Source organism: Cupressus sempervirens, chromosome 1 (assembly GCF_028749045.1).
Source record: "Cupressus sempervirens isolate cs-2001-9-10 chromosome 1, ASM2874904v1, whole genome shotgun sequence".
Classification (NCBI taxonomy): Eukaryota; Viridiplantae; Streptophyta; class Pinopsida; order Cupressales; family Cupressaceae; genus Cupressus; species Cupressus sempervirens.
The window spans coordinates 715,518,029-715,590,117 of record NC_143118.1 but is presented as its reverse complement, the minus strand read 5'-3'; the positions used below and the strand labels follow the sequence as shown (position 1 = coordinate 715,590,117).

Here is a 72,089-nt window from a genome sequence, read left to right as displayed (position 1 = left end):
TATGGTATGGTGATTGACATCTCCTATTGAGAAAATCCACTTGCCCCCTATTTTGGTTCATTGTTGAACATATTGTGCAAAACCATGTTGGGAATGCATGTTTGAATTGTTCATCTTATTGTGTTGCTTTACCTCCATGTTGGTTCTTGTCTCCCCCAAGGTTTCCTTGATGCATTGAAGACTTTGGTAAATATCTCATGTGAAAGCCCTTGAAGAGAATTCAATTGCATTGTAATATTTGTAAAATTGTATTTTAAACTTTGATGTATTGGCAAAGACGTCGGGTTTTCTTACGGGTTCTTTCCCAATGGAGCCTTGAACCAAGTTAAATAATAGAGAAAGGAAAAGATTCTGAAAAACTCCTTGTATTACTCTTATGTGTTTTCAAACTATGCATATGTATGGGAGACAATAGATTAATAGATAATGTTATTGAATTATGAATTTCAAGTTTTCAAATATGTTAAAAATGAGTAAATTGGATATGTTGAAGTTTTCAATTAAATTTGATATGTATTAAGAGGAAATGATCAATCCTACATTCTAAACAACATATTCAATCCTCTCGTTTTTAAATTATATAATTGACAAAATCAAAATTGGTTAAGAATTATGCATCTCCTTATATCCTAAATAAAAAGGAACATACACCTTGTTAAAGTAGTTTAAATAACTATAAAAAAATTTAAAGCAAAAAATGGGACTCTTTTTAATCCATTTCCTTCCCCAAGTGTTGCCTAGGAGTGTATGTCACGCAGGTTTGAAGGGGGGAACAAGTCTATAGCACATAGACTTTGGGTAGCGCGCTATCCTTGGGGGTATGGCCCACATCTAGGACTAGCATGGGTCTAAGTTTAGTTGAGGGAGAGGCTTAGGTTAGTATGTTATGTGCTATAGTCTAGGTTAGTATAGTTAGTTTATATTTTATGTATATAGGTTATATTAAATTTAGTTAGTTTTAGATTTAAGTTAGAATGTTAGTTACATTTTTAGGTTAGTATGCTTTGTTATTTTTAAAGTTTTGTTTAAAAGTTAGTTATTAATAATGTTAGTATATTATGTTTTAAGTTAGTAAGTTTAGTATTGGTTAAAGATTGTTAGTTTAGCTTAGTATTATGGAATTTTAAATTTTAAGATAGTTTAGATTTAGCTATAATTTAAATCAGTATTAGCTTTGTTTAATTTTGAGTTAGTAGAAATTTAATGTTAGTTAATTGATAATTGTTTGAAATGTTTTTCAAATTTTAAAATATAATTAGTAGTGTTAGTTTAAGTTAGTAAAGTCTTAGTAATGAAATTTAGTTTTGATTTGATTTATTCAATCTTAGATATATTATTGATGTTATTGTTGTTTTAAAAATAATCTTAAATTTTAAAAGTATTTAGTTTTAGTAAGTATAGTTAGTTTTAGTTTAGTTATGATTTATTAGTATTAGGTGTGTAGTTAATTTAGATTTTGGTTAATATATTAGTGTTAGTATGTTTTAGATGTGTAAAGTTTTTTTGAATTTAAGATAGTTGAATTAACCAATAGTTTTCATTATAAGTAGTAAGAATATTTAGTATGTTAATGTAGATTTTGGTAAATAGTTTTAGAATGTTGTTAGCTAGTGAATCTTATGGTTAGTAGTTTTATTTCCGTTACCCTTTGTTATTATTGTATTTTATTTTATGCTACTAATCAATCTTATATTATTGAGAGATCATTTGGATAAACCTTAATATTGAAATTTTAATGTTGAATTTAACTTTATAATAGATTATATAAAGTTTAGTTTAACTTATAGATTTATTGAATTTGTTCTAGTCATCATTTTTAATGGTAAATAATAAATTAATTAATTAATTGATTTACTAGAAACTTTTAGTTCATCCAACTATCCATTTTATGATATGATCAAACTAAGTTGTAACCTTGTTATATTATTGAGAACTTGCACCTAACTTCAAAGTACTTATGGCTATTTGAATTTTTAAACTACTGGAAAAATTAGTTCCATCATGGATTAAACATCTAAATCTTTGTCAACCATTTTATCTTATTAAATCTTAGTAAAAAAAAATTAAAAAATTGTGTGCGCTTTTGCTCTTATATTTTGGGCATGACATTTTGGTATCAGAGTCTGTGTTTCAACACTAAGAAACTTAAACCATTATGCTTCTGAACTTAACTAAAGCTTTAATTGTGTAGGATGCCTATTGTTACTCGAAGCAACAGACAAGGTAGAGGTCATAGGGAAAGAGGTGGTAGAGCAAGACAAGAGGATCGACCACCACCACCACCGAATCTAAATTAGGATATTTTTGATGCCCTACTAGCATTGATCGACATAGTCCAACAAAGGGTAGCACCTATAGTACAACCAGGGTATCAGATTCCTAGAGGGGAAGCACAGGTTCCTGGAGGAGGTGGGGACAGAGATAGGGAGAGGAGTAGGAGTCCTCCACCGAGGTAGGTCAAGGGTTAGGGTGAGCATGAGGGTGAGTCGATACATCAGAGAGGACCACCACTTGAAAAACCTCCTAGACATATAGGAGATGATATTAGGGAGTTGATATGACTCAAAACACCACTCTTTACTAGTTCCACAGAGGGGATAGTAGGAGAGGCCTGGTTACAAAGTCTTCAGTGATTCTTTGGATTACGTCCTTATGGGAGTAATCTGAAGGCAAGTCTTGTAGTTCATCAGTTGAGAGGAGATGCCTCCAATTGGTGGCATCAGGAGGAGACTATAGGAGGAGTGAGCATGGATACCCTCACATGGGAGTCATTATTAGAGAGATTTAAGGAGAGGTACATGTCTGAGCACTTTAGATAGAAGTATATTGAGGAGTTTCACTCTCTACATCAGAGGGGTCTCACCATAGCTCAGTATCAGAGAAAGTTTCTTGAGCTCCTTCCATATGTTGCCTACATGAAGGATGAGAAACTATAAGTGCATTGTTTCATCATGGACCTGAAATTTCTCCCTTCAGGGTCCAGTTCATATGGCCTTTCCTACTACCTTCAAACAGGTCATTGAGGTTGCACTAGTTGCAGAGGATACTCAAGGTAGACAAGAGTCACGAGATCGATCTCAGCACCAAAACTCTACCCAACAAAAACCCCCTTGGAAAGGGAATCAGAACTACACAACAGGTTCCTCTAAGGGCCAACAGTCTTAGCAGTAGAAACCTTAGCAGCAGTAACAGAAACCCTCATAGGGTTATCAGGGCTCCAAGCCCAAGTAGTGGCATTCACAAGGTCTGAGGTAGGATAACAAAGTGTAGACCCCACAGTCATAGCTAACGAAGACTCAATAGTCTTCTAGGGGTGGTTTCAATGGATCTAGCAGGTCAAGAGGCCCACAACAGTCTAGATCATAGGGTGCATGATCTTACATGCAAGGACCATGTTACACTTGTGGTGGCATGGTCACATAGCTAGAGAGTGTCCTCAAGGATAGTCCTCCAGTGGTCAGAGAGGGGCATTTTCAAAGCTGATAGTTGGTGATGTAGGAAAATCCCATAGATTTTTTCCAATCATTGATAACTGTCAGGCCAAGCATCAGGCTATAGTTATTGAGGCTATAGGTAGTATATAGGGTACCATGGTTACTATTTTATTTGATTCTGGAGCTACTAACTCATTTATATCTCCCTTTGTGGTGGAGCATTGTGGGGTAGTGGCAGTTATACAAGATGTTAGTTGGGAGGTAGAGTTAGCCTCAGGAGCTAGGGTGTCAGTTAGTTCCATGGTGCATAATTGCCCGATTCAGATTGGAGACATGCCCACGATGTCTGATCTACACATTACCCCTCTAGGTTCTTATGATGTTGTTCTTGGCATGGATTGACTTTATGCCCATAGCACCAAGATAGAAGAGGGTGGAATTTGTGGATTAGGATGGTATCTCTAGAGTGATCCTTGGGGTTAAGAGACCCATATCCCTTCGTATGATTTTTGCTATGTAGCTTAGACGGTGCATGCAAAAGGGATGTCAGCTATTTTCTATCACCATTAGTGATAGGGAGGATGATTCAGAGGGGGAGCCATCCCTCGATGATTTTCCTATATTGTAGGAGTTTGCAGATGTTTTTCCTTTAGAGCTCCTTGGTAGGCCTCCACCTAAAGCAATGGATTTTCATATTGATCTTGTGCCAGGAGCAGAGCCAGTGTCGAGAGCACCTTATAGGATGACTACTCATGAGCTTAGTGAGCTAAAGATCAGTTGGAGGAACTCTTAGAGAAGGGCCATATTTGACCTAGTGTTTCACCTTGGGGCACACTAGTGATCTTTGTAGAGAAGAAGGATGGATCACTTAGGTTGTGTATTAATTATTGGCAATTGAACAAAGTAACCATCAAGAACCGATACCCTTTACCTAGAATTGATAATCTCTTCTATTAGTTGTAGGGTGCTCAAGATTTTCAAAGATTGATCTTAAGTTGGGTTATCATCAGTTGAGGATTTTAGGTAGTGATATCTGAATGCTCCTGTTGTATTCATGAGCCTCATGAATGGAGTATTTTGTACCTTTTTGGATAAGTTTGTGGTTGTTTTCCTAGATGACATCCTGATATATTCTCATGATGAGAAGGAGCACAAAGAGCACTTGAGACACGTATTGAAGAAGTTGAGGGAGAACTAGTTGTTTGGTAGCTTGTCGAAGTAACTTTATAGTAACGGATACCTATTCTTGATAGTAACTTTATTTCACTAACGGTAATCAATACACAGTCGAAGTGATCCATCATTCTTCTTAACAAAGATTACAGGTGCACCCTAGGGAAAGACACTTGGTCTAATCAGTCCCTTATCAAGAAGTTCTTCAAGTTGGACCTTAAGTTCTACCAATTCTTGTGTTGTCATGTGATAAGGAGTTTTAGAAATAGGTTCAGTTCTAGGCATAAGATCAATCCTAAAATCTATTTCTCTCTTGGGTGGAATACCTGGAATCTCTGTTACAAACACATCTAAAAATTCCTTCAGCAAAGGATGATCTAAATTGATTGGTTCAACCAAGGTTTCAATAATATCATTTACAAAAATAGAAAATAGTTTGCAACCTTTCCACAAACACTTTTGGAGTTGTTTGGTGGATATGGTTCTAATAGAAATGAGCCTCTTAACCCTTGCTATGAATTTATTAACTCCATGATCATCAATGCATCTAATCACTTTTTCTCTACGATCAATAACAGTCTGATGCTGATCCAACCAATCCATTCCTAAAACAATGTTGTAGGTTCCTAAGGGAATAATGCTGACATTTACTATAGTAGTAAATGCCTTACGTTGTAATTTACAATCTACAGCAATCAACCCAGTTTCTACCTTAGACCCACAAGCTAACTTGACTTCCCATACCAACTCAGCCTTTCTCAATGAAATATCACAATGATTAACCAAATTGGCAGAAATGAAAGAATCAGTGGCACTTGAGTCAAACAAAATGAAAATTTTCATACCTTGAAAATTACCTTTGGTTTCAATCACCATGTTTTGATGTTCTGCTTGATTATGGTCCACAGTAGCAAATATGTGGTGGTTCCTTCCTGAATCACCAACAGTAGCCTAAGAACCTGATGCTTTTGACCTACCCTGATTATTGCCTTGAAGAGAAAAATTCCATTGCAAATGAGCCAACTACCCACAATGCCAAAATTCTACTCCTCTTATGGTATTCTTATCCTGTGAGGAATTTTCTTGTGGTGGTGCATAACTCTGCTTCACACTTTCAATAAGTTTAATAGATTTAGGTACTTTAGGGACCTTAAAACTCTTGTTTGATTTGGCAAATTTATTAAATTTCCTCTTCTGAGATTTACTTACAAAGCCACTAGGTACTTCCTTAGAATCATCCTTGCAAGGTTTCTGACTCTTATCACTGCTAGAAACAGGTGGATTAACAACATTTTTGGTTAAAAAGCCAAATTTCATCTCAGTAAGCTTAGCCTGATCAGCTGCTTCCTTAATAGTTTTAGTTTTGAAAGTTCTCACTTCCTCACCAATCCTAGGATTTAAACCCCTGATAAAATGCTGCACCAAACGTTTATCTCCTTCATTCCAACCGGAATACTTCTTTAACTGAAAGAATTTTCTTTCATACATTTCCACTGTGGAATTTCCTTGTGATATGTTGAAGAATTCCTCAGACCTAGTTTGCTGCCAAAACTCAGACATGAATCTTTCTCGAAATCTCTCTAAGAATAATTCCCAAGTGACTTGAGAAATATGAAGTCCAAGGTGTTCCAATTCCATTTCCCACCAAATTGATGCAAAAGACCTCAACTACATTGCAGTACAATGAACTTTCACATTAGTGTGATAATCATGCAGAATAAAATATCTATCAATGTTTAGAAGCCATGCTTCTGCTTCATTACCAATTTCTATTCCATAAAAATATGGTCCTTTAAGCTTAGATAGGTTTTTTAGCTAAGTCCTGATAATAGGATTCTCTACTATAGCCTAATTAGCATAGGGAACTTGAAGATTTTGAGCATTTGCTCCCCAACTAGGAACATTATTCCTAGCTTCAATCCCATCCAAATGTTCAAGAATATGCTAAAGAATTTCAGCTTGAATTCCCTCTTGTTCTTGAACATGAGGAATTTCATCATCCAACATTTCTTGATGAGCCTAACCTCTACCCTGGCCATGACCATGACCTCTACGTCCTCCTCTGCCTGCATCGACATTAGCATTAGGGATAACTCATCCCCATGATCCTCGAGTAACATGAGGCATCCTAGAATTCTTATAAGAAAGATTTAATTAAAATCTTCCTAGGAAGCGAAAAGAAATCCTAATTTAAAACATCGAGTCTCGAGTGTTTCAACCTTGGGCTCTGATACCAAATGTAACAACCATACTAAAACCAAAACGATAAAACCATACAATCTCAATAACATTAAAATTTTATAATTAGGTACAAGAGTTTACTTATGATAACATTATTACAATCCAGAATAATTACATTTGAGTATATAATATACTCTAATAACACAATCCTCCAAATTTTATAAATACAATCAGACTGACAACTGATCCATATCAGTTCCAGAGATATTTTATTACTAAACAAATAGAACTACAATCTTTCCACAATATTAAAATCATAGTTTAATCTTCTAAATCCATAGGCCAATCCTATTTCGAACCTAAAAACATAAAAAACAAAACCAATAACACAAACAGGGCTTAGTCGCATAAACTAAGCTGATGAAACCTCCTGTACTTGCATGTTAGATTTAATAACAACATTGTAACTTGTAATCTAAATAATAGATATGCTGGAATTTCAAAACTTATTTATTTTCATTTTCCATAATCATTTTAAAGAAAGTACATAATTTCTTACAAACATATATGTAGAAACAAACTCGCACAAAATATGACAAGGTAATGATCCATTAGTTCATGAGTGTCTACATAAGAATCTACAATCTTCCATTCGTAGGATTCATTATGTCAGGTGAAACCATAATGTTTTTATCTTTTTACATGTAACCCCACCCATGAATTTTAAGTATTACCACTTGATTAAATAACTATCATAAACTTTCCCATAAGGATCTAGACTAGTTTCAGAGAACATCCAACAAAATATTTCTATCACCACAAGTTACTCGCTTTATGACAGCCACCCAATCTAAAGGATCACACTTGCATAATCTGACACACACATAACTTTATTTATACATATCAGAAGAGAAAAACATTTTAATTATTCAATTCAGTAATAGAGCTATTTCTTTGTCTTCAATATAACTATTGCTCTAGCAAATAGAAATCATCAAATGAAACCAAACTTCCAACTTTCCAATGTAACCACTTGTTAAATTTTCCAAATGAAACCATATGAGAAATTTTTCCAAAAAGCAATCCATATTTCAATATACCTAATGAATCAATGCCCTTTTATTTCCATAAGAAACCACATATCTTAAATCACATAATAATCATAACTCAACATTTAATCCTATAGCAAGAAAATGATATTCAAATTCAGTCCTTCTTCTTTCTAATTCAAAGAAAAGCTTACAAATTGAAAGAATAGAGTATTATGATATAACTCATTTAATTGACAATCATACTCATTTAAATGGAAATCATATTTAAGATAAATTTATATGCATTTCATTAAAACATAATAAATGCTAATACTATCATTATTCACACTATTCAAAATATACTAAAATCTGAAAAAATTGAATCAACAGTTCACAATTCATAAACAAGTAACCACAGTAACCTCATAAATTTATTTATTTGTTTCAATTCTAATCAATACAATCATAAAGAAATACATATATGTTGATACATATATGTTAATACATATACATACATAAATATACTTGGCTATATATATATATATATATATATATATATATATATATATATATACATATACGTACTCATTTATACATATAAATACCAACATATATATAAAGCCTAATAATTTATAATCAGAATTAAAATAGATAATTAATATTCTCCTCAATATAAAAATCTAATAACTTGCTGTTACCTTAACTAAAATTTTACTATTTAAATGACAACTATTGTCCAAAATCGATATCGAGTTTTCATTGTGTAGTTGACTATTATCAAAACTGAAGCCATGAAGATTTTCAACCAATTTAATACACCCAAATAATAGCTATGACAAAAATTTCTAGACCTCCAAAAATGAATACAGGCTAAAATTCTTCATGCTTGAATTCAAAATTCATGATTGAAAACGAGTTATCAACCACAGTGAATAATGCTACAAAGGAATTTAATACAACAACCTTAACCTAAAAGAATACTAGTACGACTCACTGGTTTGCCTAAACAAACAACTCCCAAAATTTTGTAAACCCTACTTGAACATTCAATAGGATCTAACCATTAAAACCAATCTAATTTATTAAAAGCCCAAGCTTGACTCTACTTCTATCACAAAGATTTTAAAACCCACATTGTTTTCGAATCATACTACATGTGATAGTTTGGTTTGCCATCGCAACCTCTTTCTTAAGTCATAAAAGTTTAAAACAATGTCAAACGATAACAGCAACTGTTAGATGAAATACTCATCTTTCATACGCAAAGGTTCTTAAATATTAATAGTCATAAACAACAAAATCCACATATGATACGACTGAGTGAAGATAAACCAAAAACTACGCAATCTCTTTGAGAGTAACCATAAAAAAATTTTCCTAACTGTCGTGCTCAAAATTTTTGTTTCTCATACATCCTCTACACTTTCCTTATAACCCATTTACAAAGCACAAAAAAATACATATTTTTTTCATTCACACACCTGATTCTGGGTTAATACTTAGTAAAGCAAAGAACAAAACAAATACTGCCTACACTCACAGAGTTTTTTTTTTTTTTTCGAATACCCTTTAAACAACTCTCAGTATTTAACAATCATTTCATGCAAATGAAAACATAACACTAACAACACATAAAAATGGAAACAAGACAGAGTTAAGGAAAAGCCCCCTACCTGTAAGTGTGAATCGATGCTCAGAAGAATCTACCCGAAGAGCCTTCTACCACAACTCTCAGACCACGCTTCCAACTTTTTATGCTGATTTCCAAAGACACCAAGAAACTTTCTCAATGGAAAAGACTGAGAAACACAACCATGGAGCAACAGAAGAATGAGAATCATGAAATTATGAGGACTTAAAGAATAGAGCCGAATCAAACACTCCTCCATGATTAACAGTTCCCTCAATTTAGCACCGAGAAACCCGTTCCACAAAGATTTCACATTTACCATCTGGAGATCATCGATAACAAACTGAAATCAAAATGCAACCAATACCCATCAAAAATGACAGATTAACCATGCGATTAAATGCTTATAACTACGAGCTTATCCCAATACCCCATTTCTTGAACACTCTTTGACACTTGTCAAAGATAGTACCTGTTTGAAAACTGAGTCATCCTATCACCTTAAAAACTTCCCAAGAAACTTGCCGCCATAAACAGTGCCATACAAAAATTCCAATGTAAGTTGATATGCTTAAGGCAACTTAGGTTATAGCTTAGCATTAGGTAAACTTAGTATATACTAACAATATTCACAAATTAACATTTAAGAATTTTAGAACATCATTTATATATTGTTGAGTTTAGTAATATGTTAATACATTTAATTATAACTTATATACATACAAATACATGCACACTAATATATATATATATATATATATATATATATATATATATATATATATATATATATATAGATATATATATATATATATGTTATGTCCCCTTTTCAAATAATTAAAAAATAATAATCTTTGCTAAGGCAGGCAGGCCCAAGAAAGTGAAGTTTCGAAAAAAGGGGGTTAATCTTTGGAAACCGTTGGACTAATGCATGAAAATTATTCTTAAAATATGTTTCATTAACCTCTCTTTGACATGAGTTACAGTTATTCCCTTTTTTAAGGGGTTTGGAGGCATTTTGGGGCTCATTCTAGAACTTGATTTTGCTCATTCTTTGTTATTCTTTAGAGGCTGCCAAACCTGTGGAGAAGGAGACCCAAGAACGAGAGTTTGTAGGTTTCCAGGGAGACCCAAGAATGGGAGTCTGCAGGTTTTTAGGAAGGCTAAGGAAGGGAGTTTGAAGCCATTCCATGTGCATGCTCATACAGAGTTTTCCTTTGTGCTGAACAGTGTAGATTTGTGGGTTTTTGGGTGTGTTTTTTGCATGAGTTTGGTGTTTTTAGTTGAGCATTTCATATCAGTTTTGGTTGCTGCTGTATTTCAGACTTTAAGCTGTTAAAATAGAGCTGAATATATGTATTGGGACGTGATTAAACTTTTGAGATAGTTTATTAGTGTTTTTGTGGTGATTTTGGGCTATTTTGTGCTATTTTCGGGAGCTTGATGAGCATTGTTTTTGTCCTCCATTTGGGAGATATTGTGTGCATGTTATAAAGATCTTGAAATGAAATTTTATATGCTGTTATTCTGCTCAAATTTCTGTAAAAATTTCTACTTTTAGATTTATTAATAACAGGTGAAGCTATGAAGCTTTTTGGCACTATTTTTGGCATACCCGATTTGGGGTTTCTTGAGAAATTTGGTGGATCTTTGTGATAGCAGTTGTTTGATTTTGAAAATATGATTAGAGGTGTGAAATACCATATAAAATCAGAAAAGGGGACATTTTAGTGGTATCAGAGCCATGATCTTGCCAGCCTAAGGGTTTGTAGAAGTTTGCAGGTCAGTTTTGACAACTACCCAGATCTTGCATTTAAGTTTTTAGAACTACCCAAATCTTGCATGTCATAATTTATGGTTACATGTTGCTTCTAATCAGCTGCATGTCAAAATTTATGGTTGCATTCTACTTCTAATCATTTGCATGAATAGTTCTTGGTGAATTTGGTGGTTGTAGAAGTTTGCATGTTAGTTTTGACAACTACCCAGATCTTGCATGTCATAATTGATGATTGCATGTTTCTTCTAATCAGCTGCATGAAAAAATTTATGGTTGCATGCTACTTTTAATCATTTTCATGTTAGTTCTTGGTGAATTTGGTGGTTGTAGAAGTTTGCACGTTAATTTTGACAACTACCCAGATCTTGCATGTCAGTTTTGACAACTACCCAGATCTTGCATTTTTGACAACTACCCAGATCTTGCATGTCATCATTGATGATTGCATGTTGCTTCTAATCAGTTGCATGAAAAAATTTATGGTTGCATGCTACTTCTAATCATTTTCATGTTAGTTCTTGGTGTTTGAAGAAGTTATAACTTATTGGGGTTACACTCTATTTTATCCAGAATGGACAGGTATAGTACAAAGTCTCAGAGGACATGATCCTGGACAATTGATATCCAGAGTCAAAATAGTATAAAGGATGGTTATTTAGACATTCGAGATAAACTTATAAAAATAAGCCATGATATGTCTGAACAGTTGGTTGAGCAGCACCGTATAATGAATGACATATTGTCTGACCCAGCTAAGGTGGATAAGTTGACTGGATTTCTATTTGGCAGATTTTCTCACAAGGCAGATGACACAATTACTAAGAACTTGCATGAAGAGTTTGAGAAACTAGCTGATAGCCAGGTAGAGGTCTCAGATTCTACTCTGCCATAGGAGGTGGTGGGAAAGGATATTACACAGATTGATAGTAATGGTCAACTTGATACTCAAATTGAGACAATTGTTTATAGGTCGTCAAAGGGTGATGCCACAGGTATTCAGGATGGTATAGTTACAACAGGCAGTGACTACAGTGTAGTGGGTTTAGATGATGATTATGAGGATGTTGTTGTGCTGGATGGTGAGATGCCTGGTAGAGATGAGCAGACATTGAGCATTCATGATTTTGTTGAGAAAGAGTACCAGGAACAGTTAGATGCTTCACCACATGAGGTTGAGGCTGGTAGTACTTCACATGATTTGTCCAGCCAGCTGAAGGTGAACAAAGATAGTATTGTGACTTCATTATCTCATCATGACAGGTATGTGGAGTTAGTTGGTATTGGTCATATTACTCAGGTGAGGAGTTTTCTTGAGTTACCAGTTGATTCTATTTTATGGATGTGGACTCGAGATTGTTATATTGGCATTTGGGATTCAGTTGACTGGAGATCTTTAACACTTTTTGGTAGCAGTGTTTGTTTGGGTGCTATCATGGATTTGATTAGTAGATTACATGGTGTTGTCTTTTCTTGTGCCAGTATCTTGTTTGATGTTGGTATTAGTTTTTATACACCGATGTTGGGCTTTGTTCATATATCCAGTCGACCATATTTGTTGGAATGTGTTGATGATCTTTCATATTTGGCAGTGTGTACATATGAGTCCCAGGATCATATTGGCATTGATGACATCGAGGAGGCTATAGTGGGCAGCTTTGAAAACTTAGTTTCCTTGGGTGCAGAGGAGTTGGACAGCAGTGCTAATGTTTTTGATACTTCGTATGTTGATATGAGCTTTAGATTTGATTCACAGGATATGGATTGTAATACTCTAGAGACTAGTGACTTTGATTATACTCCTTTAGACAGTGCATCAGAGGAGGTTTGTAGGAGACAGTCAAGCCAGTGCCATCATGTGTCTAATCAGTTGAGAGTTAGTGACCGAGACATTGCTATCACTTGCCAACATTTTGATGCTACTCGTTAGTTGTTAGCAGTTTATGGATGGGGTTCTCCAACTAGTGATGAGCAGGAAGGAAGTTATCTTTCCTTGATAGAGATCCACTCTTTATGGGAGGCTATTCGGATTTTGAGACAGAATTATATGCAGTTGGTAGCCGACAGAGATTATCTTATGGAGTGGGGTAGTACAAAATATGATGCATTGTTGGCCAAGGAAGATGAGGTGAGTGAGCGTACTGAGTAGCTTGAGGTGACTTCTGAGGTTCTTGAGAGTACACAGTTGGCTTTCAAGGAGTCACAATTTCATTTGGCTAAGGTGACCATGGAGTTAGAGCAGCTACAGTCTTTACCTAATTCTATACAGTCACAAGCTGTGGTGTTTGGTGATCCGAGGATGTCCATGGTCGAGATTGTCAGAGACAGTGGAGATGGGGATGCATCCATCCTTGATACTAACATTGGCATATCAGGTTCATTCCCACTAGAGTTAGGTTTAGTTGAGTTGGGTGTTGTAGCAGATTTTTGTATGCCTGACATGGTGGTGGCCTCTAGTACTGATGGCACAGAGACTAGAGATGTATCAAAGATCATGTGTGATGTTGGTGAGTTGACAGTTGGCATGGTTCCTACTAGTAATACTACTCCCTTGGTGATATCTTCAGAGTTAGTAGTCAGTTCCAACATGGTTAATGATCAATTGTAGTTAGTTTCATCTGGATTACAGTCTGAGCCACTAACTGAGATTGGCGCATTCTATCGACATTACACTATGAGGTGCGCTCATCAATTTACCTTTGATGACCATGTTGATGAAATTATGATACAAAGATGTACTTTGGTTCCTAGTGCTTATCATCAATTATGGAATAGTTTGATGCCTCGGGATGAGAGTTGTGATGGGCATGACATGGCGATAGGTCCTGTAGTTGATAGCTTGATAATACATGACTTAGAGCAAGAGTTTTGGAGTGATGCTTCAGTAGGTGTTGTTATTGATTCTACTCCTTTGTCGATGACATCTCTTGACTTAGCTATTGATCAGCCACAGTGGGTTGTATCACTTGTTCATGGTGAGCTGTTGACTGAGGTTGGTTTTTTTAATCAACATTATATTGAAGGGTATGTACATCAGTTAGAAAATGATCCTTGTGTTGAGGAGTTGATGGCAGGAAAATTTGGTTTGGGTTCCATTTCTTGTTGTTTATCTTGTGATGGCTTTTCACCATCAGGGGTGCATGGGAGTTATGGTTATGAGATAGTGGCTGATGATCTACACAGTTGTGTTGACTACAGGAGTTGTATAGTGTGTGGATTCTCCATAATTGGTATAGTTTCATTTGAGAGCATTTGCCATTGTTGCAGAGTTGGATTGTACATTCTGTATAGGCCAGTGGGATGCATTGATGGTATTTATTGTGTTGGCAGTTTGATTTGTCCAATTTAATTGGGTTCTAATGTTCTAAGAGTTTGTGTCTCATGGGTTTCTAATTGTGCTAGTGGTGATTTTGGAGTTTGGTTGAGCTGTAATTGTCAGTTTGATTATGGATTCCTCTTGGTCATATTGCAGAGGATATTGCAGGAGCCTATGTTATTTGGTAGTAGTATAGTTCATGACTACATTTGGGATCCAAGTGGATTGATTGGTTTATTGTTCAACCATTGCTTGAGGACAAGCAATGTTTGGGAGGGGAGGACTTGTCATGTCCCCTTTTCAAATAATTGAAAAATAATAATCTTTGCTAAGGCAGGCAGGCCCAAGAAAGTGAAGTTTTGAAAAAAGGGGGTTAATCTTTGGAAACCGTTGGACTAATGCATGAAAATTATTCTTAAAATATGTTTCATTAACCTCTCTTGGACATGAGTTACAGTTATTCCCTCTTTTAAGGGGTTTGGAGGCATTTTGGGGCTCATTCCAGAACTTGATTTTGCTCATTCTTTGTTATTCTTCAGAGGCTGCCAAACCTGTGGAGAAGGAGACCCAAGAACGGGAGTTTGCAGGTTTCCAGGGAGACCCAAGAACTGGAGTTTGTAGGTTTCCAAGAAGGCTAAGGATGGGAGTTTGAAGCCATTCCATGTGCATGCTCATACAGAGTTTGCCTTTGTGCTGAACAGTGTAGATTTGTGGGTTTTTGGGTGTGTTTTTTGCATGAGTTTGGTGTTTTTAGTTGAGCATTTCATATCAGTTTTGGTTGCTGCTGTATTTCAGACTTTAAGCTGTTAAAATAAAGCTGAATGTATGTATTGGGACATGATTAAACTTCTGAGATAGTTTATTAGTGTTTTTGTGGTGATTTCGGGCTATTTTGTGCTATTTTCGGGAGCTTGATGAGCATTGTTTTTGTCCTCCATTTGGGAGCTATTTTGTGCATGTTATATAGATATAGAAATGACATTTTATAGGCTGTTATGCTGCTCAAATTTCTGTAAAAATTTCTAATTTCAGATTTATTAATAACAGGTGAAGCTGTGAAGCTTTTTGACACTATTTTTGGCATACCCGATTTGGGGTTTCTTGAGAAATTTGGTGGATCTTTGTGATAGCAGTTGTTTGATTTTGAAAATCTGATTAGAGGTGTGAAATACCATATCAAATCAGAAAAGGGGACATTTCAATATATATATATATATATATATTCAATCATATATAAATATATGTATACTAATGCACATATACTTATATATATATATATAATGTTATAAATAAATCTATTTATATATATTTGTATTTTGATACAAGTACGATAAAATTTCCGCATTTAGCAAATATTTTAATACCACCTTAATCATAAACATCATTTCCTTAATGTAGAACTCTTAAATATATATACTTGATTCAGATAATAAAATTTTGATAATAACATAATAAGAATGAAAGCATTAAAACATATTTTATTTTCCTGAGAATCAGATCTTTAAAAAAAACATCTGAATTCTCATAGTTTCTGCAAAGTCATTGCTCAAAACCAATACCAATCATCCAGTAAACTAACTAATCTCAGAGCTCAAGGTAACAATTATAGAACTATCAGGGCCATGATAGAACCTTAATGCTAGGTAGAGAAGGTGGATGGAGTTCCTTTTTGAGTATGATTTTGATGTTCATTACATCAGGGGGAAGGAGAATGTAGTTGCAGATGCCTTAAGTAGAAGGTGCCATTAGTTGACTACTAGTAATGATTTGAGAGAGAGGATTCTTTAGCACTTGCTAGCGGATGAGCTTTACGCAAAGGTTAGTTAGGTGGTGCATTCTTGGAGAGCCTTAGAAGGGAAGTATTTAGAGCATTCCTTGGAGTCTGATGGACTCTTGCATCATAGAGGACATATGTATGTACCTTCCATTGGGGGATTGCGCGATCTCATTATACTTGAGGCTCATAGAGCACCTTATGCAGTGCACCCCAGTGTTAAGAAGTTACATGCAGATTTGAGGTAGTTATATCATTAACCAGGCATAAGAGTGAAGATTGTTAACATAGTTGCTAGATGCCTCGAGTGTCAGAGGGTGAAGCCAAAGCATCATCATCCCAATGGGCTCCTTTAGCCTCATGTCATTGTAGAGTGGAAGTGGGATGTTATATCTATGGACTTTATTGTTGGTCTCCCCTTGTCATCTCCTCGCCAGGATGCAATTTTGGTGACAATTGACATGTTGACAAAGGTTTCCCACTTCTCTCCCATGCGTACTACATATATAGCACATAAAATAGCTCAGGTGTTTCTACGAGATATTTTTAGACTTCATGGCATTCCTCATAAGATCATCTCTAATAGAGACTCACTATTCACCTCATTGTTTTGGAGAGAGTCATAGATAGCATTGGGCACTAGTCTCAATTTTAGTACAGCATACCATCCTCAAACCGATGGGCAAACTGAGTGAGTGAATCATGTTTTGGAGGACATGTTGTGTATATTTGTGGTGGACCATCAGGTCAAGTAGGAGGAATGCCTACACCTTGTCGAGTTTGCCTATAACAATGGGCACCATTCCTCCATAGGTATGCTGCCTTATGAGGCCTTGTATGGAAGACCTTGTAGGATGCCTTTGAGTTGGGATAGGATTGAGGATCGAGTATCTATTGGCCCTCAATTAGTTAAGGAGATGGAGTAGCAGGTGACTTTGATTAGACAATGCTTGAGAGAGGCACATGATCGGTAGAAGAAGTATGCTAATGTGAAGAGGATAGATCGAGAGTATCAAGTTGGTGATAGAGTGTTCTTGAGGGTGCAAACACACAAGAGTCTGATTCAATTCAAAAGGGCTCTAAGTTGGCACCTCACTTCGTTGGACCGTTCGAGATCCTAAAGAGGATAGGAGCAGTTGCCTACCATTTAGCATTGCCACCTAGCCTGTCACGCATCAATGATGTATTTCACATTTCAGTACTTAGAAGATACATTTATGATGAGTCTCATATTATAGTTTGGGATGCTCTGTAGGTGGAGTTAAATGGCCAGTTAGTGTTGGAGCCTATCTGTATTGTTGCCTGACAGACCCTAGCAGTTTGAGGTCGAGAGTTGGACCAGGTTAGAGTCTAGTGGGATTGTTACGATGAGGTTATGGCTTCATGGGAGGATGTAGCACAGATGCGATCTCAGTACCCATATCTCTTTTATGGACTCCAAGAGGAAGTTCATTCCTAGTGGGGGAGGATGTGAGGCCTCACCTTGACCCATCCTAGCATTGATGATACATTATTATTTTGATACTCATGACTCGATATGTCAAAACATTATTTGATGCACTGAACATTATTATGCTATTTTATGTTGTGTGATGTTTTTCTTTAGTTATTTGATTTTTTCATTTAATGCTTTATGAACATGTGTAATAATGAAGTAAATGAATGCAAACTAACACCTTGATTATGCAATTCTAATGGTCATAAATATGAGTAGAATTAGATAAACAATTGATTATTTGAAAAATAGATGCTTTAATTTGTATAATTTTTTTGATACATAATTTACATAATGCATGTGATTTCTTGATCTACTGATGTGTGCATTGAGTGTGCAGGAAATTTAGCTAGAAAAACCCAATGGAAAGATGACACTAAACCACTTGTTAATTTTGTGCTATCTTTGCATTGTCTTTCTTTGAAGGTTGTTATTTGGTCATACTATTCTCCTATCTTTTAATTGTTCCTATTAAGTCTTTAAGGCCTAAAAACATTAACTTTAAGTACCCTAGGGGTAAGGGTATGGGTGGGGAGTACTTTCCACCCCTTTAGCCTCCTTGGTTGACTTTTAGGGTCACTCAAAAACCCTAATTTTGGTTGATTGCGAAAATGGATTGTCTCTTTACTAGAGTTGGTGACCCAAAACTCCATCTTGAAGTTACTTGAAGTCTAGCTAAGTTAAGGATCATACTTAGAGGAATTTTGGAGTAGTTTTGGGTTTGTCACCCAATCTCTAGTTTTGGAGAAAGTTGGAAGATTGAAGGAAGAAAAGGAAAAGCTCTTCTCAAACCACTATTTTGTCATAACTCTTTTGGTGAAGGTAGGAGTTCTTCACTTCTTTGAATTATTTTCTTCATTTGTCATGCTTGAATCTTACTTGAATCATGCACAAGGCATTGTGTTGTTTTTGTATTGCTTGCTTGTGTGTTGGGATTGATTTGGAGGGATTTTAACTTGTTTTTCTTTTGATGTTATTCTCATGCTTACTTGAACATTTTGTGTTTTGAGGGGATTTCATGAGGATTTTTTTGCAATCACTCACCCTTGGATAGGGAAGAAGTGACCATGTATGGGAGAAGGGCCTTAGTTGGACCTCAATAGTATAGAGTCTCCTCTCATGGTGAGAGGATAGAAAGAGGGTAGGGTGTATGGGCCCCTACTTGTCATCCCATACCTTGTATGAAAGATTGAATTCTTGAAGAAGAGAAGGAATGAACACCCTTGTTATAATGGCCCCAAAAGGGCACTTGTAGAAGAATGGAAGTTCTTGAATTTTAGCTCCAAAAAGGCTATGTTATGGAATGGTGATTGACATCTCCTATTGAAAAAATCCACCTCCCCCCTAGTTTGGTTCATTGTTGAACCTATTGTGCAAAATTGGGTTGGGAATGCATGCTTGAATTGTTCATCTTATTGTGTTGTTTTACCTCCATGTTGGTTCTTATCTCCCCCATGGTTTCCTTGATGCATTGAAGACTTTGGGAAAAATATCTTGTGAAAGCCCTTGAAGAGAATTCAATTGAATTGTAATATTTCTAAAATTGTATTTTAAACTTTTATGTATTGGAAAAGACGTCAATTTTTCTTACTTGTTCTTTCCCGATGGAGTCTTGAACTAGGTTAAATAATATAGAAAGGAAAAGATTGTGAAAAGCTCCTTGCATTACTCTATTTACTTTCAAACTATGCATATGTATGTGAGAAAATAGATCAATGGATAATGTTATTGAATTATGAATTTCAAGTTTTCAAATATGTTAAGGATGATTAAATTGGATATGTTGAATTTTTCAATTCAATGTTATATGTGTTAAGAGGAAATGATCAATCCTACATTGTGAACAACATATTCATTCACTAGTACATTTGGGCTCATGTTTTGACCTTTATTGGTCAAAATTTTGACCCAAATTTTGACCAAACTTCGACCAAACTTGACCAACACATTGTTCAAAAAAAATTTGGTCAAAAATTTGACCAACCTACTGGTTGGTCAAAATTTTGACCAATACGTTGGTTGAAAAAAGTTGAAATTGTGACCACATTCTTTGCTATTCATTGGTTGAACTTTTGACCAATGCTTGGTAGAAATCTGCAGGGTATTGGTCAAAATTTTGACCAATGCTTAGTGGAATTGTATAGGTTATTGGTCAAAAATTTGACCAACTAGTGGGTTGGTCAAATTTTTGACCAATACGGTGGTCGAAAAATGTTGGGATTGTTAGTGCATTTTCTGCCATTCATTGTTTGAACTTTCGACCAATGCTTGGTAGAAATCACTAGTTCATTGGTAAAAATTCTGACCAATGCTTGGTAGAAAACTATAGGGCATTGGTCAAAATTTTGACCAATGCTTGGTAGAAAACTACATGGCATTGGTCAAAATTTTGACCAATGCTTAGTCAAATCTTTTCTGCTGCTCACAGTTATTGAGGTCCACTTCAACAATGGCCCTTCCTATGAAATTTCCGTCTAAGACCTTTCTAATGAGATAATGTGTTTTGAGCTCTTCATCAGTGGGATGGAATGTGAATCTAGGAGGTAGTTGTTCATCACATATGGGTGATGCACAATTGCCTCCTAGATTCATGTTCCATCCCACTGATGAAGAGTTCATAACATATTATCTCATTAGAAAGGTTTTAGATGGAAATTTCACAGGAAGGGCCATTCCTAAAGTGGACATCAACAACTATGAGCCTCAGGGAGGGTTCAATTCCCTCCTTTATTATTCACTATGCATATAATCCCATACACCCATTTGATCTCAAATGATGATATGTACTAAATGTTGAGTGTCTGTGGTTAGTGCTCCAAAACCATCCATTTCATGCCTTCATCTGTACACAATGTCTTTCTATTTTCTTTCTACTCACACGCCCATTTCATTTCATATGATCATCTAAAAATTGTGTCACTCTAAGCTCTCAACTATTTCCTCTTGATTGATTGGACTCACTAAGTTGGCTCACCAACTTGCCCCACTAACTTGATTGTTCAAGTATGCTTGCCAAGTTGACTCTTTGAGTTTGGTCATCAAGTCACCACACCAAAGTACCTCATCAAGGTCAATCTTTAGGTCCACTCATCCAGCTCACTCACCAAGTCAGCTCACTCACCAACTTGCCCCACCAAGTTGCCACTTAAAGCCCACTCACCATGTTAGATCATCAGGTTGGCTCCCCAAGTCAGCTCACCAAGATGACAATTGAAGTACGCTCACCAAGTTGAATCTCTAAGTTTTCTCACCAAGTCCACCCCCTAAGCCAACTCTCCAAGTCAGCTCACCAAGTCACCCCCACTTGCCCCACCAACTCACCACTTTAAGTCGACTCACCATGTCAACTCACCAAGTCAACTCCCCTAGTCAACTTGCCAAGCCAACAATTCAAGTATGCTAACCAAGTCAACTCTTTATGTTCACTCACCAAAGCTGCCCCCTAAGTCAGCTCACCAAGTCACCCCCACCCAGTCACCTCAACGAGTCAACTCTTTAAGTTAGCTCACCAAGTCGGCTCACTCAGTGATTTTACCACCTTGCCTCGGCAAGTTGGCTCATTATGTGTGCTTGCCAAGTTTCCACATGGAGTTGCTTCTCTAATCCCACTCACCATGTCAGCTCACTTGTTTGGTTCACCAAGTTGACTATTCAAGTACACTCACCATGTGGGCTCAGCAAGTCACCCCACCAATTCATGTCAACAAGTCAATTGTTCAAGTATGTGCTCGCCAAGTTGACTCTGAGTTTGCTCATCAAGTCACCTCACTAAGTCACCTCAATGAGTTGACTCCTTAAGTCTGCTCACAAAGTCGACTCAGCATCTCATCTCACCAAGTGGGGCTCTCTCTGTAGGCTCACCAATTTATCCCACCAAGTTGCCTCTTCAAGGCCACAGAAAATGTTGGCTTGCTAGGTCTATTCCCAAAGTTGACTGACTGAGTCAACTATTCAAGTATGCTCACCAAGTCGCCTCACCAAGTTGACTCTTTAAGTTCGATCACCAAGTATGCTCTGCATGTCAGCTTGCTGAGTCAGCTCACCAAGTCACCCCTCCAAGTTGCTTGAAGTAAAGAAAAATTTGGTGTAATTCAAACTTACCATATCTGAAGGGATATAGTGGCTGAAAGTGCATATTAGATTCATGGCACTGAATATGATGGCTGGAAATTGCATATCAAACCCATGTACGATAATATGAGTCTTTCTATTATAGATCGTACTTCATATCATACCTTAAAGTGTTCATTTACTAGTGCCAAAGTGGTCTACAAAAACCTACAATAGCTAGCTAACATCTGGATGTCATACATGTTGATTATATGGCATTAAAACCTATGGATTGAATTGTTACAATTTGATTTGTGACTGATAATAGATCTGTAATCTCTCTTTTCAATCTTAACAATAAACAATAAACTCATATGTTTCCATATCATTTAGCTATACATGTTTTGATTCATTACATAGTCATTTCCTTTAATCATTTGTAATGTGTTATCATAAACAAGCATCAAAGTGAGCTCATTCTCGTAAAGAGGGAACATGAATACCAAAAATATCATTAGAACCATTTTCATTGGAGCTAATAAAACAAGCACATTAAGCTCTAAACCTTGTTTGTGTTCCTCAAGTTAAATGCTTGCAAAACCAACCTTCAATAAAACCATTTTCAGGCTACATATAAATGTCCATGGCACTGTCCTCACTGTCCTTACCAGCATAATCATTTTTCAAGGGTGTAACTTACTTTTCATTTCATCCTCATGTGCACCTACTTCCAACAGTGTGAATAGTAACACAACATTCCTCAATAGAATAAAAGCCTTGGATTACACATCCAGTAAATGCTAAGTTTTAACTTTTTATTCTTTTATTGAAATTTTTCTTCAGTACCATTGTGACCTTTTCACACCTTCATAACCATTGTTTCTTCATGGCACTATCCTCACTACCCTTATGAGCATAATCATTTTTCATGGGTGGAATTTTTCATTTCATCCTCATGTGCACCTACTTGCAACAGGGTGAACAGTGACACAACATTCCTAAATAGAATAAAAGTCTTTGAGTACACATCCAGTAGATACAAAGTTTTTACTTTTTATTCTTTGATTGAAATTTTGCTTCACTACCATTGTGACCTTTTCACACCTTCATCCCAATGCAAATGAGGACCCTCTCTTTTGGCTTTCATAGTGTGTACTCCATTAGTTTTAGTTGTAGCTTGGCAACATTTTGAAGTCTCAGGGGCTATCAGATGGAAATCTTGTGCAGGTCAGGGCCCTAGTCTTAGGTATTCAGTTGAGACCAATTAGTTAAAATTTGATCTCAACTAAAATCTATTTAGTTGAGAATTAAAATCAATTATTTTAAACCTGATCTCAATTCAAAGGTAATAGTTAGGGCAAGCCCATGAATTTTGATGAGTATCGATAAGAGTCGAGTAAAAAAAATATCACTTCAGGTCTTAAAAAGTTGAGTTTTTTGACACTTAGTCAAGTTTCCACATCTGCTATAGATGGAGCTAGAGAGGAGCTTGATTAATGCCCTCCTCTTGAGGCTCCAAACCCAAATTCATCACAATTTCCTCAGTCTTGATACACCAACCAGAAACTTGCAAATTTTGAACAATGTCATGTGTTCAAGCATCGTCATTGTTAGTATTCACTTAGCAAAAAAATCCCTCTATTCACAAATTCATTTCCTATAAAGAGTGAATAAAGAAAGGAACAATGGGTGACTGATGAAAAAACATAGTGATGCTCTTAAACAATGTTGTATGGTAAATTTCAAAATGATATCTAGGATGTGACCAAGCCTCCTTCATGATGCTCTAGATTTTCCTATTCGAATATTGCCAATTTTTTAAATGTAAGGTAAATACCATTCAATCAACTTTGATTACTATATTATCCATATTAAAAGCTCTGATCATTTGGAGGACAAGAAGCAGAGCTTCAACACCTATTTTTCTAGGATGAAGTACTTTTGTTGCTTCTATCAACAATTTAACACCTTATCAGAAGAACCACAAATGACATAGCCAATACAATATTCCAAGTCTCCTCTAAGATGTCCTGATTTATTTAACACTGGGTGACTAACATTGGCATTGATCACCTTTTGTTACCATATTATCCATATTACAACTTTACTACTCTAAAATGATGTCTAATCAATACAAATTTAGAGCTAGTACTTTAAAATGAAGCTAAAACGGTCTAGGAGTAAATGCCAGTACTTTAAAATGAAGTTAAGTCAATCTAGGAGTTAGAGCAGCAACACCCTAGAAAAAGATTCATCAGAAAACATATTAGCATTGATCTTTAGTTAACTCGTAATTTATTGATTAGAATTGCATAAAATCTATCTTTATCCACATCCTCAATCACCATTTTTTTCTCATCCACTGGTGGGAGTGGAATCTGCAATCAAGTAGAAACCAATTCCCATGTGATCTCCGCATGCATTAATTTTTGTTAAAAATAAATAGGCAAAATAGTATACAATTTTTTATATCAGAGTTCATACCTTGATTCTCCTCATCTTATTAGTGAATTTTGAATTGACTTTGAAGACATCTGTTTGTGCCACAGTTTTTGTATTTGGCTCTTTATTGAGAATTTTATGTTTCACACATGAAAGAGAATGTAGCAATCTACCAATATCTTCATTGGTCAAATTCAATTGAGTCTTCACTTCTGAGTAACTTAGCCTTTCGAATGCATTGAATAGCAAGAATGTTGATGCCTGTGTATCATAACCACAGAGTAAGTTACACAAGGAAAAAGAAGTGAATTCCATTTATATCAAGGAAATTGACACTGATAAATGTGATGTATTCACTTTGCATAGTTATGGTTTCTATAACACATCAATTTTAGTTTTCCTTTAAATAGATAGCATAAGTAGAAAATGAATCAAATTAGCTATGTATGGTCATTAACAATTAATGACATTAACCATTGCTTTAACTTATCCTACCCAACTAATTCTTAACCAGAAACTGGAAGAAGAAATTCCCAATAATGATCAGTAGAAAATGAACTATAATGCCATTTAATATGAATCGAGGAATCTAACTATTAGCCAGTAATAAACCAAAAAGGCAATTACCTGGTAAGTAGTAACAACAAGTTCCATAGGCTTAGGGTAAAACTTGCCATTAATATTACAAGTACCCAAAGATTATATCCATGTAAGCTTTCTATGCTTTGTCTTTTTCTGACAGAACTACTTGAACACCTCTACGCATCTTACCTACATTAAGTAGCAAAGGTCAAAATGGTAAAATACTTCAAAAATTGGCAAATGTAAAAGGTATACTATTTACAAAATGGGCATACCATTTCGGCAGGCAGGTTAAGATCAAATGATTTGTAACTCGACCAAAACCCAGTTGTCAAAACTATCACAATCAAGTCTATGCCAGGATGTGCTTGAGAATTTTCATTAAAATAATTGTCAAAATGCGCTTGGTTCTCCTTTTCTAATGTTAAATCTGTGACCTACATACAAGCACACAGATTTTTACACAATTTACAATTAGATCAACTTCATTGATAAGAATCAAAGTGATTTTTTTATTTATGTATGATGCAACATACCATTCCCTCCATTTTAGAAGTAAACTGACCACCACAGTGTTGCTTCAGCTTTGTCAATATGCTTCTTTCATGATCATCATTTGCACTTTTATTAAACAAAAGTCTTTGTGCAAGCTTCTTCCTACAATTTTGACAAATATTAATTATATATCACAACACATAACAAGACAAAGTCCTAAATTTTAAAATGGCATTATATGGATGAAAATTGTCACTCATGTCATGAATTCCAGATGTGTAAAGTTGCATAGTTGCACACAAAGACAGCCTGAAAAGACACTCTGTGTATGGTTTGCATTAATAAATATTCACATATGCATAGAGATTAATGCATACACGATAAGCTCAGCTATCCCAAACTATCTATCAGAGTATGACATATGAATTCAATGTCTTCCATCCATGAAGGACTATCAATAGAGACATGTTACTAAAAGAAAGAAAATAACACACTATTTTGCAAATATTGATTTGTTCTAAAGAGAATAGCAATACGTGTACTTATAAAAGAGGCACACTCATACAACCACAAGCCAACCCACAAATTGGCCACACTGTTTGACAAGAACCAATAATTAGCGAAACATTTACCAGTTCACTAACAAAAAATAGTAATATACCCATTGGAAAGTTGATTAGTTTCTACACAATATAGTGTGTAATACTGATCAATAAAATGTTTGTATTTTGAAACTTTGCTAGATTAAACTTAAAGATTTTTTAAAAAAATTTATTTGACCTACCAATTCTCTTATTTGTCAAATTGTGGACCTAAAATAAGCTAGCTTAGCTATGATACAATTACTATCATAATGAGAATAGAAGTGAAAATGAATTAGGGCCATTATTTCCTACCTGTTGAAGATTGTTCTTGTTTCTTGGCTTGTTCATAGGTAGCTTTAAAATGAATTAGGGAAACTATTATCTATATACATTATAAAAGTTACAAAAAAGGATAATAGTGCAGACTTTATATTACCCGAGCTTCAGCTCGGCGATGTTGCCTATCATGTTCTTTCTTTCTATCATCCCTTTCCTTGCATAGTCACTCATATTTCCTATGATGCTCTTCAATTTTATGTGCATTTGGTTCAACCTATGTGTACATATCAAATGATTATCATCCACCATCCCTAAATGTTTGTTACTACGCATATAAATTGTTAATTACCTTAACTAAAACAATTTCAAATGCCTTGTTACCTTGTTTAAAACAATTGTAATTTCCTCAACACAATCAAGACTTGATGCTAGATGCAGATCCTTGGCAGCTTCTTCCCAGTTACCAAGCATTGCTCTTGCCATTCCTCATGCTTTATGGCCTTTGGCAGAGTCTGGGTTAATCTATACTTGATAATTCCAAACAATAGTCATTTAAATTTTTTTAAAGAAATTAAAACTAGAATAGTACAAAAAGAAATTGAACCATATATTAAGAATATGGAGTATGTAACTTGGACATACCATATATTAAGAATATGGAGTATGTAACTTGGACATACCAAAATAGAAAATGTATCATATTCTAATAAACAAAACTCTACTGTTATAAACATTGGATTAGATTATTTGAAACTTTGAAGTAATAAAGGTGAACCAGCTAAATAATGGGCTAATAAAACATTCTTTATTGCTAGTGAGAAGCATTAAAAACTATATTAATGTTATGTTAGCCTACACACCCAGATTCTAGGTTAGTTCAACCATGGAGATTCCCAAGGTCCTGTCAAATGGGTCATATGAGACAACCCTTCTATTTTACAAAACTCAATGGGTGTTCCACATTAACTATCCAAGCAACTACCTCCTTAGGGAATCAGCATAGTAGATGCCTATGTACCAACTTTTGGTGCCTTATACATTAAAGAAACCTATTTTGAAGATATTGGCTAAAATCTTGGTTTGGTTGCCTTCCAGGATTTCTTCCACATCTATGGTTGCTTTAATTTTGCTGGATAGATCATTTGGTACATCATTGAACAAGCTAGACACAAACTCCTCTAACCAATATATGCATTAGCTTAGAGGTCAAACCCAAAGTTTTACTTATGTACTCCATTTAAGGTCGATGAGAAGGTCATGACATGCATTGTTTTATACATTGATAAGGTGGTGCTAGATGATGAGATAATAGCGAAAGTTCTTGATGAGATGGAGATCTCAAGGATGAGGATACCTTTTCTCCTACAACAAAGATGAGCACCATCCATTTAGTTTTGGTTGTGGCATCTTAGTTTTCCTTGGAAAGTCTGTCAAATGGATGTAAAGAGTGTCTTCATCAATGTGTGAGAAACTATAGGACCAAATAAAATTAATTCCAATTTCTAACTTTGACCTTATAGTTTTTTGTGCTTGTTTCTGATATTATTATTATAATTACTAGTCTGGAGTGAGATTCAACATTTTTTGTCTTGTTACTTATATAAAACTACTGATAGTATGCAAGATGGTTGATGAGAAACTATCCAAATAAGTATTATTATGACCATTTCCATGGCAAACACCAAAACATGTTGCTGTGAGAGAAAATCTTAGAAGGATACAAGATACTGATATTAATGAAAATAATTTATTAATCATTTTCTAATTTACATGGTAGAATGCTCATACTGGTTGAGGAAAATATGCATTCCCCATGTATGCAAGAGAGTTACCAATTTCTCTTTAAATTAGAGTCATCCTTTCTCACAGGCTCCAAGGTTGCAAACCCCATATTTTAACCTATTTTATTCTTTTGACAGACACTTAGCTAGTGTCTACCAGGTTTCTATGAATCAAGGTATCAATTTGTGGCTATTACATCTTGTTCTCAGAAAAGGACTTTATTCAAACACCTAACGGGGCACAAGCAATATCTTGAAGGATTGTAAGAGCTGACAAAAACTTGTGTTCAAAAGCATAATTTAGTGCACAGTCAAAATGGAGACAACAAGTTGTCGAACACAAAATGATAGTAAGCTTGTAAAAGGAAAATCAAAGTGAAATCAAAGGTCTTATACATCCTATGGCATCTCAAAATAAAAATAGATAAGTAGAAATATCACTATAGGAAAATCAACATAAAATAGTACAAAAAAATGATGGGCTAAAGACAACCTAGAGTTAGCTAATTATAAATATCTACTTCATGTTGTTTATATGTAGAATATTTACAAAAAATTGTATATACTCAAGATAACAAAGTGTGATAAAGGACATACTTTGTGGCTTGGACATCAAGCATCTACCCACGACATTTTCCTAGGAGCTCCACAATAGCACCCACATATGTTTTTGGTACTTCAACAATAGCAATCTGCATTTCATTATTTCTAACATATGAGAAGTAATGTTTGATATTGCAAATGCATATAGTATATATTGTCATCATCTTTTCATCATTTTGCTCTTTATAGGATTCCACAATCATCAATAGAAATTCAGGATGATGAGGATATTATTGTACCTCATAGGGTTCAAACAATTTATCATTAACTTTTTTTTTTATAACTGTAGGTATGAGTGGTCACTCCTAGGGGATGGAGAGGACTCTCCAAAAGGGAAAAATTGCATAGGTAACCAACTACTCTCTAGTAAAAGGAATACCTATTGGGTAAGCTTCATTTTTCATAATAACATTCATATAATATTGGATAGTCATAATGTGCTATTTAGTAAATTGTCTCTAGGATTACTATTGGATACGGTATTTTAATGCATTATAGAGTTGGAAATAGTTTATAAGCTTCTCATGAACATCCTTTTCTACCATCCACAGATGTATAGAGAAGAAAAAGAAAACATTACAAAGAAATTGTTGGAGATGGATCACATTAGGCCAAGTTCTAGCTCTTTTGAATCATATGTGGTGCTTCTAAAGAGAAAAGATGGTATGTGAGATGTGCATAGACCACAGAACCTTGAGTGGGAAAATCATCAAGAATAGGTATTTGTCTACCATCAAGAATATGTATCTATCTCTCATGATGAATGGCTTATCAATGAGTTGCATGGAGCAATCTATTTTTTAAAGATTGATCTCAAGTTAGGATATCATTAAATTCATGTGTGCAATGAGGATGTGCACAAGAAAATATTCAGATTTTGTTTTGGGTACTATGAGTTTTAGTCATGGCCTATGGTCGATAAATGCTCTAACAACTTTCTTGCCATGTACCCATTGTCAATCAATAATAAAGTAAGATTTTTTTTTTTGATGATATATTGATTTACACATAACATAGCAATACCATCTAAAGCATTTAAATATAGATCTTGGAATAGTAGAGCAATAGGATATTTTTAAAGAAGTGGGCTAGTGCTAGGTTGGGGTTATAAATTTTCTCTACTTGTGCCTTGTTATTAGTGCTCAAAGTTTTTAGGTGGATCAATAAAAAAATCGAAACCATTTTGGATTGGCCTCTTACTAATTGAATTGACATGGTTAAGGGGATGCTTTGGCCTTTATAGTTAATGTAGGAGGTTTGTTAGGAGTTTACTCTCAACCAAAAACTCCCATAACTAATACGATTACAAAGTGAAAATTCTCATGGGAGTGACATTTCCCAAGAGGTCTTCAAGAAGCTCACAAAGGTAACAAATTCATTATCATGCATAATGAGAAAGAAAAAGAGACGAAAACTAGTGCTTCCCTAATAAAAAAATGTTTATAGAGAAATAATAAGAGAACATACCCAAGATCTGGTGTTGCTCTTGAGAATGGTGATGTTAACTTCAAAGGCTTCAGATAAAACAACTCCTCTTCTTAACTAATAACTATTTGTGTGTGATATATTCTTACCTACTGCCAATGAACATAACATTGTAAGAAGACTATGAACAAAGATAATATTTCATGAATATCACCATGTGTTTCTACACATTTTGCCATTTGATGATGTAATAATGCCTATAATACTTCACCATATAACACCAATCTTGCCTTTCGTGCCATAAAATCTCAAGATTTTCAATCTGTATACGTTATCCCTCAAAAAGGTTTCTCTTTAATTGTATGAAATTTAATAATCTATAGTTTCAGCCAAAGCTACTATTGTTTTTTTATTGTACTTTTGACAGACCCATAAGGGCAAATAGGATAGTGCAAAGAGAGCTACTGGATTGTTGTATGTGTTTTTCCAAAAAGCACAAACCTACTAAATCCACTTCATTTTTGAGTTTCCACATATCAATATTATCTCTTGTATCAAAATTTATATGGACCATAACTATTTAATTACTTTTAAATTTGGATGTTGTTTGCGAAAAGAGAATTTAATAAAATACATAATTGTGCACTAATTCCATGTTTTCCATAAATTATGTCCTACACATAATAACAATTTTTAAAGATAGTAATAAGGAGGTCCTGAAGCTACCTATGAGGGTTTAACATACATTTTATAGAGAGGGATTAACAATAAAGACTATATTAAGAGGGATTGGACTTAAAAACAGAAAAAGAGGCATTTATATCTCTAAATTATCAGACGATTAAACAAAGCCCATATAATTTTGGAGCTTTTGAGATAGAGTTCTAAACATATAAAAGATATTATCCCCACTTCCATTATCATATCTATGCACAAATATAAATTCTTGCCAAACAAAGAAGGTTTTGAGCTTCCTCTATGATAGAGATAGATCATAGAATCACAGTTTCCAATACTTTGGTGGGTTTGAATGAGCTTGATCTCTGCACCAAACTCAAAAATCCATAAATGTTGTCATGAAAGAAATCAAATTGCTTTGCATGCAGATTAAATTTTCTTGAAATTTGTGGAATGCCCTTTCAACAAATCCATTTTGCCTATATCATGCAAATCTGCTATACGCATTCCCTGCAAGCTGTGTTAAGACCAGTTTTCCACATTTTGCACTTCAGCAAATTGTGTATGTGAACAGGATAAAAAACAAGCTAAGTGGAAATAGGATGAATGGGAACTGCAACATGATAAATGGACAATAAATAAAAAGTTTGGTTGGATGAGAAAGGTCTAGATGTAAAAGAAAACTAATCAAGTGCTCCTCAATGAAACTAGTCACACTGAAAGAACTTGCAAATAAGATATTATTAACCACAATTCATCAATTCCTTTTGAGCAATTATTTTTCATCATTGATCCATTTTATTTTTAAAAATGGGTACGTCCAAGTCAAGATATTGACATATCAAGATGGAATATTCCCTTTTCATTTAACAAGGACTTATAAGACTAGGAATGTTAGCCAATCCATGCAAGCATATGGGTATTAAGGGTTGAGATATGTGTAGTGGTAGTCATGAACATTTCTTTTTATTTTGCATTTTTTCTATATTTGATACTTTTCTTATAGGTGGACATGTCTATCAGAAGCATCCAACATGTTTGTCCTTAGACTTCATGGCAAAAACCCTACAAACAACACAAAAAAAATAAGGACATGAACCATCTAAAAATCTCTAATAGCTTGTGGATATCCCAAAGATGCATAACTGCATGACTTTTGAAAACCAAAAAGATAAGACTAACTTGTGTAACAAGTGAATCACCAAAATGATTTTATGTCTGTGTTATGTTTGATAATGGTATTTGGATTCAAGTATGAGGAAATTTATACCAATCAATTCATTAAATATTATTTGAATAAAAAGAAGATTTTAAGAGATTCAAGAGCATAATTATAAGCCAAATTTGTGGAAGACATGAATCAGACCTAAGTGAACAGACATGTGAAGGCTTATTTTGAATATGATGAGTAGATCTAAGGAAAAAATTTAATGAAGGTATATTCCAAGTTTATAGCATTTATTGAAAAACACTATTTCAAATCTTAGTGGATTATTCATAAGTACAAGGCAGATTTGTTGAAGACCTTGAAGGAGATCTAAGGCAAATCTAACTACATTATAAACACTTTGCATTTCAAAGGTTGGTTCCTTCTGCATTGCAGGATTAGAGGTTGGTGTCTCTTGCTAATTGAGCCTACAAATTTGTTTGAAGTTATATACATACATACATGTGTGTGTGTGTGTGTGTGTGTGTGTGTGTGTGTGTGTGTGTGTGTGTGTGTGTGTGTGTGTGTGTGTGTGTGTGTGTGTGTTTGTGTGTGTGTGTACATACACACACAATTCACCTACAAGGATTTCCATGCTAAATAGTATATGCATCTTGTCTTCTTTTGTTAGACATCAACTATGTGAATGCTTTCTACATTGCTTTCAACTGACTAAATATATATAATAAAATATGTAGGTTTCTATGTCAAACTAACTCCAATGTGGACAAATATCTAATAATTGGGATTTAAACTAAGCAAGAACTATATGTTCAAGGAACCAAAAGATGATTTCAATGAGACTATTACAAGCAAAAAAACTTCAATATCGTTAAAGAGAATTGGGATGTGTGTTTGAAGACTTAAGAAATTTGAGCTTCACTCAGTTTCAAGAATACTATAATATTCTCTACTTAACAAGGCCAACCACATGAAGGTGGAAGCTCATTTTGCCTCACCCCCCTCCCCCTAACATCAATCTAAAGTACCCATTATCATCTAATTACATACTTCATTCATCCATTTATGAACTATAACATTCAATCAATACAATCACATAAGATTCATTAATATGATATAAAATTCATTAAGACACAATACTAATAAAAACTTCATTAACATATAAAAATATTTATTAACATAAAACAAAAATCTGTATTAATATCCATCATTCATACATAATTACTTAAAACAAAGTTCTTTCATTATCCAACAAGGTTTATCAAAGAAGATTTTGAAAACATCATTTCTTTTTTTTGTTTTTTTGAGCTCTCTTAAGAAAAGCACTCATAGGAGCATCTATGTTTTCTTCATTCTCCTCCTCTTCTGGCACGTGTAATGTCAAATTATGATGGCTCCTTTTCTTTGGAGGAGTAGGAGGTCGCTGCACTAAAGGGGGCTCTGTTGCGAGAACAAGTGAATGCGATAAATTGGCATACTCTTTTTCTTTTTCTAACTATTAAAAGTTTTTAATTAAGTACGAGTAAAACATAAAATGCATTTTTCTTACCTAACAATGCCACATCATGTACATTAACATTTTGATCTGCCACCATGTCAACATGTTGAACACTTGGAACATGGTCCACTCCTTCAACATGATGTTCAACATGCTTTGAAATATTCAAAAAAAGGATACATGTCAAATTCCAATTAAAGATGTTAAATTGTATTCATAATTGCATAATTAATTTCCAATAGAAAATTAATACCTCCACCACTATAATGCACATCATAGCCTTCATCAGGAGCAGGTTCTGTGGTAGGATATGAAGGCTATAGTAAAATGTTATGCACATTGTTATGTAGTCAATTTACGTTTAAAACAAATACCAAAAAAGAATCTTCTCAACTATTTAATTTCATTTACTTTTCATCTAACTAATTTACCTATGAGATATCATTCGGTGCATTGGATTCTTGGGCAAGGCTTACAAATTCTTCATGTAGGTGTGCAACCACAACTTTATAGCCTTCCTTCAAGGAAATTTTTCTATCTTCATCTGTGACCTCCACATTGAAATTTGTGCCCTATGTTTTTTGCTTGATAATGTCAATTTTCCATGTATGGTTTCATTAAACAAAACTTTTTGCAAAATTATATTAAAAAAAAACAAAATTCATTGCTTTACTTACAAGTCGAGACTATAGATTCATATAGCCACCAGAGCCAAGTTTGTTTTGGCCAACCTTTTCTATTCTCACTTTTGTAACCACGGATGTGTCCTACAATCTATGAACAATTTCAAACATCTTACATTATATATTTACAAATATCAATAATTAGTTCATGATTACAATGTACTTAATACTATAATGACATACCTCTTTTTGCCCTGTGCTACTTCATTATCTCTATCTTCACATAGCCTTTTCTCCTTTGCATCTTCTATTATTTCATTCCACTCCATTGGTGGAATCATAGGAGGATGGTCATACTTTGGGTTATCCTTAAGACCCCTTCTATATTGATCCCTCACAGTCTTTATATGCTTTTCTGCTCTTTTTAGAAGTAGACCAGTGTCAAAAATGTTTTTCCCAAATATTACCTCAATGAATGCAATCAGCTGATTTTTTAATTCCACAGCTTGTAAATTCCACCTTTTTAAAAAGAAATAGATTGTTATATCAATAAATTTAATATATTACAATAAATAGAAGAAAAAAAAATTATGTAGCAATGATACGAAACTATGTACCTTTTACGTATGGTGGGTCCAAATAGTCTCAATATCATATGAAAAAGATGTTCAAAGAAAGCATTATTACCTACAAAAACATAAAGGATTTATCAGTCCAAAATGAGTAATGTAAAAGTAAACTAAATTTACACTTTAAATAATATCAATTTTAAAGCAGCTAGAAGCTTTTGTTCTCTTAATGGAAACAGAGTTTTCTTATTCAGCAACAATGTTCCCTCATACAAACTAGTACTAATCACATGAACTGCTACAGGAAATGGATCAGCTTTAGTAGTACTGCTCTCTATTGCTCTATCAACTGAAACATCATAATAATTAAATAAAAAATTTAGTACTTCTCTCTGTTGGTCTACCTCCTTGCCTATGTCCATGTCTCTCTACGTGTGGCTATATATGCATATATATATATATATATATGCATACATACATACATACATACATACATACATACATACATACATATATACATACATACATATATATATGTGTGTGTGTGTGTATGTGTATATATATATATGTATATATATATATGTATATATATATATATATGTATGTATGTATATGTATATATGTATGTATGTATGTATGTATGTATGTATGTATTTATGTATGCATGGTGTGTGTATGCATGTGTTTGTGTGTATGCAAGCTTTTGTAGACATCATTTAAGCACTAATATGCTACTTCGTTGTTCATAAACTTGTAGAAAGACATTACAAAATATAGCAAAACAAGGTTTTACCAGTTCTACTGGGTATAGACGATGATGTTTGCATGATCCTTGTTGTCGATAATGTAGCAAACAATAGTGGATAGCCAACTGAAGGAGGAGTCTGCACTTCATCATGAGCTAAAGAATAGAATATTGTTAGCAAAGACATTTGCAATGGATAAAGATCAAATGGGATACTAGTGAGAAACGTCAAAAAAGAGAGGAGGTAAGTGTTAGAATGTTGATCAAAACAAATAAAGTGTTACTTACATGAAGGTATTGTGAAACAACCCTGACCATGTTCAGCATGTGATGTCGTAACTGGCACATATGTCTATACAAGAACAGATAAAATTAGAGATCATGATCCATAATACACTATAAAATATTAATATCTATTGAAATTCTATTACTGTTTTAGTCAAATTACTGCTTACTTTAAAAGATTGGATTCTACGGTCCAATTCTATTCTCAGTGCCTCTTTCTCCTCACTTCTGTCATCCTTGATGATAATTTGAACAAATTCATCAGTTTATCTTTGTGTAATTTGTTGGGTGATGAATACAGGGCCAATGCTAAGGCCAATGTCATGTAGATATGATGCTCATATTTTAGATTGCATTTGATCAGTGATCATTGTAGCTTTTTCCTATCATTTGAGACATCAAATATTCATATACTTTCATCAAAATAACTCCAAAGCCATAAATAAAAGAACATAATAATAGGACATGTGTTTCTATATTAACATTAAAATTTAAAATAATTAATGTTTACCTCTACTGAAGGTGTCTAAGATGGTGCATCCATATCGCCCTATGAAAAAAATTAGTAAGTCTTAGAAATTAGCAGCAAAATTAAAGTAATAGACTTACCAAAAAAAATATTAATAATAAAGTAGATTTCATAAGTAAATCATTTATCTTAATTTAAAAATTTAGCATAACTAATGTTTATATCTAAAAAAATATTTGACATGTTCTACTTAATGTTTATATGTGCACATATGGTTTGGAAAGAGATATTTGGTCATACAAGACCCCATCATAGTTGACATTGATCATACTTGAAGATTTCATTGATCATCATGATCTTCATCCATGTCATCATCATCATCACCATCATTGTACCTGTCACTTTGATCGTCGTCATCACCACCACCGTCTTCATCACCGTCATCATCCTCTTGATCAATACCATCATCATGACCATCATCGCCATGATCATCACCATCTTCATCACCATGATCATGATCATCATTAGCATCATCATCATTATCACCATTATTATTAGCATGACCAAAATCATAACCATCTTCTTCTTCTTCATCATTGGGTAACTGTCATTCCTGATAATCATTTACTTCCTCTTGTGCTTCTTCAATATCTTCTTCTTCGATCACATTATACTTTACTAGCCTTCCTCTTAACAACAAATGACCAACCTAGTTTGTCTGGAACACCAAAGTAAAACATTTCCTCACATTGACTTGGAAGAACATAGGGCTCATCTCCAACTGGCTCAAATGACCTTGTATTAATCATAGTAAATCCACTATCGTGTTCAATAACAATCTTATCGAGATCATTTTGATTCAGTCGTAACTTAACCCATTTGATGAAAAATAGAATTGTTTTGAATGAATTAAAGTCACACTAAAGTATATCATCCAAAATGCCATAGTATCGATTTTCAGATTGTTGAGGATGTATGTCAATTCTAGATAAAATATTGGTGACCGTGAAGATAGCACTTATCCCAAAATCACACATTTTCTTTGTTTCATCTAATTTTTTTGTGCAAAATTTATAGCCATGGTAGTACATAGCTTTGTGCTGTTTGACCTACAATTATTCAAACATGTCAAGAATCTTCTCATTAATCTGTGAGTTGATATTAAACTTATGTCTCATGATTAGTAATCTTATGCATACTTTTGTATCTCTTAAGCCATATATTAGATCAAGTACCATTGGTGTAACATTGGGATCTCCATTACAATGAGCTTCTTTAACCAATGATGCAACACCATCCCATGTTAATGAGCAACCATTTCCTTGAGACTGTTCAATCCACATTTTCATCCAATCAAGATTGTTTGCAATATACAAGTCTAGTGCATCCCACTCATGGCCAACTATAAAGAAGACAATTACACCAGTTAGAAACAACTTTATATATATATATATATATATATATATATATATATATATATATATATATTGATGATGGATAAGAATTGTTAAATTACAAAAAAAAAACTTATAATTACCCCTCACCCTCCTTAATCTACCTTTCCCTGTCAGGTACTCCCCTTTGAGTTTGTCATTAAAGTTGGGATCCCAAATGTGATCTACATGGATACCTGCTGCAAACTTTGGAAGATATTCACTAATATACACCATGGTCTAGTATATCATATATCCCTCTATCATAGAACCCTCAAGACGTGCTCTTTGTCAAACCAAGCCCTTCATAAATTTCAAGTGCCTCTCAACCATCCACATTGATCTAGCTTGTATAGGTCCACACAATTGAATCTCCTCAACTTGATGTATGAGGTAGTGTTCTTGAGCATTGAAAAATGTTGGACGTAAACACTTTTGCATTTTACACATAAGCTGTCAAATTTTCCTCTTCCAATATTTTATATCTTCTTTATCAATTTCTTTAGATGATAACCACCTAAAAGAGATTCAACATGCAAAATGTTGGTGTTTTAAAAGGACTAAAACTATTAAGCAACAAAATACTTAATACCAAGATGATAATACTCATACAATCTAAAGGTCGGCCAATTCTTGTTAACAATTTCATGCGTAAAGCATTTGGACCCAAATTCAATAAAACCAGTGGTTTTATACTCTTTTAGCTCTGCAAAACCAGGGTGGGTATACCCAGGGATGATTCAAGACTGAGAAAACTCTATGAGGATTATTTTTAGTTTCATTCTGATTCTCATCTCAAAATCCTCAAACACATATGTAATTCTTAATAACTTGATAAACACATCCCATATAATAGATATGGCCAAAATTTCTTCTATAGATCTGTAGATGTTCTTAAAAATAGTGGCTAACTGAAGCTAAAACATTCCATGCAGAGAAGTACTAGCCAACTTTGAAGATCTACAGGAAACAAAAGTAAAATTGATTTAATTATGCATTTTTAACAACCATTTGTGACATACTTCTCCTTCAGCTGAATCAATTTGATCAGTGCCTAATCCATTAGGGTTCAGAGTGTGTAGCAAACTCTTAGATCTAACTTGTTGCCTTACAACAAATTCTATCAGCAATTCTTATCAGAATTTATCATTCAAAACCCTTTCCATTACTAAAGAAACCTTATCACATTCATCAAAGCTTTTATTTAATCCATTGAATTAACAATAGTGATAAACAGATATACAACCTAACTAGATTGCATTTAATTGCACAAGCCTTTACTTATACAATATCAAGATAACCAAGTAATTAGAAGGAGACAAGATTCAGAAAGAACTGATATGGGGACAGTTCACAATTTGTATTCATTTTCTTTGAAAATTATATATCATTTGGGTGAAGCCACAATACTAGGTACCACTTTTGTGGGAGGAAGAAACTTCAAAAAAATGACAAATTTTTGCATCTCCATTTCTCGTACGTTCGCACAAACACCCTAGACATGTTCGCGCGAGCATGTTTTCGTAGAGTGTTCGCGCGAACATATCGTGTCATGTTCGTGCGAACAAGTACGCAGCACATGTTTGCGCGAACCTATATTGACAAAATTTTTGACGGCTTAAAATGTCTTCTTCACTTTTCCAAATTCATTTTTACGGCGAGCACTGTTCATTGAGCGTTTGGGCGAACGTGTGACTTGAGCAACTTCCGTCGACATCATCTTCTCATTTTCATTCTCATTTTCATTATCAGGTATGTCAAAATAATATTAATTTAATGTTTTCAACATTTTTTAAGTATTTTTTTTATATTATCAAAATAGATTTTAATGTTTTCAATGCATTCTTTTTGTGTTTTTAAAACATATTTGAATGTTATATAGTTTTTAATAGTTTTGAAAATATATTTAAATGTTATTTACGTTTTTAATAGTTTATAAAACATATCTAAATGTTAATTTAATATTTTTATTGTTTATTTATATAAATTTAGAAAACAGAAAAATATTATGTAGAAAACATTAGGAAACATTAGAAAAAATAGTAAAAAATATGTAATATAAAATTTAGGAAAAACATTAGAAAACATTAGAAAACATTAGAAAAAATAGTAAAAAATATGTAATATAAAATTTAGGAAAAACATTAGAAATTTTTTTTTTTTTTAAATTATGAAAACATTAGAGAATTTATAATTTAATATAAAATTTACAAAAAATTTATCAAAAAATATTACAAAAACATTAGAAAATTTATAATTTAATATAAAATTTAGAAAACAAATAGTTAAAAATTAGAAAAAAAATTTAAAATATTTTAAAAAAATTGAAAATTGAAAATTTAGAAAACAAATAGTTAAAAATTTAAAATTTAATATACAAATTTTTAAAATTATTGAAAAATAAATTTTAAAAAAATTAGAAAAAATATTAGAAAATTTATAATTTAATACAAAATTTAGAAAACAATTTTTTTTTAAAAATAGCAAAAAAATTAGAAAATTTAGAATTTAATATAAAATTTAGAAAATAAACTTAGAAAAAACATTACAAAAACATTAGAAAATTTATAATTTAATATAAATTTTTAAAAAGAAATTTAGAAAAAAAAAAGAAAAATGTTAGAAAATTTATAATAATATAAATTTTAGAAAACAAATTAAAAAAAATATTAGAAAAATATTAGAAAATTTATAGTTTTCAAATATTTTGAAAATAAATTTAGAAAAACATTAGAAAAAATATTTTTAAAAAAATTAGAAAAACATTACAAAATTTTAGAAGTCAAATTTTAAAAAATATTAAATATATATATATATATATATATATATATAGATATATGTTAATGTTAAATGTAAATATGTCAAATTCACTTTAATGTCTTAATCTTAGAAGTTTAATTAAATGACATATCTTAAGGGTCTAGATCCTGAATTGTACATGTAAAAATATAGATTAAAATGTATAATTTTTTATTTTGAACATAGATGTACATGTATATTTGTTCATGGTTAAAAGTAAATGAATGTACATATTTTTAATAAATTCACATTTTTATATGTATAATTTGTGTATATGTTAACTATTGATCTTAATTTATCTTATAACTAAATGTAATTAACTATATTTAATAACACATGTCTTAAAGGGAGATCCTAAATTATACATAAGAATGTAGATTAAAATGTATATTTTATTTCATAAATGTACATGTAAATATGTTCATGTGGTAGATATAGATGTACATACATATGTTCTCAATATTCATGTTTAAATGTACATATGTTATTATTTTTAATGTCTTAATAATTAGAAGTATATAATTAACTATATAATTCAATGACATGTCTTAAGGGGAGATCCTAAATTATACATATATAAGAATGTAGATTAATTTGCATTTCTACCTGTATGAATATAACATACATGTACATCCAAACCCAAACCCTAACCCTAACCATTATCCAAACCCTAACCTTGACCTTAAAATTTAATTTCTAAACCCAATATTATAAATGATAATAAATACCCTAAATCATAATCTTGAACCAAATCATAAACTTCATATGCTAAGTTCTCTTATCCTAAATTCTTAACCATGGACTTTAATATTAACCCTTAAATTTAATGCTAGAAATTATGTAAGTTCGTGTAAACCCTGACAGTGTCATAAGGTTGATGCGGTTCATGTTCTCTTCCTACTACGACACAGGTTGATGTGGTTCCTGTTGTAGCACCTGATGCAGATCCCGATATGGCTCCTCATGCAGCTCGTGGTGGGGCTCGTGCTACAGCTTCTGGTGGGGCTCCTCGTGTACCTCGACGTAGGGCTCATCGTACAGCTCATGTTCTAGCTCTTGGTGCGGCTCATGTTCCAGGTCAGGCTGCACCTACAGCTCCTGCTGGAGATCCTGCTGCACCACCTCCACCCATCAATATTGATGCATTATTTTCATTTTCAGAGCATGAGGTTGCTAGACTACAGCACTCTATATTGAGCTCTGATGATGGTGTTTATAGAGACATATGTACTATGATATGTAGGAGTTTACAAGATTTGACAGCTAGGTTTAGAGGTTACCATTCATTTACTCCTGCCATATTAGCTTCCATATCTAGGGAGCTTAGGGCTGAGGTTTCAGGAGATGCATCATTTGATGACATCAAGAGGGTAGCCCCCAAAGATGTCATCCGAAGAGAGTTATTTCCAGCTTATGAGGGGACATAGGGAAGGGTGAGAGGCTACAGAGTCACATGATGCAGAGACCCTATTATTGCTAGCATGATCTATCCGCGATTTTTAGCTGCATATGGTCGTTATCCTAATAACGACCAAATACCCCTTTATTTTGCACAATAGTTGTACACTGAGTTCCATATAGGGCTCAATGTCAACTACTTGGATATTCTTGATTGTTACGGACAAGGGCGTGGTTGGGTGGTAGATTGTGACCAGTACTGCAGTGTAGATCATCTACCACCTACAGATCTTAGACAATTTGTTGGACTGAGGATGCCTCCTGTGATTCCTACACATGCGCCTATTGTAGATAGAGTTGGCATTGCTTCCCAAAGGGAAGCAATTGACACTATTGGGCACATTGCATCTGCGGTAGCTAGTATCACATTAGATTCTATTGGTCGTTATCTTCATAGTCGACGTCCTCATCCACTTGGTTGACCATCTTCACAGGCATCTAGTAGCACTTCAGGTGCCTCCTCTGATGATGCATATAGAGCTGCTGGGCTACCGCTGCCAGACGATATTCGTGGTCTTTCAGGATAGAAGACACATATGGATATGTCATTGTATTTTTTGGAGGATATGTTGCACTTTATTAGCTATATTTCTGATACATAGAGGATTCCAGTACATGCGGTGATGGATGTTGTTAGACAGCATCAGAGCCCCGACACAGTTCCACAGACATAGGCTGCCACACTAGTGACAGATGATACACCTACGCATAGCTCATTGCATTCGGCACCAGACTCACGACACTCTACAGATAACTCGAGCATACGAGTTGGAGATGTCCATATCACAGCTGAGGGCCTTGATGATTTTGGTGAGCAATTGCGAGGCCTATCTGAGATTGATACTAGTTCGACCCTGGGTCTTTCATCATACATGGACCCGTTATTTGGACTTGGTAGCACTAATTCTACACCAGATGTACTTAGCCAGTTACACAGTCCACTTCACTTAGATTTACTAGCAGTTGGACATGGAGTTTCAGGCTCAAGTGCATCAGTAGATGATATGATGGAGTCTGCTGATCATCCTCCACCTCCAGAGACCCAGGTACATATATAATTTATTTTTAATTTTAAATATATATGAAATTAAAAAATATGTTCATTTATTGAAAAATATAGTTCAAATATATATGTAGATATTTAATTTAATCTTTAACTCGTAATAAATCATGTAGGCACAGGTTGCTGAGCACATGGTTACACATACTGTTGGTTCAGGGCATCATATACATGAGAGAGATGATTCTATTGAGGCACCTGGTAGTGCTCAGGTACTAAAAAATGACACATATAACTCATGTTGTGTTGTGTCCAACCAATGTTTTGTATGATGTTCATATTGACCAGGTGCAATCCTATGCCTGATAACATCTCTACTATTTGATGAAGAACGAGTGTTATCAATCCAAAATGATATGATTAATTTTTTTAATAACTCTTCAATCCTATCAAAATGAGGTGCTCTACACATGATTGCCCAATTGCCCTCCATAGTACTGTCATCCACAATTAATCTTCTCTTAACATATTCTCTCATTGTTTTCCTACTAAAACCCATTTCAGACGAAATTGAAGATATTTGTCTATTTTGGGTCATATTCTTACTTACAACAGACATCAACATCACTTTTCTTGCCACAGACTTATCTTTAGTTCGAGAGTGTTTTCCTATGTTTCTCAAACCTTGTTTAACATTTTCAATCAAATCAGTTTGCATGTTAGAAAATCTTCTCTTTTTTGATGTTGTGTTTACACCTAACAATTTCAATGCCTCTTGCAACTTTTTTTATGTAAGAAAAAGTGAAAGCAACTGAGCTTGTTCAAGTGTTTCAATATTATCAAATTGAGTCATAATTTCTCTTATCTTCTTCTTCATTGACCTTCTCTTAGACAAACTTAATGGTTGAACACTAGCTGCAAGTTTTCTCAATTTATCTACATCCATTTTAAGTAAATGATCTAAATTCTTATGAGAAATACCATACTTTACAGATTGGACAATATTTAAGAGTTCATCCATACTAGTTCCTGCACCTGATCTCAACCCTTCTCTGATTTCTGTTACTAGAATTTCTACAGGGACCGATCTTGAGCCTTCTCCAACATCCATTATTTGAGATTCAACAAGGAAAGATTCTAACCCTTCTCCGACTTCTGTTATTTGAACCTCTGTAGGGACTAATCTTGAACCTTCTTCAACATTCATTGTTTGAGATTCCGTAGGGAGTGTTCTTGACCTCTCTCCCATAGACACTACTTGTACTTCTATTGAGCCTTCTTCAACATTTCCTTCACCTTGTTTAATTCGATGATAACATGCCACAGTTTTTTGACTATTTCTTTGTTCTGCTTCATCATATATTTTTGTTGCATATTTGTTTTGCCTTCCTCTCTTGTTTCCCATTATGAAATCAAAAAAAAAAAATTTATCCCTTGCCTCAAGATAAATTTCGTGCAGTAACCAGATAAAAAAATCACTGTACGAATTTGTCTATCACTGTCAGTACTTTTAAATTATTTGATAGAAATCAATAGAATGCAGTCGTCTGCAACAAGACATAAATATTTTTCATTATATGACTAAAATCTGTGAGTCGCATTCTTTACAAGTAGCAAAGCACCAAATCCTTCTTAAGCCATCATTGAATCACAAACAAATAACATGGTATGAATACTATAATGTTTGTCCTAAAAAATAAATTTTTCTTTCTTATAAAATATATAATTTTTTTGTCTCTTTAATTTTATTGTTCTTATTGTAGAACTAGAAAAATGGGTTAAATGCATAATATACTATGAGAAATCACAAAACTCAATCAACATAAATTAACACCCACTAGTCTACCATGAAATCCAAACTAATCAAAAAAAGTAAACACAAGGTTAGAAACCCCCTCTTTTATTTGTAGCTCCCATGTCCTTCTTTTTTCTGCAAATGATGTAGCTCCAAAGTTTCTTAAAATGAAAATTTTGAGTGTTTTGAGTGATTGAGAGTGTTTCTTAAGGTCTTGGGATGCAATGTAAGGTGTGGAAGTGCAGATTAGGGTTTTGGAACCTAGAATGAAACACCTAATTACCAAGTGCACCCTAAAACTACCAAGTGCGCCCTGAAACTACCAATTGCGCCCATGAAGTGTCCAGTTGGTAAAATAGGGTTGCAGTTGATAAAAGAGGTCAAAACTTGATAATTAATATGTGGGTATGCAAGATATGAGTGTTTTTTATATTTTTAAGTGTTTAGGAATGTTATGCAATGTGAAGAAATGTTAAATGACCTAGGGTTTTGTTATGCAAAGTACAAATGTCCTAGGGATGTTATGCAAGGTGTCGTTTTGAAGGTATGCAAGATGAAGATTATGATGTGCAAAATGAAGGTTAGGGTTATGTTTTGGACTTGGTAAGGATGTTAAAGGTAGGTGTACAAAAAGTGGACTATGCAAGGGATGGTTTCCTAGGGTTGATAATGACATTTAGGCTATGCAAAATGGGGATAGGTGATCAAGAAGACAAGTTGGTTGATGGATAATTTGATAGGGTTTGATAGTGAAAATGACGTTAGGGTTTGAAAAATGCAATATGAGGGGGATATACCACTAGGGTAAGTCAAAAATGACATTTAGAAATATGATTATGCTAATGATAGCTCGGTATACATAAGATTTTTTGAACTTAGGTGAAATCTTTACAAGGTATTAACCTAAGAGTTTAATGTTATGACAATAGACTTTGGATCTTGATCAAAAAAATGACAAAAAAAGATAAGATCAAAATGACAAAGCCAAATCTACCTTGACATAGGTAGCAGTTGGAAAGCTGGGCTAAAACTAAGGCAATTCTAAGAGCTATGTTTTCCAGATTTTTTGTTGAAAAATGGGTCAACCTTAACTAGTGCCTCTATAGAGATGGAGAAAAGGCCCAATTGGTGAAGGGATTGAGAAGAAGAGGGATATGGAGATAAAAGGAAGAGATAAACAAAGATAGTGAGAATGAAATATATAACTAAGAGAAGGTAAAGAGGGAGATATAGGGATAGAGATGGATAAAGGGAGAGATGGAGAAGGAATATGGATATAGAGAAGAGGTGTATGTGGAGAAAAAATGGATAGGTGATGAGAGAAGTGAAAGGGGTAGACAGAGATGGAGGGATGAATATAAAAATGAGACACAAGTAAATAGTGTTTGTGTGTGTGTGTGGGAGAGGGAGAGAGCAGTGAGGGAGAGACACATTGAAGGAGATAATTCGAAATGAATGCTCAAAATGATGTGTAGGACATCTGAAATGATGGTTAAAGTAGTCAAGATGAGGGATGGGTATGCAAAGATGCAAGATGGAAGATGCAAAGTGATAATTTTTGAGGTGAAATGCAAAGGATGCAAGCTTAAATGCTAATGATTGCAATGTGAATATGAGGGATACTAAAAAGGTGCTATATGAAGTCTATATGATGCAAGTATGAGGATCAAACTATGAAGAATGCAAGTGGATGCTATGCAAGAGTGAAATCTATTTTTTTCCAAGCACGTTTAGGAGCACAAGTTGCTATGTTTTCCAAGGTTTGAATGTATTGAACCAAAGTTTGTAATGTTTTGACAATGTTTGATATTTTGACAAGGTTTTGCAAATTTTCAAGGTGTAAATTTGAATGTTGGCTTTTATCTTGATTATGTTTTACACACATGCAAGACACATTAAGACAAGAATAGCTATTGTTAAAAGTGAACAATCACACCACAACCTAGGCTTTAGGACTCTATCCACTGAATTCCTACTTAAACCAAAGTTTAGCCGCGCTTATCCAGAGCGGACAACTTAGGACCTTGGCACCACAGGCTCCCCCTTACAGCGCACTCACTTCTCGGGGCTACCAAGATTCGCTTCCCAAGGGGCATGACTTCCCAAGGGACTGTTGTCTCTACTAAGGACTGCGAGAATGTAGGATGTCTTCACGGGCATGGGTGACCCCTTGAGCCAGTGGATAGAAAGGATTTTGGACACTAAAACATAGTTTTTAGTAAGGGCATTCCGTTCAGCAAGTGAGTGATAAACTTCCTCAGAAGGTCTCCCAGCCCCGAGAACTGGGGTTTGACGCACCACAAGGATACTAGAGGAGAGTTATCACTCAGCAATACTGCCGACATGGCTTTCACCATAATCGAGTTTTATATAGAGGCTGGAATGTTGACCTGGCTTTTGGCCTGTTACCGCTCTGAGGTTGTCGCTTGGCATACCCAATATCGAGTATCTTGGTCCAAGGCAGGCCTCCTATAGAAGTTACATGGATTTCTCTTACACCCAAGATCCACAAATGGCGAGGGGAGAGGATACGTCCAATGCAACTCCTAGGGATTTAAACACTGTAAATATGCTAGGCAGAAAATAAAAAGTTCATTTTAAGCACCAAACGAAGTGTTATTTAATCTAATAAATCCACACACATGGTTTTGACAAACACACAATGGTCTTCGACAACGTCCTACAAAGCAAACATTAGTAGTTTGTTATGATCATGTCTTCATCCCACAATTGCCACATGCTGCAAGGAGACCATTAGTAACACAAAATCATCTAATCTATGTTCTAGAAGGAAATTAAAACCTTAGATTATTTCTTTATAGAAATTGAGAATTCATAAAGAGTTATGACACATTTATTTTTATCAAATGAATTTGATTTGAAAATAAAATTAAATATTTTTTATTAATTCAAGTTATAAATTAAAAAATTAAATTAAATGTGAATGAAGCTAAGAAATATTGATGAAAGCGTGAACGAAGATATGAAGAATATTAATTTGCAAATATTGAGAAATCTCTCACCTGCCTTCAATTTATCTGTGGACAAAATTCGTGGCAAAGATAGGCCTACAATGCACTATCAGGCTGATACTAAATACAGAGATTGATGGCAGAAAATGACGTCTATAATAAAAATTTGCAATCAATGATTGAAACGTGAGACATGGTGGTTTTTGTTTCATGGATAGAATGATGTTTCATGCATGTAGGCGCAAGGCCCATTTTTGATAATTTTTTGTCTTTTTCGATTGTTAGCACGAACACGAAATTTTTAGCTATGTTCGCGCGAATATAGCCAGATATTTTTTTGACCACCATGAAAGTGCAACGAACATGTTTGCCTAAACATGTGTTCATGCGAACATGCATAATATGTTTGCTCGAACATAGTGTTCGAGCGAATGCTCAAAATTAGGAAAATTTGAACTCATTTTTCATAATTTTTTTTTTTTTTGCTCTTTTGACTCCCATAATTGCAGGAGAATGATCTCCTACTGTAAAATAAAAAATGTCAAAATGTGCTTCTCAGAGCAAGCTTTCCAATGACTATAATTTTAATACATATTTTAGTCGTTAAGACTTTCAAATATGAGTTTAACTCATTATAGGTTCATTACCGATTGAATATCAACCGACTTCGACACTTTGGGAAAATTAGTAAATTAGGTCAACTTTTTTTTGAAAATATGTAGGCACTAGCTTATTGAGATACCTTACTATTAAAAAAAAAAATTTAGGTTTATGATAAATTGACTTCAAATTATCTGTGTCAAACGGAACGTATGTCTAAATTATGATTCGTGTCACTTCAAAACTTCATAAACTATACAATATTAAAAAAAAAAAAATCAAACCAAATGCAAACACTATATATTGATGTTACAAATCCAACACCAAAAGAATTACTTCATTATCATTTCTAGAAAAAAAGTTATGTGTGTCAAACGGACTGTCACTCTTTAAAATATTAAATTTTATTATGTACCACTTTTCAGAGGAGATAAAAAAAATTGACATAAATATTTTGTTTTTTTAGATTAAAAAATATAGTTACAAAGTAGGAACAAAGTATTCAAAATCACTAGTTTATGTCATCTTGAAATTATTTATAGTTTTGGAGATATAGTCACTTGAACATGACGTTTGTTGCAAAAATATTGATTTCAATGTCAAAATTGGTCAAAAAGTGGAACCCATTATTGTGGGACCACCCATTTACAATAGACTCAGAATGACCTTAAAAAAGAAACATAGCTCATTTTATATTCATGTATTCTCAAAGAATCGACAAAGAAAATACATCATAAACTTGCTTTCAAAAATTTGGACCAAAGATAGACTAAGCATATCACTTAGAAAATTAGAATTCGGGCCATTCTTTAGCCTTGGAATCTCACTTAAATAGTGTGAGATGCAAAAAGCTTTAGGCTAAAAGAAAGTGATAGGTGTCTTCTAAAAGATACTGACATACATCTGTCATAAAAGACAAAATCAAATAACAGAAAGGCTATTACATTGAACATTCCTTGGTGGGTCCCTTTCTATTATGCTTCTCAATTGTTGAGACAAGAAAATATGATCTGATGCTTCATTTATTCTTCATCCTCAGAGTAAGTGGCCATGAGGTTAAAAAGTGATGTATCATCTTTAGCTACCTGCAAACTTACTTTAATCTAGGGATTTTCCATGTCTTCATTACTAACTATGAGGGTAACTTTTACTTTTGCATCTTCCTCCTCATCATCTTCTGACATTTGTTCTATAAACCAATTTTTCCATTTATTATAAACAACATCATCTATCCAATCAAAATTTAGAGCTTCTCTTTGTATAATCACTAAAGAATTTGCGAATTCCTCTAAATCATCAAACTCTTTTCTCTTGGCATTATAAAATAACTATATCTTTACCAACTCTTCATTTGTCCTTGCCTAGAACTAGTGGCCAGTTTCACTCATGATGTTCTTGATCCTTTCATAAAATATTTCATCCAACTCTTTTTTCCACTTTTCCTTTTCCTTTATTGTATCAACAAATTCTAAAGCACAAGGAAATAAAATGAATTTTCAGCAATATACTAGGAAAAACAATGTGTTAATCTTTTCTGCAAAGAATCCCTTTTATCATCAAAATCTTCTAGTTTATTTAACAAATCAAAAATTTTCTCTACTTGATGATAAGGCATTTGGATGGAAGATATACACATAATTGTGATATCATTATTCCTCTCCCTCCACTTATGTGGAAGGGGAGTCAATTTATCCTTATCTCTGTTTAACTCATCCATGAGGGTTGCAATTCTTGTCAACTAATCAAAGAAGGTTGAAAATTGTATTTTATCCCTTAAATACATCACACCCTGCTTTAATTTTCCTTCATATTGATTTTTTAATTCTACCTGCAACTCATGAAATTTGGTTTTTTCTTACTCAAAGTCCTCTACAGTATAGAATTGGGGCCTTTCAGGGGTGTCTGGTATTTCAACAATAGGGTTTCCTCTAACAAATGACTATGGAGGGTATGCAATTCTAGGTGCACTGGATTCTCCCACCTTTCTCTTCCCAAGTATCTTCTCCATTTGAGACACTTTTTTTTCAGTGACTGTATCTGTATACCCCTTTCCTCATATGCTTTTAAAACTTCTTCAAACCTAGCATTGAGTTGGGTAAATCTATCTTCTTCCTGGCCAGATACAACACCGCCAAATTTCAGCACTTTTGAGGCCATTCCCATTATTTGCTTACTACTTACTTCACCAGCCCTGTATACTGTCAATGTACTAGTATGCTCTGTAGTGGGAAACTCATGCATCCTGGTATTTTCCCTCTTTTCCATGGACCATATAACAAGGGCTTGGTGGTCATCACTAAATTTGACTCCTCTATGAGCCTATAATATTTCCTCAGCAGTTGTTAGTTGAACATCTTTCTTCTTCCTTACTAAATCAAAAACAATAGCATTTGCTATATCCCATTCTGGCAGAAGGAGGACTCCTAACTGTCTAACTATTTTCCTCCCAGCTTCAGGAGTAAACTAGGCTAAATCATTCAAAAAATTTGACTTCACCTCTCCCTTAATAACTGAGTCAGGTTTATCTGATTGCTTAGCCTTGATTTTCTCATAGGCTTTCTCAAAATTTCTCATATTTAATCGCCACAAAAACTGAGCAAAAGCCCTAGATCTTACAAAATTTTCATCATTAATAAATCTTTTAGAAGCCTGTGCAACTATTGGGTCAATTTCCTTACCTTGGTAATTAGCAATGATTAGGTCCAAGGAAGGTGTAGGAGGTTCTTGTGGCTCTCCAACATCCAGGTCTGTAGAAGTGACAATCACATCCCCTTCTCCACCCATTTGTCTAAGTTGTTCCCTTAGAGATGTTTCATCATCTATATGTATTGGGGATTGGCTTGGGGAGTGTTGTCCCTTTTGAGAAGAAGAAGACCCCTACTCTAATTTTTGCCTTTTTGGAGAGCAGGTTGGAGATGGGCTTCTTGACATTGGCTTCTGATGAGAGGGTGCTTGTTGCACATTTTGAATCATGACATAACCTGCCCTCTTCTGCAATGTATATTGACTAGGAGCTACCACATTTCTACTACTTATTCTTCTTTGTACTTCTACAACCTTGTCTAGATGTGTCTCAACATACATAGCTTTCTTTTCATTCATGGTTTGAATTATTATGGAAAAATTATTCATTAATGCTTGTATTTTAGCTCCCCAATATTTCTTATCTTTCAATGGGTCATACTGGGGGTCAAAAGCATTAATAAATTTCAGGGTCTTACTTAAAACTATCCTTTTCTCTTTTCTCAATTCTTGTTCCTGCAATGTGAAGATATTTCTAATTATATCTTCTGGATAGTAAACCTGATGTACCATATGGGAAGCTCTTACCCTTTCTTTTAAAAGGTCATAGAATCCTTCAAGTTCAATGAATCTGGCGTGAGACTCTACCATGTTATATCTATCCAAAAATAAATTCAAGTGCTTCCACCCTTTTCTAAAAAAGACAAAATCATGCACTACAGTAACAATTGGAAAGAACGTGCCCTTCTTAATTAATTCCCTCTCATCTATAGTGCCTATCTACCATAAGAGCTCAGCAATCCCAATCCTCAAAGGCACATGAAAAGGCAACACATGTGGCTTTCCTACAAAGCCATATACCCTTATCACAATTGAAACATTATAAGAGATTATAACCCCCAATTATGACTAACCAACAGTCCTTGTGCATGATCTCTAGGTCTAACCAATTCTAAAAATGCTCGTGGAATTTTGGGGCTGTCCCCTCTCAAAAGCAATCTCGCCCTAGATGCAAAAAATCTATCAAACCTTACATAACTAGCATCTGTGGTGTAATGCCCCGCCAAGGGATCCAAAGAATCTCACTAAGTTTGCCAAACAATTTTTTTTTTAAAACATGAAAGATAAACCATTCACAACACTTGCAAAAGCAATAAAAACAATTCAAATAAAAGTACACATAACATAACATAACAGATTACATTCTTTAAAGATCCCTTAACATTGTATCACATCTAAATTATCTTTTCATCACATCACATCCTTATGAAATAACAATGATACATCCAACATTCTTAAACCATATACAAGTGTCCTTTCAGTAATTACATTTTAGAAATTTCTCAATCATCCACTGTACATGTTACAAGGTATGAAAAGCTTAAAAGAATAAACATCCATATAAATAAAGTACATCATCATCCAATATTAATCCATGATGCAATTAAAGTAAATGAAACCACATATCATACATGATACATCATCACCATAAAGATATAAACATCCATCATAAAAGATAACCATGCATCACAAACATATATAACTAAGTGCACGGTTCCTCCCAACCGTTAATAGCATCATTAGACCATCATGGATCCTAGCCATCCCTCCGTGCGTAACATTTCAAAGCACCAAAGAGATCATAGATATTAATATCGTAGGAATGTCACTCCTAAAACATCCTACTAACATGCAAAGTAAATCATAAGATAACATCATCTAACATATGCAAATCATCAATATAAAAAACATACCAGTAAATACATCCATCATAAGGTATATCATTTATCATAATGCTCCAAGATCATAATGAAGATAAATACCAACCAAAAATACTCCAGCCATGGTGTCTCAAATGGATCTCAAATGATAAGAGTGGAAAAACACTACCACCCGACCGCATGGTACCTAAGTGGTCCACTCCCACCATGCTAAAGAGATAATCTCAAGTCCCAAACAGGCTATCCAAAACATATAGCATAAATCTCTATAGTCCAAGAATCCTAAAAGTATACTAACTCAAAGGTTCCATCACACAAAATCGACATCTAATTTCTAGAGGCACACAATGACATATAGGAAACCTACTATGCAAGCGGGAAAGTGTCAACACATTTATCATGTACAAATTACCCTGGCATTTAGCTAAACTCCACTGGTCCATACTAATCTCATGTGGCCACTAGTATCCTCTCATACTGACAAGGCATACTACGGAATGCTAAGTCGCAACCATGCGTTCTCTCTACTCCCATCCTAGTCTATACAAGCACTCGAGGCATAGGCGAGAATATCAAAACAATTATCTTTTTAGGTTCATTTAATCCCCATTTAGTGTGTAAATGTTATCACTTATTAACAAAACTTACAATGAGTTACCCTGGCAGCCACTTAGGGCCCCGACCCCCATTGCAAGCCACTTTCTGACACTACAAGTAGATTACCTACCCTAAGCTCATGGAATCATAAAATCACCCTAGTCCTATACAAGCGACTGGAAAAAAAATCCAAAACATAATCCATAAAAAAGAATCATCAAATATCCATGATTAAAGCATCAAATATCGACAATAAGAATCATCAAATCTCCATGAGCATCTAAAAAAGCATCCATAGAAAATCATGACTACAACAGTTCTTTATTGGTAACTGAAGGCATCACTGATAATCATAAGTATCCATTGGTTCTCAATAACCAAAATATATCTCAAAATAAATCACAATATCTATTGGTTCTCAACAAGAAACCAAGAATATCTCAAAATCATACTGATCGAAGACTCCAAAATGGTTGAGTCAAACATGTCACAACACGAAATCATCAAGAAATAAATCCACATTTCATTCCCATCATGGCGACTAGAAAAATAATCCAAGGATAGCTGATTGATGACTCAAAAATGATTAGCTCAAGTGTCTCATACACATACATCACAGCTTCACACATGAAGACTGATGAACAATAACAATCAGTAAATACAAATATTTCATAGAGCACATGATCGCATAACCATGGTTGGGCTTATAAAGATCGAGACCAAATAAAATCAACATGCCATCATATCTCATAACCTCCGGGCCTCTGGTAACAACCTAGAACAAGTCAACACTAGTCAACCCAAAACTCAAAACAAGAAGCATATAGAATACACAATGCAAACACATGTTTTGATTTTGCTATATTACATAGTTGAATAATGTATGGAGTTTCATTTTCCATTTTCAAGTGTAGGAGTTTTCAGTTTCAATTTTCAAGTATACTTCAATTGTATAGGATTTATCATTTGACCTATACGTCAACCGATTTGTTTCCCCGATAGCATTATCCTTCCATTATTAAGAATTATATTTTAAGAATAACTTAAGGATAAATATTCACTAAACTAATCATCATTGACCATTAATTAAATTGTTCTCTTTATTTAACTAAGATCCATATTGTAATTGATTATCTCTTCTTTAATGTTACATCAACTTTACAACACAATCAGAGGATCATTATTCGTCTAAATTATAAGAGAATCAATTATCAATCTTCGAATAAGAAGATTATAACTTTATTAAAAAGCTCAATTAACATAGGTACACCATCCATGACCTATTAACATTCTAATAGTTCTCAATTAAATATTACTAAGTCTCACCATTAAAATATCTAAGGTCATTATTCAAGTCATGAGAGTACGACATGTCAACTTCGATATACATACTTCACAACTTTGCTAGAGGAATTGATGTTAGCATATCAATTAAAACTTTATTACATAACTTAATTATTAATTAAATCTAATTAAGTCTAATTAATTTAATTTTAAATTACATATCCATGGCAACGTTCCAATTAATATTAGTTGACTAATAACTAACTATAATTTTGTAAGTTAAAAGTCAACTATAATCTAGTACACAAATATTCATATTTATATTTCAATAATAATAACTTGTTAATATTGAATAACAAGCTATATTGGGAATCTTATTAATAGATCACATTCATCATTCTTTCAATGAATACTAATATTCCCTTGATAAAAATAGTTAAAACTCTATTATCAATTAAATCTAATTAATTTTACGATTAAATTAACTAGTAGCTATGTCAATAACTACATGATTATCAACTAATAATAGTTTCGTTCATTAAGAGTCAATTATGTATCATCCCATCAATGTTCAAATTATTACTTTACTAATAAAAAAAATTATAATAAATCTCCAATATTAATATCTCAACTAAATACTTCTTATGTTGGTTGATAAATAGATTAATTATACTTCTTCTACTATTAACTAATTTTATTTAAATTAGATTAGTTAATAAATCATATAAAACTAATGCATAAAAATAAGATTCTACTAAGTGAAGATTGCAATAATATCTTTAATTCATTCCATGATTTGATATATTATTTTTGTGAAGTTTAAGAATAAAGACTCTTGGTTATAGAAAATGGAGAAATATATGTCCTTGAAAAAAACAGTCCAAGTATGAGGTCCATATTTCCCTAATGAACAGTTGGATTAGGCTGAAATTAAAATATGTTGAAGAGGGACAAGTTGTGCCATTTTTGATCGGAGCGGTCGAATAAATTCGATCATGATAAAAAGTTATGGATGACTGAATTCGGGTCTATCCAAGGGGCAGTGATAGGGCAATTTGTGATGAATTAAGAATTTCTCCTAAAAGGTAATTGTTATCTAAATTTACCCATTCATCCATCTAATAGGTTTATCCATACGTATCTGAAAATATAGAAAGATTACATCTAACCATTCCAATTTTTGACTTAGAATTTCTATTTTAATTTCAAATCTTGTCTATCTAATTTCACAATATAAATTCGAACCCAAACCTGATTAAGATCTAATTTCTTTCTCACTTTGAATTAGGGTTTTTCTATTGTTTTCTTCTCAACCAAATAAAATATCTAGGTTTCAATTCAAATTGAAAATTCATTCATGGAATATAATCAGACACATATAACGGACACGATGAAGATAGGAAGAGAAATAGTGCAAAGAGAGTATGTGAATATCATGAGTGCACCTGGACACTGATGTTAAATTTTCCATACCTCAGAAGTCTATAGAAAATCCCTTCCTTCTTCATCATTCGCAATTCCTCCAAGATCCAAGCCAATCGAATCCTCCAAGTGACTAGAAGTGCTAGAAGAAGCATAGTAGCATGTAGAAACATATGAACATATGAGCTTCTCCAATGCATGTAAGTTTTGAAGCTACCATTTAAGCTTGTAGCTTGTAGCTTGTAGCTTCTATTCAACTTGTCTAAAAACACTAGGAGAGCCTCAATTTAAAGGCCTCTAAGATGCATCTAGAGTTTCTCTAGAAACAACTAGAAGATAAGCATGACAACCAAGCATGGGTCTTCTCCAACCTTTTAGATGAGTCTTAAGGTTGTAGACACCATGTGCTCAAATAAAATGCTAATCTCTAAGTGTAGGCAACTTATGCATTCTTAAAGTGTAAATTTCTATGTTGTCTACATGACAACTCTCGAGTATTTGCAAACTCCTATCTGAGAAAATATTAAAATAATGGACAATCATTAAAATAATATTTACTTTATTTATTTATTAAATCTCATGCACTAACTTTAATAATTTCACTTTTCAATCTTAATATATTTATATTTTAGTCACATGAAATCTAGAATCTTTTAATAATTTTAAATATATTTTCCACTTTTAAATTTTATTTTTCAAAATTTAATTGCTAAAATATTTATTAGCTTTAATAATAATATTATTTAGTCATTTATTTAAAAATGAACTCGAAATATATTATTATTAAAATAAATATTGTCACATTCCAAATTTAAACTTTAAACTTTTTATTTTCAAATTTAATTATTTTATTTAATTAATTTTTCAATTAATTAAATAAAATAAATATTAAAATATCATATTAATTTTGTATTAAATTAAACCATTAATTAAATCTTTTAATTAGGCTTAATTAATAGAAAATACATCAAAGACTAATGCGAAAAACCCATCATAGCCAAAATACATACAAAATCAAACTAAGGGTTAATATCACAAATTACGTTATCCAACGTATTCGGAGGGTACTCAACTCAGATACTTATCCTAATTTTTCAATTAGAACAAATGGCTTAAAGGGTTGAGATTTGGACTTGAGAATTTATCTCTTCTCTTATCATTGAGATAATGCGATAGGGTACGCTCATCCTGGCAATTCAGGGAAGTCGATACCTGATACCTGCAACTTGCATAAAAACCATGCATGTACAAGCACAATATATACTAAGCTAAATAGGAAATGATAGGAAGTGGTGCATCGTGTAGATCTCGACTAGCAGGTGACTACGACTCCCTTCCTTAACCATATCAAACATGCCATACAAAAGCAAACACGCAAAGAAAACATGCACACCATACACATGCAAGTATAGGGTAAGTATCCATAAGAAAACACATATGATAATAAATCATCTTACTAATCATCATTAATAACTACAAACACTAAAAATAATCATCATACATACATAAAATGTAGAGTCTAAGTAATCTCATCACATAATAAACTGAATCCATAGCACAATATCTGATAATCTCAAAAGAATGTTGTTAACCAACAACATAAAACTAGCTCTAAAAGAGTTCAACAATGATAACAAAATGCAAACCAGGTGCGGGCACTACATCTACCCCCCCTTGGATTAGGCTTACTCTTAGAAGCCTACAAGAATGAAAAGCTAAGATACTCACTATGCAGGTCTAATAGAACCCTTTCCTATAGGGAAATATGATTCCACTAAGGATACTACAACACACTTAGAGCAATATGATTCTTGTTTAATGATAAACCAAAAATCATATTGATCCAACATTCACTCTTTTAACAACTATTGAAATAGATTCCTTATTACATTCTAAACAAGAGCAACTTAATGCTTACAAAGATAAACAAGGTATACTATCTTACAACATAGATAAAAGATACATGTTTTGCAACTAGAATGAGTTTCTATTTCCATTTTTGCCTTCGTTTAGGTTTTCAGTAGAATTTTCAGTTTTGGAAGCTAAGTGTTGAAACATGAAAAATATGCAAGTAAAAATTTTAAGTTCTATTTCAGTTCACCTAGTTTCAAGTTTTTAGTTTGAAAGAGATACACATGATAGTTCAAAGTTTTCATTTTTTTCAACTAGTTGACAACTAATGGCATTCCAATATACCCAGAGCTCTCAATGTTGAAACTTAGGCTCTAATACCAAATGTAATGCATCGCCAAGGGATCCAAAGAATCTCACTAAGTTTGCCAAACAATTTTTTTTTTTTAAAACACGAAAGATAAACCATTCACAACACTTGCAAAAGCAATAGAAACAATTCGAATAAAAGTACACATAACATAACATAACAGATTACATTCTTTAAAGATCCCTTAATGTTGTATCACATCTAAATTATCTTTTCATCACATCACATCCTTATGAAATAACAATGATACATCCAACATTCTTAAACCATATACAAGTGTCCTTTTAGTAATTACATTTTAAAAATTGTTCAATCATCCACTGTACATGTTACAAGGTATGAAAAGCTTAAAAGAATAAACATCCATATAAATAAAGTACATCATCATCCAATATTAATCCATGATGCAATTAAAGTAAATGAAACCACATATCATACATGATACATCATCACCATAAAGATATAAACATCCATCATAAAAGATAACCATACATCACAAACATAAATAACTGAGTGCACGGCTCCTCCCAACCATTAATAGCATCATTAGACCATCGTGGATCCTATCCATCCTTCCGTGCGTAACATTTCGAAGCATCGAAGAGATCATCGGTATTAATATATTAGGAATGTCACTCCTAAAACATCCTACTAACATGCAAAGTAAATCATAAGATAACATCACCTAACATATGCAAATCATCAATATAAGAAACATACTAGTAAATACATCCATCATAAGGTATATCATCTATCATAATCCTCCAAGATCATAATGAAGATAAATACTGACCAAAAATACTTTAGCCACGGTGTCTCAAACGGATCTCAAATGATAAGAGTGGAAAAAAACTACCACCCGACCGCGTGGTACCTAAGTGGTCCACTCCCACCGTGCTGAGGAGATAATCTCAAGTCCCAAATAGGCTATCTAAAACACATAGCATAAATCTCTATAGTCCAAGAATCTCAAAAGTGTACTAACTCAAAGGTTCCATCACACAAAATCAACATCTAATTCGCAGAGGCACACAATGACATATAGGAAACCTACTATGCAAGCAGAAAAGTTGCATCGCATTTATCACATACAAGTTACCCTAGCAGTTAGCTAAACTCCATGGGTCCATACTGATCTCATGCGGCCACTACCATCCTCTCATACTGACGAGGCATATTACAGAATGCACAGTCGCAACCATGCGTTCTCTCTACTCCCATCCTAGTTTGTACAACCACTCGAAGCATGGGTGAGAACATCAAAACAATTATCTTTTTAAGTTCATTTAATCCCCATCTAGTGTGTAAATGTTATCACTTATTAACCAAACTTACAATGAGTTACCTTGGCAGCCACTTAGGGCCCCGACCCCCATTGCAAGCCACTTCCTGAAACTACAAGTAGATTACCTACCCTAAGCTCATGGAATCATAAAATCACCCTAGTCCTATACAAGCAACTGGAAAGAAAATTCAAAAGATAATCCAAAAAAAAGAATCATCAAATATCCATGATTAAAGCATCAAATATCCACAATAAGAATCATCAAATCTCCATGAGCATCTGAAAAAGCATCCATAGAAAATCATGACAACAATAGTTCTCTATTGGCAACTGAAGGCATCACTGATAATCAGAAGTATCCATTGATTCTCAATAACCAAAATATATCTCAAAATAAATCACAATATCTATTGGTTCTCAACAAGTAACCAAGAATATCTCAAAATCATACTGATCGAAGACTCCAAAATGGTTGAGTCAAACATGTCACAACATCACATCATCAAGAAATAAATCCACATTTCAGTCCCATCATGGCGACTAGAAAAATAATCCAAGGATAACTGATCGATGACTCAAAAATGATTAGCTCAAGTGTCTCATACACATACATCTCAGCTTCACACATGAAGACTGATGAACAATAATAATCAGTAAATACAAACATTTCATAGAGCACACGATCACATAACCATGGTTGGGCTTATAAAGATCGAGACCAAATAAGATCAACATGCCATCATAGCTCATAACCCCTGAGACTCTGGTAACAACCTAGGAGAAGTCAAAACTAGTCAACCCAAAACTCAAAACAAGAATCATATAGAATACACGATGCAAACACATGTTTTGGTTTTTCTATATTACATAGTTGAATAATGTATGGAGTTTCATTTTCCATTTTCAAGTGTAGGAGTTTTCAGTTTCCATTTTCAAGTATACTTCAAGTGTATAGGATTTATCATTTGACCTATACGTCAACCCATTTGTTTCCCCGATAGCATTATCCTTCTATTATTAAGAATTACATTCTAAGAATAACTTAAGGATAAATATTCACTAAACCGATCATCATTGACCTTTAATTAAATTATTCTTTTTATTTAACTAAGATCCATATTCTAATTGATTAACTCTTCTTTAATGTTACATCAACTTTTCAACACAATCAGAGGATCATTATTCGTCTAAATTATAAGGGAATCAATTATCAATCTTCGAATAAGAAGATTAAAATTTTATTAAAACGCTCAATTAACATAGGTAAACCATCCATGACCTATTAACATTCTAATAGTTCTCAATTAAATATTACTAAGTCTCACCATTAAAATATCTAAGGTCATTATTCAAGTCATGAGAGTATGACATGTCAGCTTTGATATACATACTTGACAACTTTGCTAGAGGAATTGATGTTAGCATATCAATTAAAAATTTATTACATAACTTAATTATTAATTAAATCTAATTAATTTAATTAATAATTACATATCCATGATAACATTTCAATTAAATCAGTTGACTAATAACTAACTATAATTTTGTAAGTTAAAAGTCAACTATAATCTAGTACACAAATATTCATATTCATAGTTCAATAATAATAACTTCTTAATATTTAATAACAAGCTATATTGGAAATCTTATTAATAGATCACATTCATCATTCTTTCAATGAATACTAATATTCCCTTGATAAAAACAATTAAAACTCTATTATCAATTAAATCTAATTAATTTTATGATTAAATTAACTAGTAGCTATGTCAATAACTACATGATTATCAGCTGATAATAGTTTCATTGATTAAGAGTCAACTATGTATCATTCTATCAATGTTCAAATTATTACTTTACTAACAAAAAAAATTATAATAAATCTTCAATATTAATATCTCAACTAAATACCTCCTATGTTGGTTGATAAATAGATTAATTATACTTCTTCTACTAATAACTAATTTAAATTAAATTAGATTAGTTAATAAATCATATAAAACTAATGCATAAAAATAAGATTCTACTAAGTGAAGATTGCAATAATATTTTTAATTCATTCCATGCTTTGATATATTATTTTTGTGAAGCTTAAGCATAAAGACTCTTGGTTATGGAAAATGGAGAAATATCTGTCTTTGAATAAAACAGTCCCAGTACGAGGGTCATATCTCCCTAATAAATTGTTGGATTGGGCTGAAATTGAAATATGTTGGAGAGGACCAAGTTGTGCCATTTTTGACAAAAGCGATCGAATAAATTCGATCACGATAAAAAGTTATGGTTGACTGAGTTCAGGTCTATCCAAGGGGCAGCGACAGAGCAGTTTGTGATGAATTAAGAATTTCTCCTAAAAGGTAATTTTTCTCTAAATTTACCCATTCATCCATCTAATAGGTTTATCCATACGTATCTGAAAATATAGAAAGATTACATCTAACCATTTCAATTTTCAACTTAGAATTTCTATTTTAATTTCAAATCTTGTCTATCTAATTTCACAATATAAATTTGAACCCAAACCTAATTAAGATCTAATTTCTTTCTCATTTTAAATTAGAGTTTTTCTATTATTTTCTTCTCAACCAAATAAAACATCTAGGTTCCAATTCAAATTGTAAATTCATTAATGGAATATAATCAGACACATATAACAGACAAGATGAAGACAGGAAGAGAAATAATGCAAAGAGAGTATGTGAATATCACGAGTGCACTTGGACACTGATGCTAAATTTTTCATGCTTCAGAAGTCCACAGAAAATCCCTGCCTTCTCCATCATTCACAATTCCTCCAAGATCCAAGCCAATCAAATCCTCCAAGTGACTAGAAGTGCTAGAAGAAGCATAGTAGCATGTAAAAACATATGAGCATATGAGTTTCTCCAATGCATGTAAGATTTGAAGCTTTCATTTTAGCTTGTAGCTTGTAGCTTCCATTCAGCTTGTCCAAACACACTAGGAGAGCCTCAATTTAAAGGCCTCTAAGATGCATCTAGAGTGTCTCTAGAAACAAGTAGAAGATAAGCATGACAAGCAAGCATGGGTCTTCTCCAACCTTCTAGATGAGTCTTAAGGTTGTAGACACCACGTGCTCAAATAAAATGGTAACTTCTAAGTGTAGACAACTTATGCATTCTTAGAGTGCAAATTTCTATGTTGTCTACATGCAACTTTCGAGTATTTGCAAACTCCTATGTGAGAAAATATTAAAATAATGCACAATCATTAATATAATATTTACTTTATTTGTTTATTAAATCTCATGCACTAACTTTCATAATTCCATTTTTCAATCTTAATATATTTATATTTTAGTCACATGAAATCTAGAATCTTTTAATAATTTTAAATATATTTTTCACTTTTAAATTTTATTTTCGAAAACTTAATTACTAAAATATTTATTAGCTTTAATAATAATATTATTTACTCATTTATTTAAAAATGAACTCCAAATATATTATTATTAAAATAAATATTGTCACATTCCAAATTTAAACTTTTAACTTTTTATTTTCAAATTTAATTATTTTATTTAATTAATTTCACAATTAATTAAATAAAATAAATATTAAAATACCATATTAATTTTTTATTAAATTAAACCATTAATTAAATCTTTTAATTAAGCTTAATTAATAGAAAATACATCAAAAACTCATACGAAAAACCCATCATAGCCAAAATACATACAAAATCAAACCAAGGGTTAATATCACGAATTACATTATCCAATGTATTCGGAGGGTACTCAACTCAGATACTTGTGCTAATTTTTCAATTAGAACAAATGGCTTAAAAGGTTGGAATTTGGACTTGAGAATTTATCTCTCCTCTGTTATCATTGAGATAATATGATAGGGTACGCTCATCTTGGCAATTCAGGGAAGTCGATACCCGGTACTTGAAACCTACATAAAAATCATGCATGTACAAACACAATATATACTAAGTTAAACAGGCAATGGCAGGAAGTGGTGCATCGTGTAGATCTTGACTAGTAGGTGACTATGACTCCCTTCCTTAACCATATCAAACACGCCATACAAAAGCAAACACGCAAAGCAAACATGCACACCATACACATGCAAGTATGAGTTAAGTATCCATAAGAAAACAAATATGATAATAAATCATCTTACTAATCATTATTAATAACTACAAACACTGAAAATAATCATCATACATACACGAAATGTAGAGTCTAAGTAATCTCATCACATAATAAACTGAATCCATAGCACAATATATGATAATCTCAAAAGAATGTTGTTAACCAACAACATAAAACTAGCTCTAAAAGAATTCAAGAATGATAACAAAATGCAAACCATGGGTAGGCACTACATGTGGCTTCTGAAGTCATATCCACACTCCATAACTACACTGGATTCCTTTCTTCATCCTTGGTTGTTTCCAACTCCATACCCTTGGAGAAGAAAGTGTATCCCTTGTATAAGCATACATGCATCAGCAATGAATACCAACAGAATGGTTTGTTTACTTTTCCCCTTGCTATTCCAACCAAACCATTGTGAATCTCTTTTGATAGAAAAGTGAGAAAATTCAGAATGGTACTCATTCCAAATTGAAGGGTTTCAGCCATTATAAGGAAAAAAGAACCTAGAATTTGATCACCTTCATCTATTCCAAAAATCTTGCAAAGAGAAAAATATAGTGCTTGAGCTCTCAAGTTGAAATGTCTTCTCAACAATGGCTCTGGGGTACTGGTTGTAATCACAAGAAAATTACCAACCTTGGCAGAATGCTCCTAGAGTGGCTCTATTCTTAGGTAAATTCATTGTGCATCATATCTAGCTTGTAAATCATCCATATCAATGATTTCATGCACAATCTGGTTAGGGTTAAGGTTGAAAACCTCACTGAACAGCTTAGGGAAAACCCTAAAAAGATTGACTCCAAAATGATTTTTTACCCATCCCGTAATAGGATCATATTTCTTTGCCAGGTCCATCAATAAATCACTATCAAAGAAAACAGTGGGGAATGTTAATTTACCAATATCAAACTCTCAAACATTGCTCATAGGAGTGTCTGATTTTCACTCTGAAAACCATTTCTTAAATAACTCTAGACCTCCCATGGAAACCTGGGCATCTCTTACCCAATTAGCTTTTTCATAAAAACCTTCTACTACAACTATTCTGGGATGTTTCTAGATGAGTTCCCTCCCCTTAGTTATTTCATGCACTGATAAGGGGAATTGTTCAATAAAGTCATCATGCACAAAATGTTTCAAATAATCTGTTTGCCTAGTAAACTCTTTTCAGGGAGGCATTTTGAATGAACCCTAGAAATTCCACAATAGCAGATAATTTAAATTTACTTAGAAAACCACAGAGTACTTACCTGCCAAAATTCACACTTCTGCACTATGTGATAACTTCTACAATTTTACTAGATTGTTAACCAAGAATTTTCATGCACTAGCTCTAAAAATTTTGTATGCCCTGATATTCTCTCTGTGCTTTAGTGGTTCATTAATGGTGAAATTGCGGGCTCTTACCATACAATGAAATCACACGCATAAGGTCTAAATCATATTTACTCTTAGTAACTGTTACCCACAATTTACATCCAAGTTTGAATCCCATCCATAGATTTTCACCGGATCGAACGATCCTGATTTAAAAGGTAACAAGAATTATGACTTTTAAAACAATGCTACATGTCACAATTCTACTTCCTCACATTATTTAAAATCCTTTCATCGTAGAATTGTAGGGAAGCACTGTTCGTCGATCAAGACAAGATCGACAATCAGACTAATCCACTTTCTAATAAAAAATAGTCAGCTGTACTGACCAATAAGAAACTACCATATGAGCTCATGCCATCTGACCACATTCCATGCTAGTAGATCTCATATCTTCTTCTAGGCGAGCAAGTACTTGGCATCATTCAGTACGCGTGTCATGCTATCGCATTCCCACTTTCTTTATCTGACAAGCATCTTCAAATTGCGAGCTTGTGCCAGTCGTCGATCTTTGAAAGATCAACAAAGATACTGATTTTAGCCTACAGGGCATCTAAACATAATTTCTAATGTCACCATGGACACGTGTTTGCAGGGCACATTCCTGATTTGTTTAAACTTCGCTCAAATTCAAAATGCAGGGAAGTGCCTTTCGTTGATTAGGATAAAGATAAATGATCAGAAACAACTCTTCATTTTATGCTCACATTATCCACTTGGTCCAATGACATGAGTTCTTTTAACTTGCATGTTCTGACTATTGTGTTTATTTCTGACACCTTTCTAGCCCAAATCATAAATAGCTCCAGCTAAGCACATTTGGCAAATCCTATGGTGTGACTTTTGCATTCTTCATAGTCTGGTCCTACTGTGACACGCATCGCAAAGCCGCATTCTCGCTTTTCTTATCTAACTTGCAGCTTCATAATGCGAGATTGCACTAATCGTAGATCTTCAAAAGATCTACGGTTGATAAGACTTCATTTCCATCCAGCAGTCAAACTCCTCCAGTGGCACATCTGGTAGTACATGTCATTAATCATTTATAGTGTGGCATACTGCATTGCAAATACTTGACCCCACCTTGCCACATGTCAAAAATTTTCTTGCCCGCATTACTTATTTCCTATGTAGTTTCAAATTGCAGGCATGCGCTAGCCTTTGATCTCTGATAGATCAACGATTATATAAACTTCTCCATTTGAGTAGCATAGTGGCTAATAGTGACGAATGATGTTCCTCCACCTGTTCCAACTCATATGACAGACACCACAAAGGACATCTCACCATTATTCTTTTAACAGTGGGCCCATCTTGTCAAACCATGCCACTTGTCCAACTTTTGCTTCCTTGCATTATTTATCTATCGAGCATATTCTTCTTGCGAGGAAGTGCTAGCCCTTGATTGAGATGAAATCAATGGCTGATGCTTCTTGGTGATAAATTGCATATCTTTGTAGGTGAATCCACCAATGACATCACGAAAAAATTAGGACGTGCGCAAAAGTACTGACAAACCTACAAAAGTTCCTGACAATTTTTCATTCTCTAGAATTTAGGAATGTAAAGGCTATGTGTCACCAAGTCGCATGCCCGTATTACAGAATGATTAATCAATTTGTATGCTAAGTGCAGTCACGTAAGATTAAACAAAAATATAATGACCTCATTCTTATGCAAGCCCTCCCTTGGGGAAAAATTTCATTGAAATTTTTTTTCTGAAAATAATTTTGAGGGTATTCTAAAGCTAGGGCAATCTAATGATTTTGAAAAAACACAAGGAATAAAACCCTAATTTTCAAAATTTCAAGATTTAGACGATTTTTCACAAGATTTTCCCTTAACCTCTGCATAGTGAAAAATCAGGCCAACACAAAAACACATAGAGTAGATTTCAAATAAAATTATACAATAGATTTCAGATAAAAAGCTACAAATCTAAGAAAAAACACTCTTCTAACCTCATGTATTTTCCAAGATCACATATAACTTGTTTAATATTGTTGTCAAACTCTTGTGGAAGGGATAGAGGTAGGACGAACTGCAATCATTAAAAAATGATCATTTCAATATATTATTAAATAATGCAACTGGTACTACATTCAATCTTACAAATATACAGTAAATAGAAAACATGACTTACCTTGAGGAAGGTATGCCAATCATGTGTCTTCAACCCTGGCCCAAAATCACCTTTCTTTGATAGAAGAGTGCTTATATTTGTAGCAAATCCGATTGGAAATTTTGTTTTTTTAATGACTTTTTTTAATGCGTCACTTTGTTGGTCCGTTAATAACCAAGGAAGGGCACTTGTATTTATGAGATCTCCATTCCTATTCGATTCAATGAAAAATTTTAGTGCATGATTAGATTCATGAATGTTAGTACAAATTTTAGCAATTTATTCTCTATCATGCCTTCCATCCAACATTTGTCATAGTGTCTTTGTTACATTATTTCCAATATGCATAGCATCAAAAAAATGTGTGATTGGGAGATCCTTGTAGTATGGTAACCTACTAAATTGAGTAGGATAACTTTTCATTCCTCTAGGAAGTTGGTCATTGATGCCTTGATGACCTTCATGAGTATTAGTTACAACATTAGTAAATATAACACAATATCGAAATACAAATTGTAAACTTTAGACGACAAATTGGACATTACCTTGACGATTTAGTCAATCGTATTCCAACTTTCATAAATGAGGTGTCATTCTTCATGGCCTTGATGATGTCTCTTCTTTCCCATTGAAAAGATATTTTTCGACAATTCAATACCTATAATTGTTGTGGAGAAAGTGTCTAAACTCATCAAACACCTACTTTCCTAAACTTCTTGAATGATGACATTTCATCTTCGAACCACAAACTGGACATGCAAATTTTCTCTTTGTTTGAAGACCTAAAAGATCATGTATAATTAGATCATGTACAATTATCATGCGCAACTTAAGCATTTGATAGTAATGTGTAAGCACTATAACAGACCAAAAATATGTGATCTTAACAATATAACATATCGCAAAAATGTCCAATTAGATTCTGTTGCACTGTCTTTAATATTTTTACAAAAGAAAAACACATAGAATCTACTCTTGGCTCAAATCATTATCACTGTTGGCTCAAACCATTTTCACTAAAACTAACTGAATAGACATTAGAAAAGAGATAAAACAATGTCAAAACAAAGGATGGTCTATTTAGAAGTTTTAACAGCCCATAAATGCTTTAGGAGGCTTATTGAACCTATTTAGAATTGAAAGTGAATAAAAATGGGACGAGGTTAGGAATTGAAAGAGAATAATAAATGAGTATAGAATCTCACTTGAAAAAAAATATAACTAAAGATTTAATTTGATGAAGAAGACTGGAAAAGAAAATGCCAATGAATAGAGAAGATCAGGATGTAATGATCATGTGGACAATAGAAACTTCTACCAGTTTAAGCTCTGAAGCCATGGGAGTTGGCACAAAACCCACAATCATCCATATCACAATTTTTAATCAGTGAGAACCTGCAGCATCAAATTATGTTGTTGGCAGTAGCAACTGAAGATTTTGTTCATGGCCACACGTCTGTTGAACTGCCATGACTCTACAATATTTTTATTCTACATCAACAAAGTGTAAAATGGACTTAAAAGTACAAAGTTATTTTTAAACAAGTTATAAAATGAAAAAAAAAAATACAAAAATTACAAATATAACTACAAGAAAATAAAAATAAAATAGAATAAAGAAAAAATTGAACATTCCAACCATTCGTTAAAGTAATTGATGCAAAGTGATTGAAATGCATTTAGACAACCAATGCATTTAAAGATTTATTGGCTACAGACCATTATCAGATTGAAATCAAACTATATATATTTCCAAGTCTGTCTTTAACACCTATATTATGTGCAACATTTCATATATTGATTCCTAGCCAAGACTTTTTTAATTTTAAATTCAGACTTCTTTTTCTTGTTTCCATATACTGATTATAAATCACTATTTTGTGCAGAACATTTATGACAAAATTTTACAAAAAAAATTCTAAAATATATTAATGACAAATAAATCTAAACTCAAAAATAGCCCTTTACCTATAAGATTTGAACAGAAATAAAAAAAATCGAAATTGATCGACATCAAAAACAAGTGAATAAAAGAGATATAACAAGTACAGAGGAAAAGTGATCTATGAAAAGTGATGAGACTTTTGATAAGGTTTTGGGCTAATGAGATTATTGGTCAAAATTTATCAAAACTAAAATGGTACTGAGATCATTGCTGGAATTTTTTTTAAAAGATCTTTGGTTCTATTATTGTATTTAGAAATATGATTTTTAATTTGGGCTAAAATTGAATTTCATATTTTCTTAAATTGTGAGCTCTTGTAGCTACAATTTATGTGTACTAAAAAGAAGAGGGAATACAGTTGAGAATAATCAGGGAGGCGTTTGATTGACCATTTCTATTTGAATTTAGTGTTTCATTGCAATATTTTTTGCACAATGCTGAAAACATAGACTAATAATAATCTAACTATTTCATTGCAATGTTCTTTGTGCGCAACATAGCTAGTATTGAAAAGTGGTGAATGAAAATGTGCATACTTGAAATGGGGGTTTCCATGATCAATTGAATTGGGAAGAACATGCATGCTCTTAGGCATTGAATATTTTCCATCTACTACTCAAGTGTTTGGGCAATAACCAAATTCCTCACAAGCTAGAACGATCTGCATGATATGAGAGAAAGATCATTGGTTTTGTAAGCATCAAGATCATGATTTGAGTCATAAGCTAAGAAAGGAGAAAGCCAAATTCCCACACGCTCTGCACCAATTTCATCAACAACTACTCCCACAATTTCAAGAGAAAATCTTATTTAATTGTAGAATAGTTGATGTAATAAGTGTAATGGGATAGTAACAAAGTTATTTTTGGCCAAGTTGGAAATGCCTCAATGTCTTTTGATGTGCAATGTTAACTATTGGCTCCATTGGGGGGGGGTGTATAGATAATCTATAAGAAATATAGGATCAATGATGGTGATTCCATTTATTAAGTTGCACACAGGATCCTCCAAGTTGGAAATGCTTCAGTGTCTTTTGGTGTGCAGTGTTAACTAGTGGTTCCATTGGGGGGGTTAGCTAATATTGAAGAAATATAGGATCAATGATAGTTATTACCTATATTAAGTTGCACATAGGATCCTCTAATTTTCAATTGATTGATTGCAACAAATAATATTGCTCTTTCTATGTATTCAAATAAGGAATTTAGTTGAACCAACCAAGAAATGTATTCAAGAAACACTTGTGTCCTACTTCAAATTCCAAGAGAACTCAACCAATGTTGTTCCTACTTTAGTAGATAGCCCCTTTCACATCCTCCCTTGCCTCTCTAATTAAGTGAATACTCACAAAAGTTTCCTATAATGAGAAATGGAGCCATGGGGATTACATTACTGCCTTAAAATTCAATAATAAACTAGGTGTTCCAATTATTCATATATGTGCTATTGATATAGATTTGGAAATGGTCCTTACTATCAAGATAATTCAAATGGAGATTGGATGTGAACACTGATTATGAAGAAAACGCCTGCTTGAATCAACTTAGAGCAACAACCTAATAAGGCACAATAAGCTTGTCTCCCAAAGAGGAATAATAGTTAAGGAAATGCAAGGCTTAACTGATTTGAAGAAAACGCCTGCCTGAATCAACTTAGAGCAGCAACCTGATAAGGCACAATAAGCGTGTCTCCCAAAGAGGAATAATAGTTAAGGAAATGTGAGGCTTAACTGATTTGATAGCATTGTGGAAGCATTCGGGCCTATTCAAGCTTCTTATAAGGAATCAACTCAAAGCTATTCACGAAGACAATATTGTGGAAGATATCAAACTTAAACACCTAAACGAGTCAACCAAAGCCATTCAGAACTGATTTGATACCAAAGAAAAGAGAATCAAAGAATTACCTTGCATGAAACTCCAACTAAATGCTTTTCGTACCAAACACCAATGTTGTAGAACTATAAAATAAAATAAATAACATCAACATTGGAAACTATGATTGCATAAAATAAAATGTAATCTATTCCATCCAACATACGTTTCTTGAAATATGAAAAAATTGTTCAACTAAACAAAATGTTTGTAACTTGTATGCACTCCATACTAATAAAAAAATGTGGTTTGAGGTTCTTGAAAGGGCCAATGTTTGGATTCAGTATGTTACAAGATACTCATTAATGCTTCTTGGGATTGATAATGCTATGTGGAATGGTGTGCAAAATGTTTGGTAAAATCATTATTATCTACATAATGGAGACCATTGAACATGTAAAATCAACAATTTCTTCAGTACTTTGATTTGTATAATACCACATAAAATGTATGGTCAGCTTATATTCTACTAATATCTTGCAACTATGTCAAGTTGAAAAAAAATTCATGCTCAAAAGAAACTATATTTCATATTGGAAAATAGAATATGCTTTCAAGTTAGTAAATGTCAATAAACCTCCCTGGCTGAAGGTCTGATCTCTCTTGGTAGGATAGGTTCAGGTGCCTAGTTCTTGTAAGGGACTTGATTTCCTCCTCATGAACCCTTACATGTATAGTTTAATGGAGGTTGGTAGTACTTTTGGATGAGTGTCAATAATCTTTGTTTTTGAGTTAAGCTTTGGGCTCATTATTTGGGGAGTATATCCCTCTGATGTGTGTATTTCCTTGGTCATTAAGGTTGTGAAAAATATTCACTCAATTTCAAGAGTGAGCTTTGTTATGTTAATACATGTTGTGCTGACTAGTTTTATTATTTTAATTGTTGGGTAAGGTATTTTATTAGATGACTATACATATTTAAATGCAATGGTTATGTTTTAATTGACAACTATTCATCCTTAAAATGGTACTAATTGTCATGGCCCTGACAGTTCTATATTGACACCTTGGATTTTGAGATTAGTTTAATTTTCTAGATAGTTTGGTACTTGTTGAAGTTATTTTAATTATTGCATCATTATGTTAAACTCTATGAGAATTCAGATGTTACTAAAATCTGACTCTCAGAACAGATGTTTTAATACTTTCACTATTGTGTTTTATTCAAAATCTTATTATCTGAATCAATTTAGATTCAGGAATCAAATTTTAAATAATGAAGCAATGTTAGT

At 33.4% G+C, this 72,089-nt stretch overlaps 1 pseudogene; it reads right to left on the bottom strand.

The window, feature by feature from the left end:
• Positions 1 to 24,140: 24,140 nt before the first annotated feature.
• Positions 24,141 to 39,101, bottom strand: LOC149579956 (cullin-1-like; annotated as a pseudogene).
• Between the last annotated feature and the right edge of the window lie 32,988 nt (positions 39,102 to 72,089).